At 35.5% G+C, this 72,089-nt stretch overlaps 1 protein-coding gene across 2 annotated transcripts; it reads right to left on the bottom strand.

Annotated features, from left to right (window-relative positions):
• Positions 1–23,367: 23,367 nt before the first annotated feature.
• On the bottom strand, positions 23,368–69,128 carry LOC122716455 (ABC transporter G family member 14). Of its 2 annotated transcripts, XM_043939541.1 has the most exons (12): positions 69,047–69,128; positions 45,795–45,955; positions 43,383–43,552; positions 37,013–37,118; positions 34,108–34,208; positions 33,706–33,961; positions 33,355–33,525; positions 32,302–32,423; positions 28,570–28,777; positions 26,431–26,645; positions 25,271–25,479; positions 23,368–25,063 (listed from the first exon to the last, which is right to left on the bottom strand). In XM_043939541.1, exons 2-12 carry the CDS (start codon positions 45,805–45,807, stop codon positions 24,868–24,870), a joined length of 1,767 nt encoding a protein of 588 aa, XP_043795476.1. In that variant the 5' UTR covers positions 45,808–45,955; positions 69,047–69,128; the 3' UTR covers positions 23,368–24,867. The 2 variants fall into 2 exon arrangements, with proteins under 2 accessions (XP_043795476.1, XP_043795477.1); XM_043939542.1 differs by lacking the exon at positions 33,355–33,525.
• Between the last annotated feature and the right edge of the window lie 2,961 nt (positions 69,129–72,089).

Genomic DNA, 72,089 nt, shown 5'->3' with positions numbered 1-72,089 from the left:
CCTCGATGAAATGAATCACACGCAGCAGATTTCCTTTCGTCTTATCGTGAAATACGCTCGAATACAAAGAGAAACATATTTCGTGGAACGCTTATTTGCAACGAGAATTCGAATTTCCTTTCATTCCCTTGAATTCCAAATGTTCTTCAATTCGGGGGAGGACAATTAAAAGAAAAATTTTGATTAATAGACGCGAGTTTATTAAAAAGAATATGATCGAAAATTTTATTATTAAATTTTAAAACTCGAACTTCTATCACATTTTGCGAATGTATTAATTATTTTACACGAAGAATTGAAGAGAAAGTGAACTTTAATTCTACATTATTAACACGAGACATTATGCTTCATCTAATACACGAACTTACATAACACTTTGGAAAACTTCTTGAATATTTTAAGCAGAGCTATCTTCTTTCCCCCCCCCCTTTTTTTTTCGTATTTTCCTCTGACAAAAGGGATCGGAACAAATTTTAGCGGAAGCCAATTTCGTCGAAGGCAGTCGGATCTCTTTCAGACCTAGGAACCGGAAGCTACTCGGCCCTCCATCTTTACCGTGTTTTTCACTTAGCGATTTATCCACCCGTGCTTTTACTACCCGCCGAGAGATGCCTTTTCCTCATCGATTTCTGCTCGTTTCCAACGCTCCACACTCCCACGCTTTTCCTTCGCGATATATTGCGACTGGTATTGTACAACGCGCGATCATGTCGATATCCCGTCGTCCCATAAATGTAACCTATATAAATGCAAACAACACCACCAACATTTCTTGTTGCAATCGTTATATTTAAAAATATATATAAAGATTGAATTAAAAAAATGTTTCAATTATTTTTATTCGCGGTGCTCTCGATCGATTGGGAAACATTGTTAAAAGATTCGTTAAGATCAAGATCTTCTTCGAACTCTCAGAGAGAGTTGCTCGTCGTTCTCCTTCGAATTAATATATTCTCGTTTACGTTATCGAAAGGACTACCTTTGAAAAACGGTTTCGTTTTAATATTGGCGATATTAGTTTCGGAGGAATGATCGTTCCGAAAGGAGGGAATAGGGGGGAGATTACCTCCTTCCATCCATTATTTTTCATTTTTATCTCTTCATTATTCAGCGTCTCCATCCATCCTGTATCGGGACTTTCAAAGGAATTAATGGGGGGAGTGGCGTGACTCCTCGATGGGTCAAGATGAACGCTCTCCCGTCAAAGTTTTACGAGGTCGAGAAACGGGACGCAACCTCGTTTGTCACCCTTGTTCCACCCTTCCTTCTCCACGCACCACCCTTTCCTTCTTTCTTTTTTTTTTTTTTTTTTTTCGAAAAAAATCGACGACGATCGAAGAAGAAACTATTCGATGCCGTTTTTCTAAATTCCTTTTTTTTTTTTTTTTCAAATTCAAATATTACATCGCTTTCGATTTGTAACCGACGATTTTTCACGCTGTGGCGTCTCTCGATCACGAAAGAAATGAAATCGGGTTTAATATGCATTGGTATTTTGTCATCCAAGTCGAATGGCAGCCATTTTTTTTTGGGGGGGGGATGATCAATGGTCCAATTTCAATTTTGGGATATTTGGTATACTTGGATGCATAGTTTCAATCGTTGTTTTTATTCTGTTTTATTGTATCCTTTTTTTTTTGCTATTTTAAATTATGATCATTTCTACGTTTTTCGTTTTTTTCGTTATTGGTTATCGAAATGTTTTATTGTTTAATCTATTATGCAAGGTGATAACGTGTAAAGTTTTTCAAGAAATTGTTTTTTCTACAAAAGTATCGTATTGATATCGCTTTTTACATTATATATCGTTTTCTTTCTTCTGATTATATGGTTGATAAGAGACGAAATATTTTTTCCAAGTAATGTGTCGAAATTGAAAAGACGGGATGGAATAAATGTATTAACTTTTTATCATTTGGATAAGCACCAGTGAACCCGGTTTTAAATTTATTTGAAAAATTCTTTTTTTCACTCTGCAGAATGGAAGAGTTATAGTCGAGGAGAATATTTTATATAAAAATATACATTGGAGGGAAAAAAGAATTTACATTGCTAGATAATACATGCGACATAAATTCTTTCTTCTTATCCTTTTACTGTAGAGTATTCTCTAACAATACAGACCATAATTCTTTAACTACGTAGAAGAAAAGAAAAAAAAAATCTTTCAAATGAATATTATTATTATTAAATTCATTTGATAAACCTCACATCTAATTTATTACAATTATCCTTATTACAGTACAATTATTTTTATTAATCTTCTAATCTTGGACGATTCTTCTTTAAATAACAATTTCTGATAAAAACAATTTTCTGTCTCTCCTTAATTTTTATAATCTGTTATTTCAAATAATACTTCGATAAAAATCACAATTATTTAAAAAAAAAGAATATACACATATTTTCTTTTTTCTATACGTTGAAAGGCGTTTGGCTATTCCACGAAGAAAAGAATTCTGTTTGGAAGGGGCAAGGGTCATCTTCCAATAGCCATTCTTATCTCGTTCCCTTTCTTCAAGAAAATCAAAAGATTTTCCTTTCTTTAACTCTTACCTCTTTTCTTCGACAATGGATCTCATCAATATGAATCAAATTGCGATGATCTCTGGTGGATTTCTTGCCACATCAAGAGACAAATAAATGCCTCGTCGACTCCTCGATTCGACGGCGAAATTCGTTCTACTCGTATCATTTATCGCGTCGATTATTCGTTGAAATTAAACGATTTGCGTGTTTCGTGCGAGGTCGAATTCAATTCGTATGAATGATTATTTGGCAAATGGATGGCGAAATAATTTATTTCGTTCTATATTTGTATATATAGTACTTTATTTATTTATTTTTTTTTTTTTTTTGAATTTGTCGAATTTGTCGAATTTATTGGAAATTAGGAATTACGAACGAAAGAAACGAATCAAATTTTTCTTTTCAATGTGCATAGAGTGTTCGCATAATGTCACCACTCTTTCACTTACTTTTATTGAATAACTGATTTTAACAAAATGATCGATTATAACGTGTTCTGGATCAAGTAAGATTTACGTGTAATTTATATATACATATACTTATTTCTTTAATATGTTTATCATCAAATCCTTTTGAAGAAAAGAAAGATAATTATTATTTTCAATGATGAAATAAATAAAAAAAAAAAAAATTGATATTAGAATTTAATTAAATCTCACCAATCTTTCGTTTCGATGCGTATTTTTTTTCTCAAGTTGTTCGATCGAAGAAAATCGATGGATCTATTGCCACTGTGCAATTATTATTATTTTTTTTTAAACAACCAATTTTTTTTTATTTCCAAAATTTAAAATTTTTTTCAACGCGCCTTAACCTCTTTGTGTTTCTTTCTTTCGATCTTTTTTGTCTAGGAACTCGTGGATTACCGGCGTCGCATACTTTTACGTGTCACAAAGGCCGTCACAGGCACACGCCTCGATTAACCAGAATCCGACGACCTTTGCGCCAGTTGGAACCGAAGAGAGCTTCCAATTCCTGGCAAATCTGAACGTTTTCGTCCGATTGCAAAGCTTTACACCGTTCGCTTTGGATCAACATTTTCGACGCTTGAACCGATGTGTTTGAACTGGTGGTTTGATTGGTTTTAAAGCAGCTTTATTCCCCTTCCCCTCTTCAACATTTATTTTACCTCCGTTTGTTTATAATTTACAGGTAGATTAGGTTTTTGGAAGAGTTGAGTTGAAAGTAACGTTGAAATCGAGAGATAAGATGAAGAAGCTGAATCGAAAATTCAGGGGTTTTAAGAAGCGTGATAACGTAATTGTTGAGTATGAGATGGAAAGTATTATTATGAATCAAAAATTTTTATCTTTATTCTATTCTAATTTAATGTTTGAAGGTAAAAATAGCTTGAATTACTATAAGCTATTTTTACCTTTTTCTATTTATCAGAAACTGGTTTTGATTGAAAATTAAAGGTACAAATATGAAAAGTAATTTTTTAAATTAATGGACTTTGTGAGAGACATTAACATGAAATTCTAACTTTTGTTTAAATTTGTTGGATTCTTGGAGCACAGTTAGTGATTTCTTTTAGCTGATGGTATATATTTAAAAAAAATAGGATTAATTAAGGATTTTGTCAATGAAAAGTAGCTTATGTTTAAAATTTAAAAAAAAAAAAAAAATAACGATTTTAAATATAAATCGTATTTATGATGTTGTTTCATAACCATGCTGAAAATGGGTACCATTTCCAATATTGCTTTTAGCATTTATAGAAATGAAATTTATTAATTTAGAGAATTGGAATTCTGGAATTGGCTTTAACATATGGTGATCATTTAAAACTTGATATATTGCAATCTGAATTTATGAACTTTTTTGTAATTTTCTACATAAATTTCGGAAATAAAATCAACCAATTAAGCTATTTTGCTAAAATAAAATCCTCAAATGATAATTTTTTACTTCTATTCTTATTTCATATTTCAAAATTAAAAACATAAACATTTCAAAAATTTTTAACTTTATTTAAATAAATTATACACCCAGTATAAAGTCTATTATTATATATTATTTATATATATTTATATAATTACTATATATTATATATATATATATTTATATTAATTATTTATTCTAACTACTTGTAAAAATTGTTTTTAATATTACATTTATATATATGATAAAAATTACACCATTTCTCTATTTGAATGATTAAATCTTTTTAATTTTCTTATGATTCATTTAAGAGAAATTTAAAGAGCAAAGGGAATCGAGAAAAGTAATTTTTTAGGATAAATTCTTTCTTTCTTTCTTCAACGATAATCTATTAATTTCTCTATAATGAATCAGCTTCAGAAGCTTACAATTATCGTTTTACGATCATGGTTCCTTTATGGATCATTAAATATTTTATTATATGAATTCAACTGCTTGTAATCCTTTCTTAAATCAGTCAATAATAATGTTTGTACTACAACGACGAGCACAAATATCTATCTTGCTTTATTAGCTTTTCTGATTATTGGAATCAATGATTGTAAATTTAACTTATAGAAAATGGAATTATATGCTGTATGTAATTCCATGTTTATTTTAAATTATTATTTCAATATATTAATTATAATTCAAAGCCAATGTGATAATATGCGATACAAAAATATAAAGGAAACTATTATTTATTTAACATTACAATTATCAAATTCAATCAAGTTGATTGGTTTCAAACATTGGTTTTGTTTTTATTATTACTAAAAATGTGCATAAGTTTTTAACAAAATTACTACTAATATTTATTCAAGTAGAAACAATTAATGATAAATGTATCAATTTTATAATATTTTTAATTACTTGTGTTTAATAAACATGAAATGTATTATTATGCACATTATAAATACCAACTTATAAATATGCATTTCTCAAAATAATTTATACGTCATTTATGTTATTTTGATTCCCAGAATATCATTTATATTAATCGAGTTCTTTATATACATATAAAGGATATATATTTATATTTATATTTTTCTCATTTCAGATGACATTTTCGATGAGACTGGAGAACAAGTGAAACCGATTTCCGGTTTACAACTTAAATGCCTTGGAGGTGGAAGAATAGAACATGATCCCGATAAAAAAACCATTAAAGTCTTTGGATATTCTCAGGTGAATTTTAGGAATTAATGAATCTCAATGAAATATTCCTGATTTGATTGATTGATCAATCCTTTTGAAACTATAGAGATATACACAGAATGAATCTTTGAATAATTCATAGATACATTTGTTTTTGAAAAAAAATGTTTCACATAGTTTTATGTTGCAAAAGGAAATATAATTTTATATTATTAATTTTTTTGCAAGAGGATATTTAAGAAGACATGTAAAGATATTAAATTTGTTCTTTTTAATAAAATGTGAAACTAAAAAGAAATTATTAAGTCTCTTGAGGTAAAAAGTTATTGATTTTTTGACTTTATAATTAATTAATTAATTTTATAATATTTTTATAGTCAACTTTGTAATTAATAAGAAGATATAGATAGATCAGAAACTTTCACAAGAATTGTTGATTGTTGAAGTTGTTTATTGAAACGTAAAATCCATTCAAAATGAAATTGAATTTAATTGAACGTGCCATTTTGAAAATCAAGTTCGACATATTATGTTCAATTTGCTTTAAAGAAAACATTTCAAAAAGTTAACAAATTATTAAAGAACGATTTTCTCTCCATATATATTTATATTCATCGGGACATCATGCTATTAACTTAATGCATGCTATGATTTCACTTTTAACACGATTTATATTGGCATGCATACGTAATATCTGTCGTCTACTTTGCTCTCGTTTGTTTAATTTCAATTAATTACAATTTTGAAAAGCGACGTCGTTGATCTATGATGAATGGAATTTTATCATTACACAAAAACTTTGATAATTAATTTTTAATTATACATTGAAATTTTCTATAGAGTTTCATTGTTAACATAATGAACGATTATTTTATTTTATCAATGTTTCGATAAGATTTTGATAAATCGAAAGAAATCCCATTCAAGTCAATCTTGAGTGAATGATTGAGATAAAATGAAAATAAAAATCGTGAGATAAAATCGGATTGAAATCGTGTTTGTGGGGCAAACTTGACCTATCAATGATCGTCTATAAAACGAGGGTTCTCGATTTTAGGCGATTGTAATTATTCTACTTTCGAGACTGAAAGTAGGGACGCGATAAGATCAACGAAATTCTCATAAAATCTTATCGTATCGATACCAGTTAGAGATTACCACGATATTCCATGGATCGAACGAGGTTTATTAGTAGAGGTTGTAAAAAAATGCTCTTTCTTCTGAATTTAAATGGATCTTGAGGGAAAGTAATTTTATGTTAATAATTCAAACATTATTTACATTATTTTATTCTTTGATTTCAGAAAATTTTTTTAAAGAGAAAGTGACAAATTTTTAATTTCATGCTAAGTAAAAAAATATCATGGTGTCTGGATATTAATATAAGAGTTAAGGATGTTTGAAATATATTGGTATCTGTATTTTTTTTCTTTTATTGGATTTCATGAACCAGAATCAACAATTTGCAAGTTAATCTTTCTGTATATGTCTTGTGGATTTTATAAATTGAAAAGATTTTTATAATAATAAGAAAAACGATTCGTTATAATTTAATTGATATTATTTGGTTTATTTTCAGGGCTTTGGGAAAGCAGATCACGAGGTATCCGTTAATATACTGAAAAAATATTATCCTGATTATTCGATTACATGGTCAGACGATGGATACTAATTGATAAAATGAAGAACGTTTCTTCATATTCAGCACAAGATGGGATATATTTGAATATATTAAATATGTGGTTTAATAAAGAGTTTCTTATATTGTTAAGTTGTGTATTTTTAAATATAAAAATTAGAAATCTGATCTAATACTATTTAAAATCATTTTGATTACATGTGACATAATATATGATTTATTCGTTTGAATATTGATAATATTAATTGTGTAAATATATAACGAGTTCTAACTAATTTAATTTATGTATTTAATTTTGTGTATTTAATTAAATCGATATAAGCATGGAAACTGTATTTTGTTTTCAAATTTAAATGATTTATAATAAATACACTATAATATACAAAATGTAAAAGTACAAAAGTATGTCTCTATACATGTAAAAAGATATATATATAAAATATGTATAACATACAATAATACGAATTATTATCGAGACAAGATATAATATAATATGAAATAGATTCAATGTATTTTTCCATGTTTTTGGATCTTTAGTCATTTTAGTTTCATTCTCAACTAAATTTACTAATTCAGCCCAAAATGAGATTGCAATATTAAAAATGATTAGAATTGAAATTAAATTTCAATATATAAAATTACAAATGGAAATAAAAAGATAAAAAATAAAACAAATATTATGTTACAGATTATTTTTTATACACTATGATATAAATTTGAATTTGATACATTATTATATTTTTATATGACAAGTACAAGACAAGGAGAGCAAATATTAAAAAAGGATAGAGATAGGATAAAAATTTGAGAATCAGCGCCATCTCTTGAGTGGCGCAAATGAAACTAAAAAGATAAAGAGAGCAATTAATAAGACAAGGATAGAGATTTTAAAATAAGAATTGATCTTTGGCGCCATCTCTTGAGTATTTTTAAAAAGATATTTATATTCAAAAGATGATAATGATTTGGATAATTTTTATATTAAATTAATTATAATAATCTATTCTTATTTCATATTTTTAATCGGAATAATTTTATGACTTTGATTTATAAAAATTTACAAATAAACAATTGAAATATAATATATTATGCTTCAATTTTCGCGCGACTGAAGTGAATAGAGAACCATATTGCTGTAGCCAATCAGAAAGTCGCTAAGATTTAGTAGTGAAACGAATCAGCGCGCATCATAGTGCGCATGAGTCTACAGTTGAAAAGCGTGGTGACAGGTCGTGTTTCGCCGGCAGAGGTACGTAATTGCGTTTAATTTTTATTAATACACTATTATATTGCGATTATTACGTTTAATTATACATTATTAAGTTATATCTAATCAATATGTGTTCGTTTAATCATTATTATACCAGAATTGAATATCTTTGTGCAGATTATCGTTTGATTGAAGCTTCGATGGCGGGATGGCTTTGAAAGTTTTTGCACACATCATCAAAATTAAGAAATAATCCAACAATTTTCATGCAAATATAGTAAGATTTTATTTATTTTATTAGCTATCATATAGTTATCATAAATTTCTTTAGTCTTTTTATTCACAAAGGTGGAAATAGGTAGTTCGTATAATCTATTCACACATACATATTCCATACACATATATATCTCCTATATATTTATTTCCTAAATATGTCTATTCGTCGTACGTTCAACTCGTGTGTTATTTCTGTATTTGTTTTGATTTTACGGTTAGTGCCTCAAGGCTGAAAACATTTCTTATTCAGCCTTTCCAGGAAATTGACGGTCACGTTAATGCCACGCTCGACACGTTTCAACTTGTGTATATCGAATTGTATATACCCCTTCTCCATTTGTAACTCGATACGTTGGTGTCATTTTATTGTCGAAATTCGTAACGATTAGACGCTTTGTATGTACTGCGTAATATAACTTCTATAATACTTATTTAGTAGTTAGTCTTATTTTTTGTGCTATTATTATTTTATTATTATGTATTTGTTTAATTATTTATTAAATATTATTATAATTGTTTAAGAAATATTTTTTTCGTGTATTTAATCATTAGTTACTTTATGATGTATAATATCAATTATTTCATATTATGAGCTTTAAAAATAAGATTTCAGCTATTAGATTATTATTTTATTTTACGATATTATACATTTATTTTAAAGATTTGATTTTTTTGTGCAGATAAATAGCTGATTGCTGTAATTAGTTTAGGCGGGAAAAAGGATTTCAATATGGACGCCATGATGACAGTTTACGAAAGAAAAGTAGATTCTCTCAAAGAAAGGCATATGTAAGTAGTTTTATGATTTCTTTTTATTAAATTATAAGTTATATAATTTTCATTTATAATTTGCTATGTATTACTTGTAAATTATTTTAAAAATTTTTTGAATATTTTTAACACGATGTGAATAAAATATTATTACTTCTAATAATAAAAATTTATAATATAATTTCATTAAAAATAGCAAATATTCGATAGGAAAATAAAATAAAATATGAAAATATATTTCGTGGTGATAGGTAATATTTTCGTTTTAGTTTTTAAAATTAGGAAGTTTTTATTTTTTACAAATTTTTATTTTTTAATTTTATACGCGTATTTAGATCATACCTTGTTAGATGGCGTAAGATGTTTTTTAAGGTTGAGAACAAGTGACACAAAATTCCATTAGATGTCAGGACTATTCTATTTTTCGTCTCGATTCTTTTTCCATTTGTGGTAATAATAGAAATAGTAATTATCGCTTTTTTTAATGAAATAAATAATCAGATTCAGATTCGCGATTCGAATTATATTATCCGTTGAATAATCGCAATGTAGATAATAATTATTAATAATTATTAAAATTAGATCTTATAAAAAGTTATTAAAAACATCTTTATATTTGACTTTTTCTTTTTTGTACATATATATATACACATACAAAAACACACACACACAAGAATAAGTCAAATATAAAGACATTTTTAATAACTTTTATATATATATAATGAATTCACTTGAATTTTTAACTAAGTGAATTCATTAATCTTTATATTTTGAATGTCGAGAAATAATTAAAAAGCGGTATTGGTATTATAACATCATTTTTATTAGATTTAAATTGAAATTGGTTATAAATTATGGTGATGAATACTAGGACTAGGACAAATGGTTCTCGCTGCTCTGCTCTGTATACTCAATTTTTATATTGCGTATAGATGGTGAAGGATAAACATGATCATCTGTAATTCTTTCCTGTTTTTTTTTCTCTTTCAAGATACGCACATGCATATTATGTTATATTATGTTATCTTACCATTATCTTCATTCATATCTTTTTTTTATTTTGTTAAATGCATGTGCGTCTCATTTTCATTTTCCCGTTTTTTTTTTCTGTGTATTTCGTAACACAATTGTAATAATGCCTGCTTGATAGATACACCAAATTCCAGCATATTCATATGCATAAGAAATGCAGTACGAGAGATATTTTTCATTTTATGATTCGAAAAACATTATATTAGAAATTACGCGTATTTACGTACATTTACGTAGATTTTATACAAAAATCAGTATTATTTAATAACGATGTAGCGTCGAAAATAAAATAAATAAAAAAATCGAAAAGTTACATTCGAATTATCGCGGCGAATTGATATTGCTGTTCGTACATATGCGCATATGCACTGCGCAAGTACATGTCACGTGATCAATCGTTCAGTTGTGTAAAACGAAATGCACAAAATCTTCATTCACTGCATTTCTTATACTTTTGAATCACTCGAGTTTGATGTATCATTTAAATCGGTAATGCTACGGACAAGAAACAAATAAATTCTGTGGACAGTGCTCCTCAGTGGTATCTTCAATCCCATAATATATTTACGAATCGAAAGACGCAATCGAAAAAGGATTTGTCCCTTCTCTAATTGTAAGTTGCCAGCAACTCTTTAATACCAGCGCTAGAGCTCTGCCCACGGTACAACATCCGTGATAGTTCTAAAAAGTAGCCCATTTCGAGCAATTTCAAAGACTCAACCGGTTTCTTGTAAACGCTCGAAACGTTTTAGTAGTCAGTTTAAAGAAATAAAAATCCTTTTAATCCTGACTGAAAACACAAAATTGTTTCGGGCGATAGAACGGTTGCGAGACACGGTCAATAAAGAAACGCGACGTTATCGTTGATAATTCGTCTGTCTCGCGATGCGGCTCGAGAAATAATACAATAATCTCACTTTAATTTAATTACTCTTTATTATATATATTCGCTTCAAAGAATAAAGTGATGGGTGATTGGGTGGTAGTAACTTTATTTAAATAAGTGAATAATTTAAAAAAAAAAGAAAAAAAGAAATTATTGCTAGAAATTCGCAAGTGTAATATTTTAATTCGGAATAAAAGTAAATGCATCGCGAAGCAGAAGAATAACAATAAAATACAATAAAATCCGTAAACGCGCATAAACGCTTCGTAAAAAAAAATCAACGAAGAGTCTCTCTATACCGAATCGCCATCGTTTACTGACTCTGCGTCGCCGACATGGCAGTGATTACAGCGATAGATCGAAAGTCGATTGTTTTGCGACTATACGAGCTCAAGCTTAGCGCGTTTCTCGCGGACGTTGTTTCACGCCACGAGAGACATTCCAACTAGTAATTGAGACTAATGAACCGTTCTCCTCGACACTCAACGTCGACTGATTAAACGCGAACTCGATTCTCGAATGAAGAGAATCGAACCGCTTTAACAGTCACGTTCCGCCACAAAGATCGTTTCCGATTTATTCGTTCCAATTCCAGCGCGATAAACACGATAGAGATAGTAGCATTCAATTGGTCGAATCGAAACGAACGATACATCGAAATCGAAGTGCGTGGCCTACGCTCGAATTGGAACGCGGTTTCACTTACACGTGTGCTATCTATTTTACTCAAAGCGAATTTATCGAAGAAACATTTGCGCCACCCGGTTCACGTGTCGTTTTTCATTTTACACGATTCCCCTTTTAAGCTTAACTGGTACGCTTAACTCGAAATTTCCCTCCCGAATCGTGGTCACAAATTGTGAATCGAGATTTGACAGGCACCCGGTACGCGTTTCCTCGCATAGCTGGACAGTGTGCACAGAAAATGAAACGAACACGACGTGAACAAAGAGCACAAGAACGAAGACTTGAAACACGTCATATTTCGATCGAAATATAATTCGCATATAATCGCGGCTCGCGTGTATACATATAAAGAAATCATTGCATCATTGCAAAAGTCGCCATTGCGCCTAGTCGCATTTATCTTTATCGACTGAAGTTGGCTGCTCTTGCCAAGATCGATTCCTCGCCGGATTTCGATTTGTTAGACGTATATCGATATCGAGCACGCATTTCGAACACGATTCATTTCGCATCGATTTTTCTTATTGCAAAGTTAAAACGCTTATATATATTTTAATCGTTTATTCATTCTTTGTCTCGAACGAATCAATCGAGTGCGTTGCAAATGGCGTCCAACAAACGTGGAATTACATTTTCATCGCAATAACGGCTTTTGCAATTTTACAATTTTTCTTTTCCCAGAAGATAATAATACCGCATCCCCGTATCGGTGTACATCCGATATACGTGTGTATTTATACATATACATATATATATATCTATATCTATATATATGTATATATATATGTGTGTGTATCACATTGCTATTCAACAATTTGCACAGCACAGCCAGCGACGCCATCTATTTATATACATTCTTGTCCATATTTTGATCCGGCACCACATTGTCGATAATTAATTTTTTTTTTTTCTTTTCTTTTTTCTAACACCACTTTTTAACACCAGTTCGAGGAAGAACTACGTTACGATAAATCTCTCTCTCTCTCTCTCTCTCTCTCTCTCTCTCTCTGTCTGTCTCTCTCTCTCTCTCTCTGTCTCTCTCTTTCTCTCTTTCTTTCGATCAACAACTTTCTCGCGACATTCTCGCTTATTCTTTTTTTGTCTTCACCCTTTCTTTAACGATTATTATAATAAATTACAAAGCGAACATCTCGAGTATGCAACAGCGCGTTTTAGTCACTAATAAATGTTATGATGGCCGTGCACAATCTGAGCTTGTATAATTATTATACAATGCAACAGTAACAAACGAATAGCTCTTTAAAAATCCGAACTTTAACAAATTTTCTCTATAAAATTTTCCTCTCGAAACAATTTCTCTCTTTCTCTCTATATATCTATCTCTCTTTCTCTCTTTCTTTTTTTTTTCTTTTTATTTTGTTATTAAAAATGACCATTGCACGACGATGGCCATCATTGGATTCGCGAAGGGAATCCTCAACAATATAATCATTCGACGACGAATAAATAAAAAATTGTTGTCCAATTATTATTATATCTATACAACAATTTATTTAAATTATTTCAATTAATAATTATTTGTACAAGATCAAATTGTGCTCGGTAGAATGGTAACATTTGCTTTGAGCAAAAGGCCGTTCGCGTTCTTGAATTTGAACCAGATATTCGTGTCTTGCTCGAATCGCAATTTCTCTCGATTATTTGTTGTAAATTCAAGAAAGCGTACGAACGTTTTCAAAGTTTTTCGAAGCTGCACAGTCTCGTCGTAATATCAACTGTGCTTGAAGAGCATCGGTAACATTCAGGGGCCCAAGTTCGCTACAAGCTTCTTCTAAGCACGTGCGAGCGTTTTCGCACATTCGCAGCCTTCGTTTTGTCAAATCGATTCAACACAACGATTTCAAATATTATTGGTCAGATTCGATTTTTCTCCAATAAATTTATAATATTACAAAAAATAAATTCGAACCGGAAATTAAAAATTAAATAAAACGAATATTCTAATAATACGGGGGGAACAATTGAAAAAAAGTCTATCTCTTATAATTTTTTTTTTACATTTCTTTACATCGATGAAAGAATTCTTAAATTAATACAAGATCGATCGAGACGAAACGGACTGAACTAAAAATATAAAACGAACGTGTTTCTATTTATACCTATATATATATATATCGTAAAAAAAAAAGAAAATAATTAAAATCCATTGATGAATTAGTCGAAAAGAATTAAAACTAGATTTATTTACAAATTAAATAAATCGAGAAACCTTTGTATCTACATAACAAGCTTCAAAGAAAGATTACATTAACATTAACCAATTATCACAAATGAAATTGAAGATTGCCCGCGATAGTGTTTTCTGCGATGCGCAACGTCAAAAAAAAAAAAAAAAAGAAAGAAATCTTGGAAAAATAGTTACTCGATTTACTTAAGGAGGAGAAAGACAGAGAATGTAGGAAGAAATTCTAATTCGAAATCGATTTATTCGATTCAACTGTCGATGTATCGCATACGCTCGCACGCGCATCAACTCTCACCGAGCGCACACGCACACGCACACGCCTCGAAATAACGGGTGAGGGGGGGAAAGGGGGGAAAGGGGGAATATGAAGGGCGATAACATCGATAACAGGATATTCGGTGCTTCTTCACGCCCTCAATAGGCATCGGAGATCATCGATAATCTAGATCGAAGTCTCCATTATTATATTAAACTCTCGCAAAACTTTACCTTCAAGGGAACAATTTTCTTCTTAATCGATTCCTCGAAATTTCGAATTCTTTTTTTTTTTTCAATCGATTTAATTTAGAGGAGACGCTCGTAAAATCGAGGATTTTTTTCGTTTATCAAAGATGGCGCCACGCGTGACACGCGTAATTTTCGTCGTAAGGGAAGAAGAGATATTTATAAATCGAAAGGAGACGCTGATTTTATTTCTTCTCCCCGAAAGATGAGAATCAATCGTGCAAAGATCCCTTCCACGATTCTTGAAATCCTTCTAGAAAAATGAAAAACAGGTGGAAGAAATCGTTATACGTATGTTCAACGCCCGCCACACGGTCGGCCATCTTGAATAAGGGGGCGAAACAATGTCAATTCTCCGAACCGATTTTACGATCGTTCGATTCGCAAGAAAGGAATTTTGTTCAATGCGAAGCATCGTTTTTTTTTAAATATATCCATTCTCGAATCTTTCTTTCTTCAATTGAGATCAATCTTCGGCAACTATAGAAGAAATCGGTTCTGCGACGAAGAAACGGATATGAAGGAAGAAAGAAGGCGATTTTTTTTTACGATATTAGAAATTGCAGAAATTTCCAAGAGAATAATAATAGAATCGAGAGAAATCTTGATGAAATTCGTGAATAAGAGAAGGAAGGAAAGAAAAAAAAAAAGGAAATGACGAGCAAGAGATAAGAAAGAACGGAAGAAACCGGCGTTGATACGATGATAATGACGTTGATCTCGCGACGATGAGGATCGATAAAGGACCGTGAGAACGACGATGCTGACGATAATAATATTATTAATAATAATGCGATATGATATAATATAATAATTATAATAATAATATTAATAATTAATAATAATAGTTCTTATAGTCTATTATCAATTACGATTATTTAACGATTATCCGTAAAATCAATATTCTTTCTCTCTTTTTCACTCACTCATTCATTCACTCATTTACTGTCTCTCTCTTTCCATATATATGTATATATATATATATATAACGATCTTTAATTTCTTTCTAAAATTGAGGCGCGGAGGGGGGTGGAAGGAATATTATAGGTGTAGGTCTATCCTTTGATCGGGATAACAGGTATAATACTATCAATTAATTAATATCATCTCATAGTAATAATAATAGTAATAGTAATAATAATAATAATAATAATAATAAAAATAATAATTGTAATAATGATAGGGTATAATGGTGTTAGTGTACATATATACTACATATACAGTAATATATATGTGTATATCCCTTATGATTTCATGATGCTATGTACAATTCGCAGTCTCGAAATATTTTTTTTCTTTTCTTTTCTTTTCCTTTCTTTCTTTCTTTCTTTTTTTTTTTTTTTTTTTCTACGAAGATTGATAGATCGAATGGATGACGATGCAACAGAATGAGTATGCCTATGCGATATACGTACATGTATAATATGTACATGCGTGCATGGATGTACTGCTCTAAAGTACGAGTGATAATCAATGTGCGAACGATTGACATTACAGCGCGTGTTCGTGTGCTCTTTATTCGTATGTGTGTGTATATATAGCGTATATACATATACAAACATATGTATATACTTATATATACGGATATAATATGCGTATATGTATATATATATATAAAGTTCTATAGTATAACTTCTTTTTTATTTCACGATTGATTTTTTTCTTTTTTTCTCTTCTTCTTTAGCACACATTCATACTCGATTATTATTTGTAATTTTTCATTCGGTTTATTTCTCTCTATTTTTTTTCTTTTTTTTTTTTTTTTCTTTGCTTTTATAATAATAATTTGGGGATCCACGGCGGCATTAATTAGTGGAACACTTTTGGCATTTTTTATTTTTTTTTATTTTTTGTTAGTCCCACTGAGGTGCTCCTCCTCTCTTTCTCATACACACACACACACATATACATACACTCTTTTCACTCATAAATAGTTCAATTTCTTCTCTTTCTCTCTCCTCTCCTCCTCCAATGGCATGCTCCTGTATATTTGTACGTGCATTTTATCCCTCTCCTTTCCTGTTGCTGCTGTCACTGGCATATTGTACGCGCGAATGATGCTCGATGTTCGTCGATTCATAGATGCATCTTCTCTCTAGTTTTTCTCTCTATTTTTTTTTTTTTTTTTAATTTCTCCCTCCTTTCTTTTCCTTCCTTCCCTTTGTTTGTCGAGATCCTCGTGTCGTACACGAGCAAATAGAAGTGCTTCTAAAAGTTAAAAAAACGTCGATCAGAGGTAGGTGCATCGAAGCAGGGGGTTGAAACAACGATTCCGTTCGTCTAAACGCTCGACTCGAAGGATAATATATTATATGAGGACACGTTATTTATTATAACACGTGCCTTCTTCTTAATTCACACTTAAAGCACTACGTTACAACACTGTCTCTAATTACATCCTCCACGTCCACGTGTGCCTCTCCCTCTTTAATCCAAATAAACCTTCTTTTCTTTTTTTCTTTTTTTTTTTTCTGGAAACACGCGTTTAAAAAGTTTAGAAAGTTTCCAAATTTAAAATTTGAAAGAAATTGGAATATCGAATCCGTGTGACAAACCATTCCCTACAAATAAACGTCTCGCTCCAGACGACCCTGAAACGCTTTCAATCCTTCCTTCTCGCCGTTTCACCCTCCACTCGTCAGTCTCTTCATCTTCTTTATTTTCTTTTTTTCGAGTTCTCCCTTCTATCCTTTCCTTCCTTACTCTCCGAATCTACACCTTCCCTCCGGCTCGCTCCCCTCTCTCGTGTATATGTACGCCTCGAATACATAAATACATGTATACGCGTGTAAAACGTGCCTGTGCGTGTGAAGTATACACGCATTATTCGCATCCCTTGAACTCGACTTGGCACAAACAACAGAGTCTTTGTAAAAAAAAAGGCACTATTTTTGTAAAGCGAAACATTCACGCGTTATATCACGTCTCGTCGCCCTCAACATCTCTCCATCCTCGTCCCCTCCTCCCCACCCCTCCCTCCACCCCCTGTTTTTTCTTCCGTGAGACGCGTGGAAAAGGGGAGACGCCGCCTCTCTGTTGCGAAATCAGCTCGAGGATACGTTGGGATATATTATCCTCCTTTCGTTTTAATATTTTTCTTCCCTATTATTCCCTTGGTATTTTTCTTTTTCTTTTTTTTTTCCTTTTTTTTTTTTATAGGTATATCTTGTGCGTGCTTTCGTCGATTTGTGAGGAATTATTGGAATATAGAAGAATACAATGAGAATTAGTATAGATCTGAGTTGAAGATGAAATTTTCTTCATCTTCAATTGGCGTTGATTAATTTTTGGTATCGAAATGAACGATAATAACGATCTCTCGAAAGTATTCTTCTTCGTATCCTCGACGAATGGATGAAAAGTTAATTTCGCGCATACTATCGCGATCTATAAAATCCTCCCCTTTTAGAAATTCCTCTACCTTCGCGTCCATTCCGTCATTATCGTCATTCACTCGTTGATCTCGAAGATGAAGCCAGGGCTAGGAGAAACGTGAAAAATATCGTCGGGAGAGAGTTTGGCTGTGTTAATTCTATTACGAACCCCTCGAGGGGGTTAATTATTCCACCCTTTCTCGATTAAAATATCCTCTCCGGTATTTCCAATTTTCTTTTCTCTCTTTTTTTTTTTTTTTCAAATTTCCACCCTTTAAAAGTCGAGAAAGTCAGTCATCTCATAAATATAGATTCGTGTAGATTTTCTTCGACTCTGTTGCGTCGTTCGACAAGAAGGACGTGAACGAACGAGATGAATTTTAAAGTGATGATTTCGTAATGTAAGTTATTTTCGAAATCCTGATGGATGGAATATTTTAACGAAAGGGGGGGGCAAGTGTCATCGGGACATATTCAAGATAATTACACGATTAGTGCGAGATTCTAAATATGGAAAAAACCTCCCTCCCCGCGTCCCTCGTAGGCGGATGTTGGTGGTTGGTTCACACATTCAACACGTAGTATAAAAAACAGTTTTTCTCTCAGTCTTATTGTAGTTCTTTTTTTTTTTTTCTTTTTTTTTTCCTTTCTTTCTTTAGTGCAAAAAGCATTAGCGCGTGTATAATTCCTCGAGGATCGCGAATGAATCGAACTAGACGTGTAGATCGTCTAACGAGTTGTTACGAGAATACGAGAAATTTTGTTTCGTTCGAACTCGAAGATCGGTTTGTCGTTTCCTACTTGTTCCAATGATGTATAGATATTATAAAAAGTGTTGTCCGCCCTCTTCTTCCCTCTTCGAATTCAAAATGGATTATAAATATTACAAGGAATGTGAGTGTAAGTATCAAGAATTTCGTTCTCGATGATTCTGAAAGACTAATTTGTATATCTCTTTCGACACGACAGTTTTTTTTTATTATTCGCAGTCTAGGAAAATCGTGGAAAAAACGACGATTCGCGGGAGAATTATTTTCGGTTTTAATTATTTACAAAAAGACACCACCCTTTCGACGATTTCTTTTAAAAAGATTCTCGTCGTTCTTGTGAATAGCGAGGATTGATTTCACTTCGTTCGTTATCAAACAACAAAATCGAACAAACAATTCATCGCCACGGACAATTGACGATCTTGAATCAACTAATTGATATTTTCGTTTGATATCTAATCCGTGGTTTAAATTAATTAGAATCAATATTAATCGATGTTAAATACCAAAGATCCAGGCTTAAGACTTTTTTTAAGTAACAAGTAAAATCTTCCCGATATTCTTTAACGAAGAAAATCACGAGAACGGTGTCTTTTTCCAAACGTATATTTCCACGTCGATCGTCGAAGCGTTTAACAACTATTTTGCTTTTCCATCGCAAAAAGGGGTTACTTTGTAAACGTATACAAATTTCGGGACGCTGTATATCTATGTATGTGTGTGTGTGTTTATATATATATATATATAATACGAGTATCAAAATTTCGAAAACACCTCCCTCTCGTCTATATCCCCTCCCCTATCTTATTCACGCCGGAATCGAAGGCGAAAGAAAGAAAAAACAGGAACGGTAGAAAGTTTACCGTACACTCTCCATCTTATTCCTCTTTCTTCGCCCACATTCGAGGCCGCGATCTCTCCACGTCCTAGAATAACCCGTCCGCGAAAGAGTCGTTTTACTACTGACCGAAGTAGAGAAAGCAGTGTCGGTACGGACGATCGAGTAAACGGTCAAATGGAACGGAATAGAAAAGAACGTTTGTTCCATTGGGCGAGAAAGGAAATCATCTTCTCTCCGGGGAAAAGGTTTTTCTTTTCTCTTCAAACAGGCGGAAGAGAAAACGGCGTGTTCCGTTTTATTCGCTCGCTCGCTCGGTAACAATGGCGAGTAAAAAGTCGGGGACGATTCACAAGGATGCGAGGGAAAAAGTGTTTTTCTTGCGACAAACGTTGTTTGAATTTTCCCTCCAAGATTTTTTTTTTTCTTTGCCTTAGTTTCCTTCTTTCCAACGTTTCTCATTCGATTGCTCGAGTGACGAGTGGCGATTTATATATGTATATATCTTCTTGAAGAATAAAGACGCGTGCGAATGAACGTAGAAGTCGTTGTAACGGAGAATTATTGTTACATAATTTATTGCATCATTTTGATATTCATATTCGATTTAATGTAGATATATCTAGAAAGACGTTTTATTACAAAAAATTACATTAGATTCTCTGAATCGAGAGAAATACAATTTTCCAACAATTTGTATCTTGATTCTACAAGATTGTATTGGAGTGTATCATTGCTCGCTTACGTGCACGATGATATCGAGATATATTTTTTTTTTTCTTTCATCTATCTCAAATAATTGAAAAAATAAATCTCGGAAAGAGATTCTTTTTCCCTCGAGAAGGTCTCTTTCCCTTTAGAAAAGGTTAACTAACCGGATACAAAGTGATGGAAGAAATTTGAAGATAAATTCTCGGTCGGTAAAATCGTAGAAACGAACAATGATGAAAAGCGTTGGGAAAGAAGAAAACTGTGGGTGCGATCGCGCAAAAAAAAAAAAGAAAAAACAGCGAATCGTTTCTGGTGAACGACTTTCGAACGTTGAACGGATCCTTCCACTCTTTTCCTAACCGGTGTGCGCGCTCTTCCTTTCTCTCTTTTTCCTCGCACTCTCTCCACAGCTTTCTCGACACTTTTACGTTACTTCATTCTCTCCCCCTCTTTCACTCTCATTCTCCCCCTCATCCTCCTCCTCCATTCACTCTCCCCCCGTAATCTCTCCGATCTAAAAAGAAAAGAAAAAAAAAAAAAAAAGAAAAATCGGTTTAAATAGAAAAAAGAAAGCGTTAAGATTGGATAAAATCGATTAGAGACATTGACACAGCCAAATCTTTGTTTCTAAAAAAACGTCTCTTTGCTTTACCTTCCCGTCTTTTCCCCCCTCCCTCCCCCATTTATCCCTCCTTTTAAACCCTTCAGATCCCCTCCTTTTAAACCCTACTTTTTTTTTCGTCAAGGAAGCAACCTTCGTTCACCACTCACCCACCCACCCACCCACCCTTTGTCGGTCGAACACCGAAACCAACTTGAACACTTGGTGGATATATTGCGTTTGTGCGTGCGCCGGACGAATCCCATCGCGCGATCCCGAGAGATCGTTCGATCTTCGCCACTTCTCCCTTGCTTTCGATACTCTCTTTCGATTCATTTGTTCCACAAATTTGTTCTATTCTAATTTCTCACGATTGGAGTTTCACAGTTTCTTCACGATGTGGCGGGATCGAGCGAGGATATGCAAGATCGTTGGTCGCGCGATGGCATCCCAAAATTCGTTTTAATTCGGATGGGAAAGGTAAAATGATACGCGTTCGCCGAGTCGTCCGGTTCGTCGCACATAATCGAAACGTAACTCGTTTGGCCGACTAAGAAAGACACACAAGCGTTTCCTCTCGATCGATCCTCACCGATCCACGTGTCAGCCATCCTAACTATATTTTTTCAATTGTCCTATTATTTAACGAACACTGGCTCTCCACCGATTTCTATAGGTATTCTCTACTGTGTGTGTGTGTATATGTGTGTGTGTATATAAATTTGAGTGTTTGCTCGTGGGGAGGAAAAGAGATTTTCAATCTCGACTCATCTCGTTTTTTCCTTTGAACTACAGAGTTGCGATTGCAACTCTCTCTCTCTCTCTCTCTTCCTTTTCTTTTTTTTTCGAACATGATGTCGATTTTGTTGGATCGTTTTGTAAAAAAAAAAAAAAATCTCTGAATGGAAATCATACGTGGTTTTTATTTTTTATCGTATCGTTTTCTTTCTTTTTTTTTTCTCCCCATCCTGTCGGTGCATGAATAAGATTAAAGGAAAAAGAAAAAAAAAAAAAAGAGAAAAGAAAAACGTCGTGTGCCTCCTCGTTCAGTCCGTGGTTTGTATGTACATACGATAATAATAATTAGAATAATAATAAAAATAATAATTACGATAGTTATAATAATAAAAATAATATTAATAATAGTAATAATGATAATAATAATTATTATAGTTTATATATATATATATATATAATATAATTTTCGTATGTATGTATATATATATATATATATATATATATAGAATTTCTATGTACACAAAGTAGCCAATGAATTTGTTACACCGCTCGATTAAATGTCTCAATTGGATCCCCATAANTTTTTTTTTTTTTTTTTTTTTTTTAAAAAGAAAAACATCACATAGATCTACGCCAGATACCAACAATATTCTTAATATCGATTTAAAGAGTCCCGGATCTTTCATAAACCACTTTAAGAACTTTCTCCGTATATAACCGTACGTTTATTTTTTCCGAGCATTTTTTTTTCTTCTTCTTTTTCTTTATTTCGAACTATTTTTATTCGTTAATATTCGTTAATATATATATACACGGCACGCGTGTAACGCAAACAATTAACCGCTATAAAACTTCTGATTTCTCTTACCCTCCTTAAAATTCATCACAAATTCATCCAAATTCTTTAAAATCTTTCCCAAAAAAAAAATTTTTTTTCTTTTTTCCCCCCATTCTCGCTATGCACACGTGTGCACTCCTCTCTCTTTTCGTCACACTTCTTCCCCCTCTTCGTTTTCTTTATCGCTTTCCTCTTTCTACAAATCGATCGAAAATTGGCAGCCTATGTTTATATATGTATGTATGTATATGTATATATGCGTATATGAACGGTCGTCTCTGTCTTTCTCTCTCTCTCTCTCTCTCTCTCTCTCTCTCTCTCTCTCTCTCTCTCTCTCACATACACGCATACACACTCTCTATCTCTCTCTATCTCTATCGCTCGCTCGATATAATCCCTCAACGCTGTTTTTACAGCGTCCAATAATAAAAAGTACTAAGTGGTAGAAGATGTAATTATCATAATCCATAGAATTAGCAGCAGCTCGTCCACCTTATCATCTAGGGGCGAGATATTATCGTCTTGGTAGCAAGGTAGAATCATGTTTCAGCGGTAATAAAAAGTAGAAAGTAAAACGTGGATAGTCGCTAAGAACGATTAAAAAAAAGTTTTCTTCTTATTTTCCTATTATTCTTCTCCCCTCCCTCCCCCCTTTTTCCCCCCCTTTCATTCCTCTTCACGCCTTCGAAGCGTTTGCACACTGAAGGCTGAAGTGAATTCGACACAGTATATAGAGATTTTCATTTCTCTCCACTCTCCTTCTCACTTTTTTCTTTATTTTATCTTTATCTTCTCATCTTCTCGTCTTCTTCGGTTCGAGAGTAGTATCGTACGTGGTAAGAAAAGATTCGTCGTCGTAAAAAATGCGTCTCGATCTGTGTTCGCGATCTCTTTCGGTCGATTTTTTTTTTCGATTCTTCCAAAAAACGAGAAAATTAAAAAAAAAAAAAAAAAGAGAAAAAGAACGAAGAAACAATTTCTCTCTCTCTCTCTCTCTCTCGTCATTTCCACACACGCTCGATCATCCCATTCACTCGAGAGTATCATCATGTACACGTGCACACTTTAAAAAACACAAAATACACGCGTATCTTTGCTCTATCTGTATTATATACCCTTGTTTCCGCGAGAAAAATTAAAAAGAAAAGAGTCTCCCTCCTCATTCACTCACTCGTCCATGCATTCTCCCATGCCATCTATGTTCATCTTACTCCACGCGACAGAGTGATATATATATATATATATATCTCTATCTATTTATCTATCTATCTATATATATATATATAAAATCTCTACGTGTACAATCTTATGTATATAGTCTTCGCCAAATCTCTTGGTGACGCGAGTTCTCCTCTCTCTCTCTCTCTCTCTTTCGTGGCCAGCCGCTAGCGGAAACGAGCGCAAAAAACTGCCCAAAATTCCTCGCTCCTTGTCAACCCTTTCGGCTCGTTTATAACCCCTCGTTTCGCTTAGGTCGCTGATTTCTTTTCTTTTCTTTTCTCTTCTTTTCTTTTCTTTCCCTGTCTGTCTGAGGTATATATATTCTATATCTTTCTGCGTGTATGATGCGGTGTACAATTATATAATAAAAAATAGTAGTAGTCCTAGCTCGATAATTAAGATATCAAAGAGTGGAGTATATTAGTCAGGTGGTCGTGAAAAGACGAATCCAAGAATTCATCCTCGAAATTCGCGTGTTTATCCCCCCCCCCTTCCCCTCCCCCTCTTCACTCGTGCATGCGGATATATAAATAGAATAGCGACTCCGTTTTCGTTATTCGAACGATCATCCTTGAACACCCTCATTCTCGAATCGTGAATGATCAAAAAAAAGAAAGGAAAAAAAGGTGCTTCGAGTAACGTTTATTAGGATTATCTTTTCATTACCACCCCCGAATTCCGCGTGTCAATCCTGGAAAAATAAATATCTCGGTCTCGAGTTTTCTCTCTCTCTCTCTCCCTCTCTCTCTCTCTGTCTCTCTATATATATATATATCTCGATCGATGCACACGAAACGAAGGGTGAAACGGAAGCTCGACGACGAAATCACGACGTTGACGAGGTTCCCGTTAGCGCGGCGAGGCCGTGACGACGTCCGTCGATCGCGGCCGATCCACCAGTATCGTACGGTGGATCGTGGCGGCAGTGGAAAGGCGGTTCTCATCGCGCGCCGTTTCACTTGGGCACGCGATAGTAGCGCAACACCAGGTAGCCCAGGGTGCGGAATATGACGAGGAACGCCAGGAGGACGGCCGTGTTAGCCCACAGTGGAAGACCGGAACCCCTTGCGCCGCCCTGGCTCTCGAGGATCGCCGAAACAGGTATCGTCGTGGCGTTCCTGCATTCCTGGAACTTGCTTGGCTGCGAGCATCTGCGGGAATTATCACAAGGTGGACGTTTCCGTGTCGATAAGTTAGGAAATCGAAAATTTCTAAAAAATTCGCGACGCGAATTTCTTGAACCGTACGCAGTTACCGTATAGTAGGGTTGAAAGTTAGGGTTAGGATCGAATTGGGGAGGGAAAGTTTTTATCAAAAATTCACAACGTGGTGTAGATTATTAAGTGTATTAAGCTTACGTGATCGGTTCGCCAACGCCGAATTCCAGGATTTGCATGTTCTGATAGGCGTAGTGCACCATACTCGCGTATCTTGCCCATGCCAACCACGGTGGGACAGCCGTCGCCAAATAACCGCCGAGCAATTGCGTGGCGAGGGTGTAAAGCGCGGACGCGGTTATGCTAACCTGCAGATCCAAACAGCATGCCCCAACGAAGAATCCCACGCTCTGCAATAAAAACAGACCGTTTCCGATTTTGTGACGATGATAATCAATTACAACTGGAATCGAATTGCATTCGAGACAATTAATCGATATTATTTTGCCAATCGAAGAAAATGAATATTGGATGGTAGAACTTTGAATTTCGTTTCGCCATTGCATAAATTGTATAAATCGACGAGGATAGTTCTTCGATTAAATATTCGATGATATATCATTGGATAATAATATAGCGAAAGGTAGACGGAGGGAAGGTTGTGTTCTCTCGATAACGCGTCATTTAAATTTGGTCGCGGTTGAACTTTAATCGGAAATCGACTCGATTTCGCGGCATTAAACACGGTCACGCGTTGTGAAACGCGCGAGTTACTCATTTCCGTCAATAGGTAGGTGGTTTTGAAAGTAAATCGTGGCCGCCTTTCATGTCACAACGCGACACGATTATAATACCGTGGCCCGTGGGTGGACAGTGTCGAGGGTTGGGTCGATCGTCGGAAACCGCGAAATTCCTGTTCCGTTTCCCTAAATCGCGACACTCTTATTTCTAATTTTTAATTTGAGAAATTGAATTCATATTTGTCTTAAGAGGAATTTATTCAATTAAATATCAATTATTTATATAATAAAGATCGATTAAATATAAATTGGCACGGTAACAGCTTCGTTTGTTTAACTGTAATTCTTTTATTATTAAATCAATCGAGAACTCGAACGCACAAGAGGCGAGGCATATTACTTCATTGATTAATTTTCGAAATAAAAAAGAAGGGAGAGGGATCACCGTGCGCGTTTTCAATCAGCGGAACCAGTTTATACCTTACAACCAAAAAAAAAAAAAAAAAGAAAAAAGAAAAGAAAAGAAATCTCGCGGATGGATGTCCTTGGAACCGAACCATTCTTTCGTTCGATCTTACCGACCGATCGAAAGGTAACTAGGGATGAGGAGGAGGGGTGTACCTGTGCGACGATGGTGTTGAGTAAGAGAAACGCCAGCAGGGTGACAAAAACTGCCGGACTGTGGAAGCCCAACATCGGGTAACTGATGATATGGTAGACAGCGGGCAACGTGATCGTAAGCGGCAACTCGCCGACCATTTTCGCCAAGTAATAGGCCGAGAGCCGATACGATCCTGAAAGCCGCTCCTTGTTGATCACCTCGCGTTCCGGAGGAACTGGAACAAAAATTTCGTTTTCGTTTCTTTTAATTCGTCGATTTCGAAAGTGATTCACTTTCAAGTTTTTGATATTTTTGTCATCGAATCAATTTGTATTGTACGTGGTAAAATCAATTGTATTGTACGTTGTTGTGTAAATGGCTTGATCGATTTGTCGGGCGAAAGTTGGAACGACGAGGAGATGTTTCGAAGCGTGGAAGAGGTTTCGATTTTTATATCGATTGTTGGTGAAACGATTCTTCGAATAAGCAGAGATCAAAGGGGGTATTTTCTTCTCTGTCGTCTCTCTCTCGAGGCTATGAAAGGATACATTCATGATACACACGAATATGAGTATTAGACCTTGATACACGAATGTATCGACGTTCGCAGTTTAATTGCCGGTTGAAGAGGCTAAACGAAGTATCGTAAGACAAGGAATTAAAGTATTATAAATATCGAGGTAATTATCATCGTTGAAAATCGAAACCCTCGAATAAGATATAAATAAAACTTCTTTGCAACATTTTTGTAACTCGTAAAATAATTGGAAAAAAAAAAGGAAAGAAATTATAAGAAATATAATGAAAAGTTTTATAGACGCGTATAATATATAGAAGAGATTCAACCTTCCAGTTGCAATTGATACTTGGAGGGGGGGAGAGAATAAAAAATAAAAAAAAGTCGGGATGAACGACTGAGAGATAGAAGGGAGAGAGGAGGACGCTAAAATCAGTTTTTACAGCTCTCTCGTCTCATTCTCAAGTTCGTTTTTAGTGTCTAGCCGCAGCCATTTCACTTTCTACCGGGGGATAAGGGACAATGACTGTAAAACGACGAACGTATGGCGAGGCTAGCCCCGCGACCGAGTCTATGGTCAAGTTATGCGCCTCCTAAAATAGTCTAGTGCCTATTAACTTTTCAATTTTATCGCTTAACCTTATCCTTTGTCCGTTTGTCACCTGAATTCTTCGCTCGTTCCTTTTCCTCGCGATCGTCCCTCCCCTCCGTTTTAATTAGGTGAAACAACTTTTACGACGTAATGTAATCTCGTAACATCGCTTTTATTACTCGTGGATCGATTGGATCGACTCGATAATATTGGAAACTGAACGATGGATATACGGATATTGGGTGATCTATGGATGATTTTTATGGAAAATTAAATTTTTTTTTTTTAATAATTTGAAACTAGTTAACACAATTTATTCGATGAAAAATTGGATAAATTTTCTCTTCGTCCCTAGGTGATTCTAAGAGGGAGTTTCGAGGTTGTACGTTTCATTTTTGCCGGCGAATTTCTAACTCGTTCTATACAGTCTGATTCCCCGTCTGAGATTCGTCACGGTCGTTTCGAGCTTGGAGCAACAGTCGACAAAAGGGCCTCAATTGCCGTGCCGGATTGTAAGTGGGTCACGGCACGACCTACATACTAACGTCTTGATTGACCGTTCCTCTGGTCCTTTGCAAATCTTTGCAATAAAAAAAAACGCGCGTTCGGCTGAATGGCCGATTCAGAGCGTCACGTCGTCGTCCCTCAATTAACCAATCTACCTCATATCTGAGACTCTACGTGTCTCTTGCGCAACCACGTGCACGGTGGCGTGCCCACCACTACCTGGCAAACTTTGGACCTCCTTTTCCCGTTCACCAGTTTTCAACGCTTTCTTGTAAAAAAAAGAAGAGAAATTTGAGATTTTAACGAGAGAAGTTTAAAAAACAAAAATTCTCAAAAATGATAAGAAATCCAGTATTTTAATTAAGATTATAATTGTGAGTACGAATGTACTCGAAGAATAAGAATAAAGATAGAAATAATTAAAATTATCACGTATATATCATTTGAATAAAATTTGAATAAAATTTTTGCTCGAATTTTAAAATTAAATTAAATATGGGACAAATAATAAAAGGAGGAGGAGGGGGAAGAAAAGATACTTACAACTGGAGAGTGCACCAAAGTGTGCGAACAGCATCCAGTACGTGGTGCTGAAGAACATCCATCCTTGGATGTCGTGAAGTGCCGCTTCGGTTCTGGGAAGTCTTAGCCACAACAGTCCAGCAAGCAGGCCGAGAGCTATCGTTTGAAGCCAGTTGAGACGAGACAGCATCCGAGGTCGTGCCTCTTGAAAGTTTCTTTCTGATAATACCTAAAATCAACCAAGGATAAATTCGTTTTAATCATTTGATATTACTTTTCCGAAAATCAGAAATTTCTTCCATCATTTCGAAGGTACATTCCTTATTCGTATCAAAGTAGCAAGGATTTCAATCGTATATCCAAGGCTATTAATAAATAAAATTTTCCTTGAGGAGTGTGAATCTTTAATAAATTCCAAAAAAAAAAAAAAAAAAAAGAAAGAAAAATTAACAATAATAAAAAGAGATCGCTCAATGGAAGTAAATGCAACAAGTAAATTTTCATTGGTTACATTGGAAATATCAAAGTTCACAATCTTAATCCCTGGTTGGCAGTCAAGGATCAAACAATTTTATAATTTTAAAAAGTCATCGGCGATTATTATTATATCTGCGAGAAGAAAAATTCCCTCCAACTTAAAATTATCACATTTTATCCTGTATCTTATCTCTGTATCCTCTTGAAGAAAAGAGAGAAAAAAAGAAACGAAAAATTATTATTAAAAAAAATTCAAGTACCAACATATAACGTATAACATTCAGCGTGGCCAAATTCGAGAAAAAAAAAAATTTCTTTCTTCAAAATGTCAAGGGAACAACGAGATCGTTCTAGATATCGCGGCGCGGTTGATGAGGTATTATCTTAAAAATTGAAGGAGGAGTTGTAAGGTTGAAAGAGAGATACACGGCTTGATTATTAATCGGCGTGCTCGCTATAACGCTGCCCCCGTGCTCGACAATGTCACAATGCAAGGTTGCTCGGTACACGTCTTTGGTGCAGTTCAATTATATCAAGCGGCCGTGAGGAAATAGAACGCAAAGTTTCACAATGCTGGTTTCGAAGGCCTCTTTGAACTGCAACTATATTACGCTGCTTAACCATGCGATCGACCACGGTTCGATATCGTTAATCGCTCAATTAAGCGATCCATAGATCCGACTGGCGTGCAGATTCACCAAGAAATAATCTTGGCTTCTCGTTCAACGATGACTAAAAATTGAAATATCATAAATTGCGGATTATTTTCATTATCTCGTATAAAATCGAAATCAAAAGCCTTTTAATCTCGACGCGAGTCGAAGGAGAAGAAATAAAAAAAAAAAAAAAAAGTTATTCGAAATTCCAATTACATCCTTCCCACAATTTTTTTGGGGATTTTCAAAAGAAAAATGACTTTCACCGTCGGAAAAAAATTCCTCGAATAGTTGAATCTGGTAAAAGTGATGCAAGTGGCGAGATGCGTTAGCACAAAGCGCGCCACAATCAACAGGCATACCGGTCGTTGTAATTATCCGGATATGGCGAATCGCGTAAACGCGGCCTAGTTCTCTTTTCTGCGTGCCGCGATCCTCTTTAAACCGAGAGCTCTCTTTCTTTCATCTCTTCCCTCCACGAAATCGCGCCCCTTTCTTTTCTTTTCTTAGCTTAGGGATAAATTGGTCGAGGATAAGATCGAAGATCTCTCGTTGATACTCGCGACTCCTCGTGATATTTGGTCTCAATTGGAAGGAATTTCTCGATTGTGAAAATCATGAAGTAGAATTCGATCGAAGTTGGACAATTTTCGAGAGGGATGAGAGATTTATTCAATATGGTCGATCGATTTTTCTTTTTATTGGAGGAAGAATGTAATTCGAAGTTGCTTTTTTTTCTTTGGATTTCTTGATTCTCGATTTTAAGGAAGAGCGAGATTTGGTATTTCATTGGAATTTTTCTGTTGGAAAATTTATTTGTGTCAAAATTTAATTTCGCGAAAAATAATTTATTGAGTTGATGAATCCTCTTCTTTTTGAAGTCAATTCCATTTTCATTATCATTTTGATAGAAGTGAGTGCTCTTTCGAGTATGTATTGGGAAATTGTTCCTAGAAATCGATTTCAAAACGAATTTATTGGTATCCTGATATAATTCTGATATTAATCGAAATCGATCGATAAAGATTTATCGAGTTTCGTTTAATTAATAAATTCCTTCGATATATCTTCCTCTCACGAGAATCTACAATTTGCTGATTTCATAAATTAATGTATGCAAGATGTTTTAAATTGAATTTGATAAATTGTCCGATCCGAATGATTTAAGAAGTTGCTTCCCATTTTGTTCCATTCCGCGAAATAAAATGAAATCGCAACTTGTTGCTGTCTTATCCAATTCTCTTATCTGCTCGAAACTTGTACAGCGGTGCTCGTGCTGTTTGCTTATTTCACTTTTCAAAAGGAATACCCTCGAAGCTTTGTTTCTTATCTGAAACCAGTTTCAGAAACTTGTACTCATGATTTATGATAAACAATGGCGAAGAGAGATCCTTTTCGAATCGACCATTTTTAATTACACTTCGTAATACCTTATCCAGGCTTACCAACGTGTCTCAAAAAATCGGAGAAATTACACCTGGGGAAAAGATAATACAATAACCAATAATCGAGAATTATTCGAATTATTCTTTCGAGAGAGGAAGATTTCATTTCATCCCAGAAAAATGGAACAAAGAAAGAGCGAAAGAAGGAGGGGATACCAAGCAGAATGCTATCTGGAACAACGTTACACCTAAGCTAAAGATGAAAGACTGGCTACGAATTTTAAAATTGAATCTCGAATCCCGATTGTCATTCCCTGTTATATATACATCTCTCTTTCTTTGCATACCGTTCATCTGAATTTTCATATTGCCGTTTGCATGCTCTATTAAGCGCGCAATGCGATCGAACTTTTTGATCTCTCCTTCGATCCATCTCTCTTGTGCAGGCCAATTCGAAACCGAGGCGTTGTTTCCCGAGGAGATCGACGCGGTTGCCCTACATAATTTCCAACCGCTGTTCACTTGGTGGAATGTGGCCGTGTGACGACGGCCATTTTTCGCTTCAACGTGAAAATTTCTCTTATTCTTATTCCTCTCGTTGCTGGATTGTGTCCCATCCAATGGAAATTTATCTCCTTCGTTCTCTCTCTCATATTTCGCTTCGATTACCTTTTTTTTTTTTTATGGAGATACATTAATACTCACTTCAACAACCGATTTACTTTTATTTAAGATCCATATATATATATATATATATATATATATCCCTTATTCGCGTTTGATCTTTCCCTAAACTAAGTTGTTTGTTAGCTCGAATGCAGTAGAGAGACGAGTGGAAAGGGAAAATATTCAAAATGGCGCGGGAAGGGAAGTGAAATCGGAAAGTTAACGAGAAGCGGAGCATCGTGCGGGACGATCTCGTGACGATTCTGTTTTCAATTGCTAAAACTGACGTCACTACTTCTCGGCGAGTAACGGAACCGAGTCCGGTTCATCCCGTTTCCCTAACGATAAATTCGCTTCTTCTTATGCGCATTCGATCTTCGCGTATTTCCTTCGAATTCGTCGCGAAATTTCATTCGTCCACTCGGGAAGAATAATATTTTGAACAGGAATAACATTCGATTCGATTGAATTTTTTTTTTTTCCAAAGGAGAGTGAATTATTATTAATTTTCTAATCTCTTGTTCGAGGGGATTAATTAATCTGATTTCTTTGTTCTTTGGAATACTCACTTTGAATTGCGACCAGAAACTGGTGGGCCACTGCCAGGTATAGTCATCGTCCGCAGAACTGGCGCTGCTGCTGGCATGGCTTTGCGTGTCTAACCACAGCGTGCGACCTTCGTCTTCTTTCACTGTAAATCATGGACACGATGAAAGATGTGGCGGAGGGAGGGAACCTTCCCAACTTTTTCGAATTTATTATTATCTCAAAAACTCAACGCTCGAAAACTGTAAAGAGAATAAAGGATCGCGAAAGAGAGACAGAGGATTATTGCATATCCATTAAAAAAAATAATATCCCCTTTAATTAATCCTTGACAGGTTAATTGCACTATTGAAAACATTGAATTTCGAGCGGAGAATCTTTGATCGAGAAACTGATTGTCCGATTAATGGGCGAGCCACGCGTCGTCGAAAACTTGGTTGTAAAAATGGAAGAATCGAGCGATCACGATCGAGGGGAATAAGACGAGCAAAACGTGCGATCCATTTCGTGTCGGCCATGTTTTCTCCTCGACGCCCCCCTCCTCCTCCTCTCCGATCCTTCGATCGACCTTTGCACGCGAAAGGGAAGGGAAAAACGAGAAGAATCATCCCTCCCCCCTCCCCCCCCCTCAGCGAAAAATCCCCGTGTTATTGCTCGACAGTCCATTTATAAAACCGTTAATCAATCGACGCCTGGAGGAACGATTACGTTACAAATGATTCGCATTCGTTCGTGGATCGGAAATCCACGAATTCTAGAATAATCGGAAGAAAATACATTTGTGATGTAGTGTTATGCGTGCGTCTGGATTCGAATTAAAAGTCCATTTTTTATGAAAAAAAGAAAAAAGAAAATCATTTCCAATCCCAATTTGAAATTGACCGATGATTCGAAACGAGGGAAAAAAAAGGGGGAAAGAAAAATCGATCGAAAACTCGCAGACACGTTGACCCAGAAGCACCACCCAGAGAGATCCCTCCCCCTGGAGTTTTTTTAAGCTCAACTGAACCGGAACCGCAACCAACTCGATAACCCCTTGGCGCGTCTATGAACACCGGTCGTGCACTGTGCAATACCGTTGTGGCTGATGTGGTGCTCGTGATAATGGATCAGATGGTCGCAGAGCGGATGTTGGCTTGGATTGTAGTCCGGGCGAAGTTCCGGCGGGCAGTCAGGTCCCTGTCTCGCGTTCCTCGCCGCGGCAACGATGCGCTCCCGAACCTCTTCTGGCCCCTTTATTTGCTCCACTGTCAAAGGCGAGCAGGCGAAAGGAGGAAGGTGTTATTTTTGAAATGTTTTTTGAAGTAAATACGATTGGATAGATAAGTATTTTTACACGAATTTATTTATCGAGAAGATATTTTTAAATTTTCCCGCGAGCGGTTGGCGAAGAAGAAGAGTGGAAGAAAATCGATAAGGTTACTCACGTATAAAATCAGCGGGGTTGTAGTGGGGGAGCAGGGTGAGTCCGATCGTGGAGAAAAACCTGCCGATGTTTGCCGTGAGGCCGTAATACGCGACTTGGCCACGGCTCAGCAGCAGGATCTTGCTGAAACTGTGGAACATCCTCGAGCTGGGTTGATGCACTGTTATCACTATGCTCTTCCCCTCTTGTTCCGCGTACTTCTTCAGCCGTGAAATCAACGCCTGTGCCGAATGGGAGTCCAACCCGCTCGTTGGTTCCTGGTTAGTCCAATTTATATTATAATTCAGTTTGATACGTTTCATCTCGAGCAAATATCAAGATTAAATTCGAAACTTTATAATTATTCTAATTCTTCTACAAATACACGACAAGATATTGTTCGTGAACGTTTGGAGAAACTTACGTCGAGCAGCATAAGAGAAGGATTGGTAAGCAACTCGCAGGCTATGCTCGTCCTTTTCTTCTCGCCACCGGAGAGTCCTCGTTTCGTGTAATCTCCGATAACTGAAAAAAAAAAATAAAATAAATTAAACATAACACCAGCCTCGATATCTTCACTTCACAATTAATCAATGTATAATTGAACGTGATCTTCGATAATTCGCACAGAAAAATATTGGTGTTGGTGGTTTGATTCAGCATCGTGATTTTAAATCGAACGCGGGAAATCTTATTAGAAAGAATATCGTTTACAATTCTTTTTTATAAAAATTGAAATACAATAAAATTACAATTAAATGTTCAACACTTTTCCGCAAGGAGGACCGACGGGTTTCGAATCTATTCGAGAGAGAAAACTGTCGAGAGTATCCTCTTGAAAATTGTTTTCTCACGGTGGACAATGTATTGAGAATGAAAGTTGTTCTTGAAATTTTTAATGCGTTGTCCACTTTAAAAGAGAAATATGTTGTCAAGAGCAATTCTTGAAAGTTTCGTTCTTAAATAGATTAATTAATTTGTGCCCGCTTTCGTGAGTCCTTTGGGTGGTGGCGTACCCACGGACCTGAGCCAGACACGTTCGAAATAAAAAATAAATTTTGATCGGCGAAATTATTGAAAAACATTTACAAAATAATTATTTAAAATTTTTTCGATCGATTTCCCTCGAAATATCTCGCGTATAATAAATTAAAATTGCAAATTTTATATTTTCAATTCGATTGATTTATTGAGTAATTCGATGATAATTTTTTTTTTTAATAAAAAATTAGAAATTATTTTTAACAATTATACTCATCGAATTAAAGAAATCACTTTAATAAATCGATCCAATTATTCGTAGTTTTCGTATTTTCCAAAATATATATGTTAAATTAAGAAGAAGATCGAAAAAAAGAAACACAAAATTCCTTCTCATTTATAACAATATTTCCGCAACTGCCATCGATTTCATTTCCCTCGCCGAAATTAATCGAAACTCGATATAAATTCACCGGTTAATGAATGAAAATTCTCTCGTACCGCCGATTCTCTCTCCGATTGAAATGTAAAATTGCATTGTTCGATTTGTCTCGCGCTTCGTCGAACTCAAAAACGATTCGAAATTGGATTACGTACGTGACAAACCTGTGGCATTCTTGTACAAAGAAAGGAAAAAAAAAAGTAAGAAGATTTCGATCGATAAAGCTAATCAACGATGAAATACATAGGTCAAACCTTCTCTCCGTCAAAAGGAAAAAAAAAAAAGGAATAAACGAAGAAAAATGATTTTTCGCATGCATGGTTATATTCGTTGGATTGGTATCCAATAAAAGCATTATTCTCGTTATCGGAGATCGCTTTTCAGTTTCACCTTTCACTTTTTCATTGATTCAGTAATTTGGGATGGAAAATGAAAAAAAAAAAAAAAGGAAATACGATGCTCTTTTGTTCTTTCATATCGTAACTTTTTTTTGAATTCAAGTTTTATATTTCCAAATTTAATTTCAATTCTTCGTGTTCATTTTTAACGTTAGTTATTTTTTTTTTTTTTTTTTTGGAAATAGAAAATGATAAAATCTCTGTTTTCTGAAAAGTTTGTTGATGCGTTTGGAAAATTCTAAGATTTTTTTCCATTAGAAATACAGAATTTTAGTAAAAATTCATCGATTTTCAAATTTGTTATAGAATAAATGTTCCTAGATTCCATTGAAAAATGTAAAAAATTCATAAACGGACCTGATCGTTCAAACTATTCAGAAAACAATCGAATTTAATATCTAATCAATAGTTTCCGCTATTTGTATATCAAAAATTCACGAAACTATTTTCCATTCGCGAGATGGTACCAACTACCTGGTGAAATTGGGTCGAAAGTTATTCGATTTTCTCCCTAGAAGTAAATTTTTACGATTTCATTGGGGCATTCTATTTCGAATTAGTGCGGTTAAAAATATTTTCCTATCTTTAAAACTCCTATCTCAAATTTATAATACTATTTCGCATTTTCCTTCGTAATTATTAAATTTTATAAAATTAAAAAAGTAAAATATTTACAACATCACAATTAGTAGAACAATTATTTTTAACATTTTCGAATTCGACGATCCATCGAAACTGTGAACATTTCCCACAATTTCAAAAAAATCATCACTAAAAAAAAATCAAAATGGAAATCATCTTGATTAAACCTGCATATCTTAAAAGGATTTCAAAGAGTTTCCAAAGGGGACGGATATCGAAACGCCCGAAGAAACGTTCACGTTCCAAGCAACGTAACACTCGAGCACACGATAACAAACGATTCAACGAGCGTTTAACGGCGAAAGATGAATGAGTTACGATCCCGGAAACGGCGGATCGAAATCGCCGGAACAACGGCGACGTCTATGGCGCGACGACCATCGGCCCCCGTGGTTGTGGCCCGGTTGTTTCTTACCGGTGGAAGTCGTAAATTGCCACTGGCATCTCGCTCGCCGCCCATAAACAAATTACGGCGAATTTATACATGCTCGCGAGGCGAAAGATCGCCCTAGTTTCGCGATACCGAGCTATAGAAGCCGTTTTAATCTTATCGCTCGTTGCTGGAAAGTGAATATATAAGAGAAATTGGCGGGATCGTTAAACGATCTTGCAAGGGGATGTGGATAGAGTGAAATTATTTTCTACCTTCCTTATCTCTCTCCCGTTTCTCATTCACTTCGAATTATTTATATATTCGAACAAAAAATATGAACGAGTTTCAAAAAAATATATCTCTCATTAAATTATCAACAGCTCGAAGAACTTATCATCTTATATCGAATCGATGATGTAATATCATATCGTTCCAAATGGCGATCCATCGATCATAATATCATATATATATATATATATATATATATACTCACTGGTGTCTTGGCAGGTGGCGAGGTCGAGGACCTCGATGATATGATCCACGCACTGCATCTTCTGTGAGTGCGAGAACGTGTCCGGAAGCCTGAGCCTCGCCTGGTACTGAAACATACGCGAGCAGAAACATCGGATAAGATGAAAACAAACAACGAAAAAGAAGAGAAAAATTAAGGAGGGGGGAGGGGAGAAAAAGAAAGAGGAGCGGGAAAGAGGATCGAGGTTGGGTTGAATTGCGGCGAAAGCGAGAAACGGTGGTAGGGTTACGGTGGTGGTATGGCGGAATGGAAGATCGGTATCTCGGATGGAGTTTACGGAGAGCGGAGGGGAGGGGAGGGGAGGGGAGGGCCGCCTTTTAACCCAAGACACGGCCCCGTTTACGCATTAAACACGAATGTAAGCAAAACCCGGCGGCGTGGACGTGCATTTCCGTTTCGTAACATCCAGCCCACTTTGTGTCTATTATTACCATCTGACACGTACCCCCGGGGATGCATCGGCCCGCGATCGTTAATCGCGATCGTTAAATCAATTACGATAACGTTGCAACAGCCTCCCCCTCCCTCCCCCCTCCTCCTCCTCCTCCCCCTTGCGAAACCGACATTACGGTTTTTCGAGAAAGGGTTCGCTCCTTTTCTTTCTCTTTTCTCTCTCTCTCTCTCTCTCTTGCCGATCTCCGTTGATAGCGAAAAGAGAATTTAGAGAGAGAGAGAGAGAGAGAGGAATTTCGGGTTTCGCGCTCTCTTTCGATTCGTTTCAAATTTATCGAAGATTTCTTTGTTTGCTTTTATTCTCTTTTATTATCTGTTAATAAAAGAGATGATTGAATAGTAGAAGGGGAGAGGGATTTCTGTTCAAGGATTAAGTTAATCGTCCAAAAGGGGGGGGGGAGGGAGATTGTGTAAGGCAGGAAACCGCGAATCTTGTAGAGGAAGTTTCGTGTCACCGTGCCACACCTTCGTCGTTCGAAGAGCGCGACGAGGAACGACGGGGCCACCATCGTTGTTGAACGGCCGTGCACGTAGTGCCGTGGACTTTCCTCCTCGCCTCGAAACGCGTTCACGCGCGCGTGTTTGATAATTCGGGGACACGCGAGGCCAGGCCGTGTTGGAGCCGAAGGGAAACGTACGGTCGCTGTCGCCTTTGGAATTCCATCGCGGTTGAAATGGTTGATCCGCGGTCGCCGTGGAATTCACGCGGGGATATGACGTGAGAATAGGAAGTGGAAATTTGAATTTCTCTCCCTCGAAGCGTTATAGTTATTTTCTAGGGGGAATTTCTTGGTTTTATTGCTGGAATTGTGTTCCATGGATCTTTTTGGATCCTTTACTATTTTGTATCGAGGTAAAATTGTGTATAATCTAAAATTTCTATAATGCAATATCGGTACGTTGCATGGAAGATTGGAAGCTGTTGTTTTATTATTACTTTATATGTTAAAAATCATCCAAGATATCCAAAATATTTTGGTACTTTGGTTCGTTTTAAAAAATCGATTTAAAAAGAGTTCCACGAATAATATTTACACCGTGTATATATTTTGAGCAATTTGTCGCACGCATAAATCTGTCAATTAAAATGGATCGTTTCTCGCCCCTGTCGATTACGTCGACTAATATTTCTGGTCGAATGGATGGCTGGAATCAGGCGCTTCAATGGTGGGCTTTTAAAATTCTATTATGTGACTGATTAATAGTTCCACTTAATCATTCGAGGAAAGTATGCGCAACTATATAAAACGGCCGATAATGGCTCTCGACGCGGTTGGTTAAGTTAAATCAATGTAAAACAGCCAATTAAACAGCCCATTGTTTCCTAGCCGCCTATTTGAAATTCCACTCGAACGAAACCATTAAGCTGCTTAATGAAAGGAAATTCGATTCTCTCGTCTCCCGCCATTTTGCCGGATCCGCGCATGCGCCTCGCCGCCCGCCAAATTTACGCTTTTTTTTAAACGAACTTGTTCAAAGTTTCTCCAATTTTATCGAGTAATCGAAAAATTAAACCGTAGAGTAATGGATAAAAACGTTTAACGTTTATACAAAGTGAAATAAACAGGGGATACGATATAAAGTTTGAAAGAATATATATATATATATATAATCGCGTAAGAAATTTCCATTTAATTTGACAAAAAAGTACATGCATATATCAACTATACTCGAGAAAAAGTATTTATATATCTTTTTTTTTTTTTTATATAAATACCACAAATTTACAGTTTACAAATTTCTCTCGTGTAAATAATTCTATCAATACGATATTATAATTTTACGCAGGACACGCTCGTTAAATAAAAAATAAATTCTCGGAATCCTTATTAAAAAAATCTCTTTTCAACCCGTTTCAACGAAACCGGCAATTTCTCCTCGGTCATGTCGGTTCGTCACGCGCCGGCGATCGATTCGAATCGTGTGCACGGGGCTTAAGGCGAATCCCGCCGCGGTCGACACACCCTGCCTTGGCCGCCGCGGACGAACGTGCCATTTTCTCGACAGCCGGGAGTCCGTTACACAAGAGGATCCGTTATGCGGAGAGAGAAAGTGGCGGCCGACGATATTTCGCTGCGGGTATATAGCGGTCGTCTCTCTCGGCCAGCAGGAAACTGGACCGCTCCAGAACGGAGCTCTCACGACCGTGAACGTCATCTCCGCCGGCTGGTTTACACCGCGACGACGACCACGACGACGTGCTACCTATCACGACGCGGTGAAAAGGGAAAGTGAAACGATTCGTAGAACGGCTTTTCGAGGAATTTGTTCGAGTGTACAGTCGATCGAAAATATATTAGATTCGAGGGGGAAGATGGCGGAGGGAAGATGGAAATAATTTTAATTATTCGGTTATTGGGAATATTTAAGTAGGTTGGATTGGATTATTAAGTCTATTGTTTAACACAAAAATTTCTGAACAGATTTTTTGATTATTCGGGAAAAGATACGTGCAAATGTTCTTATGGAGAATTAAAGAATTAATTAAAGTTTGTTAAAGATTTTGGTATTAGTGGTGTAAAAATGAAATTTTTTTCGATCGAGATAATATATTAACGGCAAGGTAGTTCGTCGATTTACACTTTCAAACTTGAGATGAGAATAAGACAATGATAGGAGAATAAAACAAGAAAATAGAAAGGCAGAGAGGCAGAGAGACGCGTATACGAAAAGTGATAACGGGTTGGAAAGCGTGTACGTTATCACCGGTAAAACTTTCGTGTTCCATCGAAGGGAAGGAGGAAATCGAGAGGCGGCTACGAAAGGAAACCCGCTTAACGGTTAAGAAACTGGCCAGGTGAGCAAAAAAACACGTGAACGGAAACGGAGAGAACAATGCACCGCTGGCGGGAGAAATGAAAAGCTGGCCGAAGGCTGAGAAACTGAAAATTGGGACGAACTGTCGTTAAAAGAAAACTGCGCAGAAAACGAGTGGAAAAGGAGAACGACCACTATTATATTATACCGAGTGTCTCGCTGTTATGAATCTCTTAAAATCAAAGACAAATTTTTACCAATCCTCGTTAAAATTTCTTCGATGGTAATAACGGACATTCGAGACATTCTTTTATACTAAATATTTTTACTCGCTTTTTCATTTTCACAAGTGAGAAGAATCGTCACTTCTCTCAGCAAAGAGAATATCACGCCGTGTACAGAGAAGAACGGTGTAAAGGCGCGTCCATAAGTGCGCGGTGACAGGGGGCACCGTCGCGATGGAGCGAGAGAAAGGCACGAAGAAGAAATACGAGAGCCCGCGAAAAGAAAACAACGTGACACGTTGGGGAGAAAGGGGGAGAAAGAGAGGAGCGATGGCAGCTTTAGCGTATTATGCACGTAGGGAGACGGCGCCGAATGTTTTTGAAACACGTAAGACACGCGCTCCGACGGTTCACTGACCGAGTTATGACGTCACCACAACTCTCTCCCCGTCTTTCCTTCTCTCGTTTTTTTTTTTTTTTCCTCTTTCTACCACCCTCTATTTGTCACGGGGCGACTCCTGTCCCCCTTGCCGTATAATCGAGAGAGGCCAACGTCCTGTTGGATCGGTTCATGTGTCGCACATGCACTGGGGGACATGTAATGTATTTACGATCCGTGCATCGATACGATATGATGAATTTCTTTCGATCTTTCTCGCTCTTTCTAGGAGATATTTTACTTTGGGTGATTTCGTTGAAAAGTTAGTCAAAGTGTATGTAAGTATTTTTGGTAACGAATAATAGTTTGATAGGGATATCGATAGGGACTTTTCGTAATTTTTTTTTTGGAGAAATTTTATCGTGATTTTGATTCTATCTAGGGACTTTTTAGTATCGGTTAGATAGAGGGTAATTTTAAAAAAGATGAAAAAAGAATCGAGGATGCAAAAATTTGAAAAGTATTTAAATAATGGTACAAATTCCTTTTTTTCATAAATTTGCTAATATAAATTTCCCCACAATTTATTCTTTCGCTATTTCAAAACACGTGAAATACTAAAACCGAGTCTCCTCGAGTATTCCCTATTTATACCATGGAAACTAACCTCAAAAGTTAATCCGCCATATTTCTCAACACCCTCCAAAAACATCTCGCTCAAAGCTAAACATCCTTTTTAATGCCAAAACCTGACAAGGAATAAACTTTGCCAATTCGTTAATGGGTGGCTCCTTCTTGCGCGTTAAATTCGCGAGAATGGTACGCGTCGTTGTTTGGCTCCTGGCCCGCATTCCATGCGATCCCAAGCTCGAGGTCTCCTCCTAATTTTCTACCGTGAACTTTAATAAATTTCGCGCGGAACTTGGCACACACTGGGGCTCGTGGCCGATTTCCACGGAAATACGAGGAAACACCAGAATCGGCCGCTTCCTGTTCAGAAACGAGTAAAATTTTTAACGATTTTAAATTAAGAATCACGATTGAACAATTTATCGTTCGATCTATATATCAACCGTAGTAGCACCGAATTATTCGAGGTTACAAGAAAAAATTATACGTATAATTATATACGTACGAATTCGAGCATATTTTAATGAAGTTAACTTTATTCCAATCAAATTAATTTAATCTCATTAATTTTTCATTAATTTTTTTTTAATTTCCGCCTCTATTTCGCCAACCGCCCCCGTGAGCTCACAAGTCTAGCGCGTCTGACTATGCCGGTCCGCTTCTACTTGCGCGTCTGCATTGCCACGTAAATATGGAGGATTTACGAGTTTCGTCGGCGATGAGGCGTTTCATTTTTGCGCGGTCGGTGATTATTCCTTAGCTCAAATGTTCCGTTGGACTATTTTTTTTTATTCTTCTACGTACGTAACGATCGAACGTTGAACCTTTCTCGAATCTCTCTCTCCTCCTTTCTCTTTATAAAACATGTATAAAACTTTTTAACACGCTCAGGAATGTAGTAAGATTTTAACGGTTGAATAATTTATAATATTCATATTCAGGGTATACGATCGAATAAGTTAATTGTAGCATCGAATTATTTTGAGATTATACGAAGAGTATAGGCAATTATTGTTATTCAGGTATTCAGGTATTAATTGATTGATTAACTTTTCTTCTTTTCTTTTTGATTCTTTCTCGTTCGACAATTTTTTGTGAATATTAATTCATCCTCGTCAAATTTAAATTGAATCTTTTCGAGTTAATTAAATATCGATACCGTAATAATTTACAAACTATAAGAAAAAAATTAAGATTTACATTTAATCATCGGTAGAATTATTATTCGATCGTATAATGTTCATCGATACGGATCCAATTAAAGAGATTTATTTAATCGAATTTCGCTCGAGCGTGGCGAAATTTTATTGTAGAAATTCTATTAAACAAACGGTCATCGAATTTTATCGGAATCCATCGGACGGAGATTTTTTTTTTCGGGGTCCATTGTTTTATGACATGGCCGTAGCTAGAGAAATGGACCAATTTTTTTTTTTTTTTTTCACGCGCGTGTAATGGCGTTCATGGATGCAAATTCGATGGGTTGTACGACTGGGATCGGTCTCGTTTAATGGGGAACCCGTTTTCATCGGTTTTATCGTTCGATGGTAGGAATTTATCGGCCCGTATTATCATGCGGAGGAAAATATTTCGACTTTTGCCATTTGATGAGAACGGTTTTATGGAAATTATTCTCGTTTTACGAGAAAAGATTTCGTCACGGACACGACAAGTAAATAAATATCAATTTCTTTTCTTCTTTCTATTTGATTATTTTTTTTTTTTTTTTTTTTTTTTTACCCCCAAATTCTCGTAGTACTGGCCATTATTTAAATTTACGTTTCTTTAATATTTTTGATTGAAATTGAATTCGATTGAATTGTTCGAAACTTTATATTTTATGATGTATATATAATTTTCTAAAATGAAAGATAAAAAAAAGTCTTACCTCGAGTGTCTGTCGTAACGTGAGATCGGGAAAGAAAACGTCCTGCTGTTGCACGTAACAGATTCTTCTGCGCCATCTTTTTGTCAACCTTTCACGATTCAGCCAGATTTCACCCCCGTCCAAGCCCACGCGGCCTGACAGGCAGTTCAATAACGTCGTTTTGCCGCAACCTGTTCGACCAATAAATAACTCGTCGTAAGTTTTATAATTAAAAACATTTTATTCAAATTAAAAATCATATTATCATATCCCTCTTCAAAATTTATATTTTCTCATTTCAAATACAATACACACAAAAGAAACGGATTTACATAAAAATAAAAAAAAAAAATCTGAAAATCAAACATACCCTTAAAAAAATCTCGCGATCGTCGCCAATCAGGAATCCATCCTGATTAAAGTAAAGTAAAGAACGAGAGTGGAAGAAAATCCTTTGGAAAGGATAGATAGAACCCTGTTGTAGAACCCTCCCGATTCAATGGTGGAAAGGGAGAGGTGGGGGAGGGGTAGAAAGTGGCGCCTCCAGAGGTATACCGGAATAGGGTACCATCTCGTTCCTAGAATCGTCGTCGTTCGGCCAAAGATATACGGCTTTGGACGGTGGAAATACGCTCGCGTGCCCGTTCCCGAGGGACGTTTTAACGACACACAAAACCGTGAACGAACGAGAAAGGGCGAGAGAGCGCTCGATGATTTGTACTCGCGTGTAACCCCTTGCTTTGCGCGCTTGCTTGTTAAACGAATATCGAGGAGGAGGAGAGGGAGGGAGGACGACGAATCTCTCGAGATAAATATCGCTCGTTACCGTCCGCGGATACCGGCAGGCTTCGTGCTTCGTCGCGGTTAAACATAGAAGAGTAACCGGACTTGGGATCCATCCTGGGGAATCCTGGGAGAATCGATTCGATACATTCGAAGACGTTCGTTGTTTACACAGAGGGGATCTCAATTTTCGAAATTTGATTTCTCTGTATTTTTGATTGGATTTTTGTAACTCTTTTCTTTTTTTTTTTTTTTTTTTTTTTTTTTTTTTTCTTTTTATTTAGTGTATTATAGTAGTTTGGATTATTATTTCTTGTTAAGTGGCCGTTTGTCAAGCGTCCTTGTTTGAAGAAGTTTGAATATTTAAATAAATAATAATGTGTAGCGTAGATGGAAAATTTTCAAAGATTCTTCGAAGATCAAGGAATCTCTGGCTAGGGTTCCAAATCATATCTTCAAAAAAAGAAAAGAAAATAAAAATCTACTATCTATAAATCTACGTATTGATTTCTCTATATTTTTGATTGGATTTTTGTAACTCTTTTCTTTTTTTTCTTGCTTGAAAAAGTTTGAATATTTAAGTAAATAATAATGTGACAGGTAGAAAGTTTTCACTTTCTTTCCTTCAAATATAAAGGAATCCCTGGCTAGGGTTCCAAATCATATCTTCAAAAAAAGAAAAGAAATAAAAATCTACTATCTATAAATCATCGATTGTTCGATCGATTGTCGTCAATGTTTCACTTCTCCACATATTTTTTTATTTTTCTTTCCATCGTTCGATGAACAAGCTCACATAATAATGATAAAACTTATCCAATCTACCGACGTGTATAACAACGAATCATTCGAATTTTTCGGGGCCCGTGTTCTCGAGGCTAATTGACCGTTTGTTCCGCGGCGAATTCTCGCGAATGCTGATGACTCGATCGTATTTCCATGCCCCCTCCTCCCCTCCGCCGGACAATTTCGCGTCAGTTTGCGTCATTCGTTTATTTCGCGGCCTCCTCCTCCTCCACCTCCTCCTCGTTTTGGCTGTGTCCCGCGCTCGTAACTCGTCCGTCCTTTCCCCCTCGAGATCTATTTGGGAACCGGGTTGAACCGCGTTTCGCAACGATGTTCATCAACGATGACTTGTTTCATCCGCGAAGGACTTAGTACGAATTTAGCATCGTGCTTCACTTTTTTTCTCGCCACTTGTGTGCACGCGGCGGTTTAAATTACGATTACCATCTCTCGTGATGTAAATTGTCTCTTTTCTCGAAGTTTCAAAGTTTCAAAGCGATTTCTTTTTCAAAAAATATTAGGATCGTCGACAGATTTCTTGGAAATATCCAAATTCTACTATTCTCTCGTCTCTTTAACTCGTCTCAACCCCTTGAAACCACTTGCGCGCTCTGCCAAGTGGAAGATCCACGTTGCCGGGGAACGAAAGATGAAATGAAATATACGATACCCAAATCCTTCTCCCCGACGGGAGACTTTATCTCCGAATCGAATCAATTCCCGTTCCAAAAGGGGATAAACTATTGAACCTTCACCCCTCTCCGGAGACCAATCCGTCGAAGGATTATCTTTCGAAGGGGGAGGAGAAGAAGGAGGAGGAGGAGAAGGAGGAGAAGGATTCTTAATTTCGCGAAATCGTCTTACCTGAGGGGCCCATGACGGCCAAAAGTTCGCCGGGTTTAACAACGCCCGAGACATCCCGGAGGAGGGATCGTTTCTCCTTGACCACCTGCAACCCCCGGAAGATTAGCTGCACCGGACGAGAATCCAGCGGGTACACCAACTGCAACGCTGAGCTTTCCACTCTGGAACAAACCAACGTCCGATTTAGAATTTCCTTTCATTTTCCCTTCTTCGAATCTTTTAATTTTAATTCGATCGATAATTGAATATTGGATTGAATTGAATTTCGAGTAAATACTGCGATTCGTGCGAATGTATATATATATATATATATATAGAATTATAAAAAGTTTAGAAAGATCGATGTTGTTATTTCGATTTGGAAAGAAAAGTTTTTTGTTTTATTTAATTAGAAATTAGGAAAGATCGTGCGATATGAGAAAGAATGATATTACCAGGGAGGAATTTGTATAAAAAATATTCGATCGTGGGAAGGGCTTCGTCTCGAAAATATTCAACGCGCCCGTAATCTCCGCATAAATCTACAATCGCGAACAATTTCGAAACTATTTAACGTATTCCAGCTGGCTGGGCAACCATCTGACAAACACTCGCCTCCATAATAACAATGACGTGCCATCGAAGTTATTTCGCGACAGCAATTAAAGACCGACACCACGAAACGGACTGAAAGATCTGGCTCGCTTTCAAATTAAATCTCCTTCCTTTCTCTCTCTTTCTCTCTCTCTCTTTCCATCGAAAAGAGCAAGAATCGAATTAATCTCTTCCATGAAAGTGTGTCGAATAATCGATTGTTGGCAAATCGTTTTACAAAATCTTTCGAAAATTTATTTAACGTATATAGAATTATCGAGTGGAATTCACTGGTTTGTTCGGATGATTTGACACGATTCCATTCGTTCCAATCGTTTAATTCTTTGCATAACGTGTGCAGTAGAACAAATTAGATTAGAAGTCAGGTACAGAGTAAGCAATCTAACGCGAGTTTAATTATTCTTCTGTTAGCTTGTTTTGAAATAGTATTAGTTTTTTTCTTTAGCTATTATTTCAATCACTAACAAATTATCGAGTAGGAATTTAATGACTCTTCTTTTCAAAATTTCATAATATTCTTATATAAATTCTTATATAAATCTATAAATATTCTTATATTTATAGAAGAGATAATCTCTTCTCTGGAAGAGGGAAAGAAAAACGTTGACAATTATCCACGAAAGAGGAGGGGGAGGAAAGAAATATATGTAAATTGTATACAGATTCTTCTTTCGATCGAAATGAAAATTCAATATCTGTCTATTCGGTTTCAATGGAAAATCACCGGCAGAGATTTCAACGAGTGTAAAAACGAGGATCATCCAGTTGTTACTCGGCAAAAAGTCTGTTTCGCAACGTGTCACGATGTTCGTCGTGGAGAAAGGCAAAGAAAGAGACGACTTAGGACGTCTATACGTCTAACAGCTGTGCCTCAGTGGATTCTTTGATAAAAAACCCTTCCAAAGTGAAATTGATTAATCTATTAACTGTTTGTAACACCATGTGGCTTGGAAATCATAAGCAGATGTATCTTTATTTTTTAAAAAAAAAAAAAAAATCGTAATCATCGATTTGGAAACACAGGAGAAGACCTATTAACAGATTTAATAAAATGGAAATGATCGTTCTATTGCATTTCACCAGTATTACATCGTACCATCGTATTTTCAACAATTACTAAATCAATTATTCAAATTATTCATCCTCCTCTCGTAAAAATTTCAACACGTAACCACTTCGATCCCTTTCACTTTCACATTTAAAAATCCATTTTACAAATCTATTCTACATTAATCGAAATTAAACATGGTATATCCTTCCCTTGTTATTAATTTCTCAATTCCTTCATCCGAGGAAATGTTTAACGAAGAAACGATCCAATTTGACGTAAACGTTTGAATCGTTGCAACGATAATTATTTCTATTCAACGACTGGCGAACGAAATTATTTCGTGACGATTTCAATTATTTTTTGGTTTCTTTTTTCTTTTTTTTTTTTTTTAAATAAAAGACGCGAGTCGATTTCGTAATCGCCAGCCACTTGTCTTCCGCCCGGAGGAGAAAAGTGGAGAGGATCGAAGAATAACGGATCGTGTTTCTCTCGATTAAAAATGATCGTACTTCGGAGGGAAGAAATTGCACGATCCTCGTATTAATCTCAATTATATTGTCAAACCTGTGCATGTCGTAATATGTTCGTATCGGGCAAAAGTTCGATTCCAATTGGAAAAGATGTCGATCGTGGAGTATAATCGACGTTTCTTTCGATTAAAGTTTCTTTTGATTGGCAGATTAAGCCATTCGATTAGTTCAATATCGTTCTTTAGATCCTTTTTTTTTTTTTTTATCGAATCGAATAAATGGGAAAAGTTGTGCGTGAAATGATTTTTGCAATAGAATGTTTTAATAATTTTTAATTGTCGACGGATGAAAGATGGTTTTAATTATTTTTAACGAATTGTACGCACAACGATTGCTATTATAAAGTGAACGTTACGGAAGAATGGATATCAAGTTTCTGTCCCTCGCGTACAATTTTTGACGAGTTTCATTCGCGTGATCGGTTTAAATTGTTTTATGATCGTTTTCGAGAAGTCAATTTATTTCTTTCATTAAAATTTCTCCGGTAAATTGAACTTCCGTTCGTGGCGGTCTCGATTGTCTCGACGACGATTCATTTCGATGCAAAATTACTTGGAAGTTGAACGGTTTCGAAGATGAGAAAGTATCGTGCACACGGTACTTGGAATCGAAACTTCTTCCTGGGGGAGAAGACCAATCGAAACTTTCCTTTCCTCCTATCTCAATCTCGATTAGACACTTTTAAAACTCTATATTATATTTAATAGAGAAAAGGATTTTTAAAAATTTTTTCAATGTTAAAACCTATCTTCAATAATAAAAAAAAAAGATACTACCAGAGAAAATAAAATTCAAAATTCAAGATATATAAATAATTTCTCGGATAAAAGAAAATCGGCTCGAAGCTGATTCCTTCTCCTCTCTCGAACGATATCTAACGAGAGAGTCCTTGTCCTTTCCGCTCGAAAATAATTTTCCAACAAAGTGCAAAAACGAAACCAGTATAACCAGGCCGAGGATCGATAGAAATCCCCCGTGAAACGGCGAGAAACGCGGCGGGGAACAGCTTTCGATCCGTTGGATCGGCTTTCAGTCGGCTCTGGGATGTTTTGCGACTCGATCAGGGACAGGAAAACGATTTCTGCAAGGCCGTTCGAAAGCTGCGCATGCGCCGCCGCGTACACTCATGGCCGTCAATTAAGGCGGACTGGGAACATCTTCACTGGCGCGAGCCCATATAAAGGCGCGCGACTTTCGAATGGGTTTTCAAGGAGAATAGGAAAGCCTGGCCTCTCTCGTAAGAGAGGGAAGTGAATCGTTCGCGAAGTGGACGAACTCATTTTGGAAACGTGGCGTTCATTTTATCATCTGTCTGGGTTAACGTATTAAGTTTTTGATCGGACGTAAAATTTATTTATAGGCGAAATGAAATAATTCGAACTTTTATAAAGAACGCTCGACTGGGGATAACTCTTAAGGGATAACTCTTTATGGAAATATTATGTAACGAGAGAGTATATGCATATTCTCTAGTCTATAAATAAAAAATATTTGAACAAAGCAATTCGACGATGGCGCCACAATTATCGCGGATAAGAGAGATAAACGAAACACGACTCTGCTCGTGATAATATATCGTGATAAATATAAACTGTTTACGAGTAACACGAGCATTTCCTAGTAAATATCGGACTACCATTCATTTTTACACCTGCACTAGATAGAATTTCAATCGCGAATTTTTCAAAGAGAAGATCTTTATTCGTGTTTCATATAAACAAAACGTCAACGACCTCGTGTATAAATATTATATATATATATTTGTATGGAATGTTTAATTAAAAACCGGTAATACGACATTAGACGTTCGATTGGAATTGTGTGTAACGTATAAAGTTACTAATTAACCGAGAAATATTACATGCTGGTGGAAAAGATTCCCTTGCATTAGTGGAATTCATTGCGTTACGAATAACCACGTGTTTAAAGGTCAAAGATTCTTCGCCGAGAAGAAACTTTGTGAATCTGTATTAAATTACGCGAAGATATTGCGAAATGTAATGCAATACGTCGCTGATACCTTTATTAAATTAGAAAAGATTTAAAAAAAGAAAAATTAGGACGATTTTTAAATATAAAAATTCACTATGTCATCCACTCTTCTTCCCTCATTATATTATCACTTCGATCCACATCGTTCGATGATTCATTCTATCCAATCTCCCACACCCTCAACAAACCCACTCATAAATTTGAATTAAATTTCCCCTCTCAAGAGAAAATACACATCCCCCTCTTTTGTCAACCAAAATTATATCCACAAATCTAATTTTATCTCAATCTATTCACATATCAAAAACTCGATTCATTACACATCCAGAAAATTCTAAATCCACCCAAAACTAAAATAATAATAATACTTGAATAATTATTCCCATACTTTATCAATCAAAAAATCTCTCTATCCAAACCAAAAATCACCAACCAACCGACGTCACTCTCTCCCTCCCTTCCTCCATTTTCAAATTCCAAAGAAAAAGGGAAGAAAATTGGACGAACCTAGAATCCGCCACCGTATCCGTTTCGCCGTATCCTGGTACCGTTGGAAAATGCACGCACGCACGCACGCACGCAGAGACGATCCACCACGCGCCGCCACGTGGTTGCCAACGTCCACGCGTTCCAAGACGATCCTCCCCCGTCGGAATCGGAAACGAACTAAAGAACGAGGAGCGGAGTGCCGGCCGCGTCGCGATACACAAAAAGCGAAGAGGGGTCGTTGGACAACCAGAGAAGTCAGATAATAAATTCCCAACATGGCAGTATCACGTCATCATCCCGGGTTCGTTGAACCTCGTCGGTCGGCGAAGCGACGAGGGGATCCTGTGAAAAGGGGGAGGGAGGGAAGAGGGGGGGGGGGGGGGAAAGGGAACGATGTCGTGTTTCGTGACACTTATCGACGCGTAACCCAGAGAGTTAAGCAAACTCTCCGAACTTTTTTTCACGAAATCCTTCGGCCTCGTCCCGACTGGGCAAAACCACCCCCTCTTCGAACCCGGAAGGGGTGGATGGACGGTAGGGTGGTTCGAGGCGATGGTGGGTATATTTTGGAAACAGAAAGGAAAGGGGGAAATGATTGGGAATGGTCGCGTTGGGATACGCGTGGAATTCAATTTGGAGCGATTAACCTCTCGGGGACAAATGGTGGTGGAGGATAAATTATTTTTAATTCTTCTTGGAAAAAGTATCGCGGATAGTTAGATAGCGGTTCGTGTTCGTAGGGAAGAAAATGTGAGGCTTTTACGAGGAAATTATTCTTTTTTTTTTTCCTTCTTTTTTTCTTTTTTTATTTAGCAGTTTGAATATGGAGTGACCTCTCGAGGACAAATTTATGATGAAGGCTCGAGGAAGTTAATTATTTTTAATTCTTCTTGGAAAAAGTGTCGTTGTGTTGTTGGACGCGTGACGGATTGATACTCGTACGTCCAACAATTTATCTTGGAATAATCAATTTTGCTCACGTGCCAATTTTCTTCCTTGAATTGTACAATTTTCAAACGAAAGCGAGTAAAGCGATTGAAAGAGGGAACAGAGGGACTAATAAAGATTAAAAAATTCTGCGGATAGAATTCTTCTACTATATAGAATCTAGTCGTAATAATTTTAAAAAGGGAGAAGAATCCAATCAATTTTTGTCAACTTATCTAAAAACTTAAAAAGATCCCTTGAAAAGATCCCAATTTTAAACTCTGCGCATTACTTACGTTCTTCGACCCATCATCCACCACCGTCCACTCCAATCAACCGCAGCCTCCCCGATCTCGATTCTCGATCCCCCCTGGATTGGGAAAAATTCGCCAATCATCGTGTCTGATCGAATCTTCACGGTACAATTAATCCCCACAATCTCGCGAACGATAATTCGGCCGATTATCGGCGTCGAGAAATTTTTAAAATTTCCAGACGCGGTTCCAGAGGCGCGCGTGGCCGATTTCTTTTGCACGGAGTCCCACGGACAATAGGTTCGTTCATTAGAGAGAGAGTAGTAGACCCGCGGGGGAATTTGGCCCCACGATGCGGCGCTCTTTCCCCCCCTCTCTCTTCCTCGCCTCCTTTTTTTTTTTTTTTTTTTTTTTCCCTCTCTTCTTTTTTTCCCCTCGATCATTTTTATAAATTCATCGGCTCAATGCCGGGTCGAGGTTTCGCGGGGTTAGGTCTCGTTGAAGGAAGTTCCACGGGTCCCTCCCCGAATTGACCCCTGTGTGCTTCTGTATCGAGAGTTCGTTGAACCCGTGCATGCAAATGGATCCGACGAATTTTTCGATGGTCCCCTGGTAAATCATTGATTACTCGGTGGTTATCGATTTATTTGTTTGCTTACGATGATAATAATGATAATAGTAATATATTTCGTCGATTAATTCTCGTGCACGTGATCCTTGAAAACGGTGGTTGGTAATATATCGATTTATTTTCTTCTATTTATAATAATTTGTAGCAATCGTTGTTTAGATTTGTAATTTCTCGTTCGTTTTTTTTTTTTTAATTTTGCGTTATTTGGATAGATAGAAAAGTTTCGACAAAATGAGAGAGGTAGAGAGAGGTGTTTAATTGGATTTGAGGAGATAATTAAAATGTGAAAACATTTTTCATCTATCTATTTTTTTGATAGAATTATTCTTTTCAAAGGGGAGACGAGAATGGTATTACAGATTTATGAAAACTAGAATTGAAAAAATTTTTTCAAATCAGATACGAAGATTGGTTGTAAATAAAATTTGAAAAAAAAAGTTTCTGCGCAAAGAAGAATTAAAGGCCAATTTAAAGTTCAATTACATATAAATATAATTAATAATCCTATCTGAGATAAAATGATTACTTCATAATCATTTTCATTCTACAAATTTCATGTCAAAAATCATCATGTTGAAAGTAACTTTAATATAATAATCGTTTTAAAATTATATAAGCAGGAAAAGAATTACGAGAATTCTTCCAAAAAAGAAAGAACCGATATTATTTCCTCGAGCATCGATCTAAGCATTCCTAAGGAAGGTACTCTCTCTCTCTCTCTCTCTCTCTTTCTCTTCATCCTCCATCATCAGCCGAAAATATCGGCACGGAACGTGACGTGGAGCGCGTGTTTCATCCGCAACGACAGACCAAACACATCGCCTCGATCGATTTTTTCGAAACTCGCGATCGGTGACGATGTCAAAGAGAAGAAGGAGGAGGAGGAGGAGGAGGAAAAATAATAGAGAGAGAAGAGGAGCGATCAAGCTTCGAGGGGCAGTCAATCACCCCAATAAAAAAGGCGAAAGCCCGCCCCGAAATTGCGCGTCGCGAGAAATGACAATTGAATTACAATCGAGGCTAATCGTTCGGCATCGATTCGAATCTTCCTTGTGACAAGGGGGATATAATAATCTTTGCCCGTTACGAAACATTTTTCTTTCCTTTTTATTATCATCACGGCACGTGTATATTGTTTTCGAATAAAAATAATCGTATTAATACAGGATTATTTATTATCGAGGAAAATTAAATTTACATCTTTTAATTTAATTCATTTTAAAGAATCTCAACTAATACAATAATAATAATTGTACATTTCGTGTATCGAGGAATATGGATGTGTGAAAATTATTTTTTCAGCGGTATATATATATACACACAGTTGTAACAAAAAATATTGCATTTAAGGTTTTTATAACGTTAAACGATACACGAGATATGGTACGCGAGATAGAGACACAATTTATCACGGTCAAAGTGGGAAGATGGAGTATTCAAATAATTTTATATTATAATACGCGTGGTTAAGATTCTTGAATAAATAATTTATGGTATTAATAATATCAGGAATAAATGGTCTTATATCGCGTTAGATGTTTCTTATCGGAAAAATCTGTTGTAAGATATAAAATACGATAGAGGAAGGTCGTAAATCATTTCTCGGTTTACAATATATAATGTGTCTTTTAACGACGTTATTTTAAATAATATAACGATATATGATACGATATCAAACGGATAATGTAACGTAATATAAAATAATAATATAATACAAAATTTAGTAAAATAGGATAATAACGATATACAATGGACGATATCGTACGGTTATCACGGGAATGTTTTTTTGAGACTATGATCAAATGCAACTTTATTTCGAAGTCTGTAATTTAGTGTACTTGTTGTTCCCTTTATATGCACAAAAATGTTCATTCTTTGTTTCTTTTCTTAACCATCGTTGCGTTATTTTCTTTACTTCTATCTTCCACTCGTAACATTAATATTTTCAAGTTAAAATTATCGTGATAGAAAATTCATTCGTGACGATGTCAAAGAGAAGAAGGAGAAGGAAAAATAATAGAGAGAGAAGAGGAGCGATCAATCTTCGAGGGGCAGTCACCCTGATAAAACAGACTAAAGCCCTTTTTTATTTTGCAATCGTTGATAAAAAATATAATCGTGCGAGGAAAAGAAAACGAATATTCTCATTTTGAAATGACGAAAGATAAAAAATCAATTATCTATCGTAAGTAGATAGATTCCAAAAACAAAAAAATGAAATTTAATAAATAGTGATAAAATGATAAAATAAAAAAAAAAAACAATCTACCATCACCATCGTAGATAAATAAATTCACAAAAAAAGATTAAATTTTTTTCAATTCGCACAATTGAAAGCCATCATCTTTAGAAGAAGAAAAAAATCGAACGAAAACAATGGAAAATACCCTCCTCGATCGCGTGAAACGCATTGTTCATAAAAATACAACGACAAATAGTTACGTCATCAGAGTGAACAGAGCGGAGGAGAAACGGTACGAAGTAGCGGTCGTGTGTTTCTGCGGGGGCAACAACACAAAAGGGAACCGAGGCTGGTCTGGCCGTTGCGTTTCGTCGTACGTTGCACGCACGTAGAAAGTTTTATCGTGTCGTTCCGGTGAACGATTTTGCCGGAACAATTTCCAGAAGTGGAACGGTCGCCTTTGTGGCTTCGATCCGGCCGATTCGCTCCGTCAAATCGGAGAAATTGCCGGCTTTGGGGCGGCGTTTCAAGAACCGGGAGAACTTTAATACGCGAAAGACAGGAATACGGCGGCCGCGCAATATATCCCCCCGTTTGCGTACGTATGTAAAAAGGGAGGGACGAGGACGCCATTGTGAAATTTCTGGTGTGCGTGAGGATTAAGTTTTTCCTCGTGGACTGTTCGGCATCTCGTTGTGTCATTGTTATGGAAATCGGCCTATTGTAACAATGCGAATGGACTATATATTTTATTAGGTTAGGTTTCAATTACGAGTATTATTGTCGTTGCGTGGGAGGGGGGGGAGGGAAGGAGGAGGAGGGATATTAAGTCGTCGTGCGTGGAATGAAAGAAAAAGAAAAAAAAAAAAAAAAATCGAACGTTTATCGCTCGTGTAATTTATGTCGTAAGATTGGAACAGTGGATCCATTATACAAGAATGTGTAATATTGATCGTTGAAAATTATTCTTATCTCGCCACACGATTAAATCCCTCCGCCAAACGCCCTCATTTTTCAAACGAGACGAGAGTTAGTTTGCTTCGTATTTATTTGTTTTTGAGAATCGTTGAATTCTAATTCTAATTATTGTTGTTAGATCTGAATTCTAAATTCTAGAAGAATTCTTATCTTTGTTGTTTATCCATTGGCCGATTCGTTATCAGGTGGACGGGCCGAAACGATCGGTTCGCTCGTGTTCTCGGAGAATCGGTTCAACGAACCCTCGAGCACGAGTCATCCCGTATCACAGAGGTTAATTGGGGTTGTAACTTTCTCCGATTTGATTTATGCCCGCGAAACATTGTCGCTCGATGCCGGCTTTCTTCTTCTTCTTCTTCTTCTTCTTCTTCTTTTTCCACCACCGACAGTTTTCCACGCCTTGGACGAGATCGATTATTCATCGAGGAGGGAAAAATCGGGTGTTGGAACAGAATTGACAGAGATCGATTCGATCGCGCTATTGTTTCCGCAATTGTTTTCTCCCTTCGAATGAATTTTTTAATGCAAACCAAGATATTTTGAACGAGGAAGAGAGTGGAACGCGATAAAATTTTTTTATTTTAAGAATATTATCATCGTTGAATTTTAAGAGAAGAGATTTTAACGTCGAGGTTGATGAAATTTTGACGTGGAAGGAAAAGTGAAATGATGGTAAAAAATAATTTTTACTATTGTATATACGAGATTTTGTCTCTCGTTTTAAATAATTTACATTCTGAAACTCGAGGATTTGGTGATGATGAATTTGCAAAAGGGTTTATTGTCGAGGGGTTGAAGAAAGGATTAAAGAAAAAAGGATTATGTGGAAAATAATTCAAGAATTTGTGCATAATTGGTGTTAAGAATACTAAAGCCAATTTGATCCTCTTAAATATTCCTTTTTTGTATTTAACATTGGGTCGATTCAAGAATCTTAGTATAATTAATGGTAAAGAAGATTAAAATCCATTTCATCCCCCTTACTTTTGTATCTTATCAAATCTATATTAAGTATCATTGTAATTTCGACCACGAGAAACAATCAAATTTTATATTTATTCAAAAAGTCAAGTGTATTAATATTATCAATTTTTTTCAATGGATTATTTTTTAATTAATTTGCATTCATAAATGCAAAGTTATTTACTCTTTATAATGGTCTAAATACGTATATTACACGGACCATATGATGGATCAATGTTATAAATTGTACTTCAAATCTACAATTGGACAACAGTGTGTCTTGTGACATCACGATTCAGGGTTCAATTACGCCTCAAGGTTGCTCCTCTCGTGTGCCTTCGTTGGCCTATTTTTACACGCCATGGAAATTTTCAAAAGTTTATTGAAGCACGTGTGAAGATCGGGAACAAGGAATGTACGAACGATAATATATTTCATCTTACTCTTAATATTTATCTTTTTCATAAAAAGAAGATCAAATAAATTCCAAGTAAATTGATATTAATTTAAAATTTTTTAAAATTCAAATAAAGAAATAGTCATTTTTTTCAATATCGTTCGTTGAAAATCAAACAAATAATAATTTTAAACAATGAGTAATTTTTTTTTTTTTTGTTCTAAATTGATATTTCATCTTGCTCCAATTCTCCAATAAAAATTTGTTGTTCTACTTTCAAAAACGTCCATTATACTACTACTATAAAAAAAGAAAAAAAAAAAAAAAGTAAAAAAAGAAGCAAAGAGTTTAAAGCTCACACGTCGTAAAACGGTATCTTCTTTCTCTCTTCCACGCCCTACAACGTGGCAAATAGTGGGAGGGAGATCTCGCCTCGTGATGGCCTTGAGCGGCCATCGATTTCACGCGAGCTATAAATCGCGTCTAGCTCCATTTTTCTAACGAACGATCTGGCTTATATTCGCGTTGCGCGCCAGCTGGTTTACAGCTGGAACGTGGACAATGTTGCCCTGTTTGGCCGTGTTAGATGATCGATCCGCTGGTGCTCGGTTCATAAATTTCCTCGGCGATATGCAAATTTTCAGCCGATACCGAACAGTCGGATCAAACGGTGGCTTTCTCGCTCCGGTATGAATAATTATGCCGCGGCCTTTCAAGAGCGGCGTCTCGTTCGACAGAAGCCGGAATCGTAACGATCCTTCCAACATACACGGATCGTAAATTTGCAATACCGATATGCAAATGGTCGAAGCGCGTGCTTATCGTCTCGGCCGACTAACCGTATCACAATCGCGTAATTGTCGGTAAATTGAGTTATCAGCGGCTCGTTTCAACGGCTGTTCATTCCACGGTTACCCTTACTGTAATTTTACCGGTTTCATGATTTCGTTTCAGAGGAGAGCGACGTATTATGAAACGAGTCGTTTGTTAATTATTGTCGCTTTTACGATACGAGCGTAAAAGCGTGGTTTTATTCGTGGGATGTTGGAATGTTGGATGAAATAATGGTAATTAAATTTTAGAGTTAATTTAAAGAATTAAAATTTTGCCCGAACTATGAACGATGGGTTATGTTATAATGAGATATTTAAATTTATTCTATAGATCTTTTTGATTTGAACGGAATCTGAAGGTTTGAATTACGTTCCACGATTACGTGACATTTATTCTGTTTTGTATTTAATTATTTATTTTTCTTCGGTTAATAAGGATGATAATAATTGCGTTATTATAGTTATAATTCGATTCAAAATTGAATATTAATTTTTTAAAAGAGAAATTTTCCAATTTTCTAAGAAGAAAGAATCGAAGATTTTTCTTTATATTAAATTTTCTTTTACATTGTATTTCACTATACTTTTAATATCGTTATTTTATTAATGATGATGTATGAAAATGTTATCTAATAAAAATAATTAGCAGATAAAATAGGAAGATAAACTGGGAAAGAATTCATGACTCATTCCAGTAGTTGTTCTTGAGTAAATATGTAGATTAATGTAGATAATATGTAGGTTAAATAGCCTCGAGTATGGTGATTTGATCGTGTAACAAATTATGTATCTATCGACATTTGTATCACTATGTAAAAAAAGTGGCAAAAAATTTTATTTTTCTTTTTTTTCTTTTCTTTTTTTTTTTTTTTTCTAATGGCTCACTGCAAATGCGTGTTGTCGAAGAACTTTTTTTTGCTAAATAATGATAAAATCGGTTGATTTTGCATATTATATTGCGTTGCGTCTTGAATACGCAAATTACTAGTTTGAGCGAAAGAACTAGACTTCCAAGGCGAGAAAGTCAGCGACAAATCATCTCTCTTCTCGACTTTTGACTATTTTCTTATCTACATTTGATTGATCGATGCATAAACCTACTTCCTAGTTAATCCTCCAAAATTGCACTTCCTCCACATCAGGAAATCGTAAAATGGGAGACTTCAAAGAACTAAACTATCAATTCTCTGCCAACACGTGTGAAGAAAGACGAACTTTGAAGATTCTAGAAGAGTATGATAAATATTAAGATCTAGGGAAATTTTCAATAATTGACGATTCTTGCATTATGAAAAATACTATAATTTTTAGTTATTTTTCACGTTATCACAATTTATACCTTTCTTCTGAATCTATATCTTACTTAATATTTAAAAATTACAAATTTATTATATAAAAATTTATTTATTAAAAATCATCAATCATTGAACGTGTTAATTTCCATTGGTCGATGATGATTGGTCGACAATGCTAGTTTAAAAAGTTAGGGTGAGAATCGCTGTAGGCAAAACAGTGACAGCGGAGGTTGATATCGGTCGGTAAATCGAGCTATCGAGCACATTTCGATTTTTTCGCCTAGCTGGAAAGCGTCCATGGACCGTGCAAGCTATCTTCGCGGGTATCTTTTGCCTGGAAAGTGGGACGCCGCTGCGTCCACCTCTTTTATCTCTCTTTCTCTTTCTCTCTTTCTCTCTCTCTCTCTCTCTCTCCTCCTTTTTCTTCTTCTTTTTCACTTAACCTCCCTCTCCATTTTGCAGGACGTTTTATCACTTTGCTATCGCGCGTAGCTCGCAATAAGTAGCGTAGTAGAAAGTACGAGCGTTTGGTGGTTGTATTTTAGCTTTCACGATCAGATAGCCGGGGCCAGTGTACGCATGCGTGCCGCCATTTTATTATCGCGCTTTTGCTTTCCCGCCTTTCTTTCTTTTTCTCCCTTTATTTTTCCCTGTTTCTCGAGCGTGACGATTTTTAAACCGGAAAAAACGAGTCGATTTGAATTCACTTCTGTGAATAGTGATTATTCGTTAGAATATTGTCTTTCTTAGATAAAATATCGTATTTGGCATCTGTTTTTGGTTTTCAATATATGATGATGAGAATATTTAATGTCCCGTTTGTATAATTTATTTGTCCCATTAAAAAAAAGATGATAAAATTTTTCTTATAACTCATAGAAAGTTGAAAGAATATTTTAATTAATGTATTTAATGGAATCTAAAATAGTATTTAATATTCAGATTTAAAGATAAATTATGTATAACTTTCATTAGTGTTCTATCTTGCTAATGCTTTTTATCTTAATCATCTATTTGGTGATCACTCGAATTAGATTTGAGTTTTTGATCGATTAATTTTATAATATATGTAGTTTTAATTTACTTCTATACTAAAGGAAGTAAAGTAATACGGTTCGTATAGAATTTTATTTATCTTTCACGCTCCATACAAATATGGAGTTTCATGATTCTTATCAAATATTTTTTATTTTCTATCTCTCTCTACGTCTTTCATTTTCTCGGGGGAAAAAAAATAGAGAAAATTAGGATAATTTTACAGGAAATTTTCGTAGTAGTTTACAGAGTAACAAAATTCTATCGTGCTCGCAAAAAAAAAAATCTCCCTACGACGAAAGGCGGCTGCAGGAAACCCGTTTCGTTCGCTGCACCCAAAACGAGGTTATCTCGGTTCTCACCGAGCCGCGCGTGCACCACGCGTGTAATTTCGATATTCTGCACAATTTCTGCCGTGTCGACATCGGCCACGACCCTTCTTATCCCTTCTCATCTCTCCTTTTTCTCTTTCTCTCTCTCTCTCCCCTCCCTCCGTAAGCCGCGTACCGTTGCAACAGTAACCGAGAAGAGAATTCTGTTTTCGACGTTTCGAATGAAAACGCGCCAACTATCTTTCGAGAAAATATAATCATTGTAATTTTCTCATTTCGTTTCATTCATTGACGACGAGAAAGGTAGATGTTAAATTAATAAATATATATTGAAACTTGTTAAATCGATATTATTGTATCGTCATTTCATAAATTTTTCCAAATTTGTAAACTCTAAATACGCGAGATATTGGATTTTTAAACCTCTTCTCGAGGTTTCAAATGACACTTTAAACGGCAATAGACGGGAAACAAAAACTGTTCCTCTCGTGGGGGAAAATCGATAGTTCTCGAGTGTTAATCGTTATTTTGAAAAGAAAAAGTTTTCTCTCTCTCTCTCTCTCTTTCTCTTGAAAATGTTTTTCTCTCAAACATTTCTCGCTTTTACGATTCGTTGGCTTTAACTGCCATTAATCGAGAGAGTATACAAGATTGTTTCTAAATTCGACAAGCTTGAAATAAAATTGCAAAGCGCGTCAACTTTGTAACGTTTACGAGTTTTTTTCTCTTGTTAAAAAACGAGGATCAACAGACGATTTCGACAAAGGAAATTGTGGAATTTTTTTTTTTTTTTTGTTTTTATGGAAATATAAAACCGTAGAAAGCATTGGTTTAATCAACCATCGTCTATCAAATTTCCTTTTTTGATAAAATAAGATAATATTTTAAAAAAGAGATACGAAATATTCAACGAGCACGAGAACATCTATTGATTTGTTATTTATTGAGAGAGAAACGAATATAAAATTATAAATACAGCATTGGACAAGACAGATCTCTCACAGAAAAAAATTTGCGAAATATCCTTGACTCCCAACACCAATACCATTATATCAATTTCACGGTATAATTTCAGATAAAAATTTCCATTTAAAAGTTAAAAATTACGAATTCAAAGAAAGATATTTTTTTTCAAAGAAAGAAATCTCGTATTATTTAAAAAACGTTATAACAACAATTTTTAGTCAAATCGAAATAAAATATTATTCTAATTTACGAGCAATTTGCAGACAAAAGAGGGAAGGAAGATAGAGTGGGAAACGAGACATGTCCGGTTAAAAGGATCACAAAGAGAAAAAATCGAGTGCAGTGCACTCAAGTGAAGGAGAAAAAAAAAAAAAAAAAAAAAAAGAGAGAAGAGAAAAATGTTTCTGGCGCACTGAGAAGAAAAACAGGGACGAACGAGACAAAGCGTCGTAATTTTTCGGCAACAGCTCGCGAATATACGAGCTTTGCTGATTCTTTCATGATTTTTCTCGCTATCATGATCCGTCGATCGCGATCGAGTACGTGCAAGCTAGCGATAGCTTCGAAAAACGAAAAGATTTTTGAGCAATTTTTTTCAAGCCACGAATAAAGATTAATTTTGAAAGTGTATTTTCTAAGTAATTTTTTTTTTTTTTTTTTGGAATTGTACAGGAATTATGGAGAGTTTTGAAATTTTTTTTCTTTTAATTCAAATGAAAAATTTGGAAACGTGTATTAACATGTATTTGTTCAATTGCGTTATTGAGAAGGAACAAGTTTGAAAAAATATAAGTAAGAAAAGAAATTCATTCGGAAATATGTATGGAAGATAGTGGAGAAAATTGGTTTCGCATTTTTATAGTATACAGAAATATGGGTCACGAAGAAAGAAGATAGATTGAGAGAGAATTTTATGACGTTGAGGAAAATAAGTGAAATAAAACGATATTGATATAGTTATTTGTTGAGGATTTCATCTTGTTTTTGCATCTTTTTTCCCTTTCTCTTCTTCAAGAGTTTAATTGGAAATAAAGTTTTAGAGTGTGAAATATGAAAAAAAAAAAAAGAAAAAAAAAAGGTAATATAGCCTAGTTTCCAGTTTTTGTAATTTAAAAATAAAAAAAATGAAGGAATGAATAAAGCAAAAGATGATATAACCTAGTTTCCAGTTTTTGCAATTGAAGAATAAAAAAAAGAGACAAGAAATTAAGTGGCCCATTACATTTTTTTTCAATATTTAATAAATAAATTCTTTCGTTTAATTTATTTTTTCTTTAATCCAAAAACTATTTTAATCCTTGCTCTAATATTCCAAAATCTCCGGATATTAAAAGAAAAAACTTTTGTATAAAATCATTTTTATATCATTTTCCTTATCCTCTACAAACCTCTACAAACATTAAAAAATAAATATTCCAAAATTTTCAAAAAAAGAAAAAAAATACACAGGATTTCACAATATATTCCCCCAACTGTTCCAAAATCTCCACTTAAATACTACTACGTTCAAATTCCTCCTCCCCCTCAAAAAAAAAAAAAAAAAAAAAAGAAACGCGATACGATAAAATCACTTTGACAATAATTTTCCTTACCTATAACTAAAGAACAAGTATTCCAAAATTTCCAATTGCATAACATCCCCGATTGTGTTACAACTCACTGGAACCAAAGCACCACGTAGTCTCTCCGTAGGATCGGTCGAAAAGTTCGAAGCGGGAGGATCGTGTGCACCCATCGCTAGTGCAACGCACGGAGGAGATGGTTGGGTGCAACGAGCGAGCGCAAGTATGTACGTATGTGTGTGTATATACGTGTGTGTTGTACGTGTGCACGCGCGCGCCGACTGGGTAGGTGCACCGCCACGGAGGAGAGTAAACGCAATAACTGTATCTCTGGTCCAGGGGGTCACTGTTCCACGACGAGTCCGCTCGACTGTTCTCGGCTTCTTGCCTTATACACGGTGTCCTCGAAGCATCGTGCGCTACGGGGGGGAAAAGAGCGCGGGGAACCCGGTTTTTTTTCAGTTTCAACGCGAAAAAATAATGGAAGGACGATGATTTTAATCGTTGATTGGTTTTGTTATTTTCCTTTTTTTTATATTTGATCAGTGGATAAAATTTAATTGAGTTTTAAAATTTTGTTTTATAGTGATACTTGCGTTTCTTGCGTTTTTTTTTTTTAATTTATTTGACGGTCATATCAGAAGTGTGAAATTTTATTTATAGATCTTATTATCTTCTATTTCTTTTTTTCTCTCTCTCTCTCTCTCTCAATAAGAGGACTAATGTTTGATTTGCATTTTTAAAAATTTCGTCGTTTAAAAATATATTTGTAATAAAGAAGATGGATCGTAATTTGCTGATACCGAGTGAGAAAAAGTATTTATCGTACATGTAGAAACGTGTTTAAAAATATAAACAGGCTTGGAAAACAAATAACATTACGGCATAAATGTATGTATGTTATTGTTAGAGATATCTTGAATAAAGGTTGACGTAATTTCTCACGTTAAATCGTGAAATAGAATAATATTAAATCGTCCAAACCTCGGTCGTAACAATATCGCAAGAAAGAAAAAATTTCGTGCCTCTAAATATCACAAAGTTATAATTTCTCTGGAAATACTTTCGCGATAGTGGGAGACGAGAGATTCTTCTCTTAAATTTTTTTCCGCGCTTTCAAGCATTTCCAAGTATCCTATTACTGGGATATGCCCAGAGAAACGTTTCTTCGATCGAAGATCACGTTTCAAGATTCGTTTCTTTAATTTCCTCGAATCTTCAAGCTTTTTGAAACTTTAACCTATTACATCGAATGTGGAAAAACAAATCTCGAATATATATAGAGATTTTGAGCTATCATATATCATATATCATATATCATCTTCTTCGATTTACAATCCTCACTATTCCCTTTCTTCTTTTTCCTTTAGAATTTTTTAAATATTTTCTGGAAGACTTTATAAAATTTATACATTTCGTTTCGACTCAATATTTCCGAAACACACTCGATACATCTCTGGGAGAAATTTTCCTCCGATAAATAAATAAATTCCACTCTCCGCTCCGCGGAGAAATCCTTCGAGTGTGCACCGTTATTTTTCCACGGGTTGAACGAGAGGATCCGTGCTCGTTCCGGATCGATACCCGTTTGCCCCAGTTCGGCCACCCTTGCTTCTCGAAAAGTGAAAACAATCAGATGTCCACATGTCCCTGGCCACGTCGTTTCCCTTTCACTTCTTACCACCGGACCCGCGCCACCCTTAGCAAGAGCGCACCCTTTCCCTTTCGCTTTCCCTGTCCGGTTTTCCGCCACAATGAACCGACACCTACTAGAAAAGGGCCTGGACGCAATGTTTATTCGTTATTTTTTTTTTTTTAACGTGTTCCATCTTGAAATTGTCTAACAGTTGATTAATTACTTTTTCCTCCATACATGAAATTAAATTATTGTCAACAAATTTTAATAACAACAATATTCATTGTGTATGATGAAATATTAATATCACGTTTAATATTATTTTTCTCGATTTGTAATTAGAATTACTTATTAGAGGGAAAAGCAATGTTAGATCCATAAGCATAATTTTAAAGATAAATTGATCGAAGAATAAAAAGGAACATCGAATCCTTCTCACGAACGATGCACAACAATGCTATAAGATATCATCTTCTTCGATTCACAATCCTCACTTTCTATTCCCTTTCTTCTTTTTCCTTCGATGCATAGAATTATCAATTTTTTATAAATATTTTCTGGAAGACTTTATAAAATTTATACATTTCGACTCAACATTTCCAAAAACACGATACATCTCTACAGCTACAAGATTAATAGATGGAGATTGTAATTAAATGAATAAAACGAAAAGGAAAGGGGGAAGAGAGAAGTTTTTTTACAGAATTTTCTCCGTTCTTTTTCCAATCGATTTAGCAAAATTGATCCGGTCGCGCGTGAATTCGCGCGAGCGCGCTGCTCCTCCACACCCCGTTTTCCAACCCCCGTCCGAAGGGTCCGTCCACAACCACACCACCCTCTCCCCCGTTTTTCTTCTTCCTCGTTTTTTTTTCGCGCGTGCTTCCCCACGGTTTACCCGGAATAATGACCCAATAACACAGCTGACCGGGATTTACGTTCACAGCCCGTGAACTGGATCCGCAAGGCGAGCGTGTTAACGAGTTGCCGGGAACAATGGGATACACGGAGAGAAATCGGCCGCAAAAATTCCCGTTTGAATATTCCGCCGGGCTTGGAGTAATAGTAATAAATTTTTATGAATTGTATTTTGGGGGAGGATGCGAAATAAGGAGGATGGGATAGGTTGAAAGTAGCGGGTATAGTATCGATTTTGGAGCAATGATTATTCGATTTTGAGAATCGTGTTAACGATTCTTCGGTTGAAATAAATATTTCGTCCGTTGTGAATTTCTCGAAATTTTAACATTTGTTATACGATATTATTCATTTCCTTATTATAATAACAAATAATCGAATAATCTCATTCGCCACATTTTCGAATAAATATCTTCCGATGGGATATACATATCGATGTACATATATATGTATAACTACATAACACAATATGTAAATAAATAATCAAAATAAATACCTCTACTACGCTTGTTCGATTTCTCAGAACGAGAAACGAAAATAAATAAACGAAGCTAAGCGTATCGACAGGTAAATAGCTCTCGTTTACCAAACACGACAATCGTCGCGCACACCTCGATCCTTTCCAATTCCCTTGGACAAACGGAATATTTAACGTATAACATATCATCATCATCATCATTGTGCGCGCAATCTGCCCACGAGCCTGAGAGCGTCATCGTTCCTGAGACATTTTCCCGAGAAAACCTNGAGAGAGAGAGAGAGAGAGAGAGAGAGAGAGAGAGAGGGAGCGACGATGGTGAAAAATCGGATGGAACGCGGACACGATTGGGAAATGGGCGGCAAACATCATCGGTAAACGTGGTGACGCCATTGATCGAGCGGTGGTATTATGGTAATCTCGGCGTTGCAAAAGAGAACGGGCAACGTCGCTTCGAAGGGGACAGCACCCGATTTGTCCATGGGCGCCTTTTCACCCGCCGTCGGGAAATTCGATTTTTGCATAAACACGTGGGTTCCGCTGGCGCGTGGGCGGATCAGACCGACGTGGGCGATCGCAGCGCGATTACGGTGTTCGATGATGCGTCATCCTCCTCGACACGCTCGATCCCCTTTCGAACGCGGAATTCGGACCTACTACTGTTCCGGGAAACAAGTAGTGTTTTTGCGCTCTTCAGGAGGAGGAGAGTTTCGAGATAGATTTTTTCGATCATTTTTCTTGCCACGTTTTAGAGAAATGTGGAATCCCGAAGGGGAGAGTGTTTTGGACACTTTTGAAACTTTGGAATCGAGTTGGAACGAATTTTTGCTTTCTTTGACGGTTTCTAGAAAATTGGATGTTGCGCAAGAGGTAAAAAAAGGAGTTCTCTGTAGGTTTTTCAAATTGAAAATTTGATACTTCTTTTCTTGATGTTTCAAGAAGATATCGTGAAAACATATTTTCATCGCGATTCAATTCTAATTATTCATTTGGAATATTCGTTTTGAAGAAACAATAATCTTTCAGATATATCCTTCACATTTATTTACGTGTTCGTGAAAAATCATCAAAATTTCCCTAATCGAAGGGGATGTTATTTTTCACTCTCCCTTCGTCTTTCTTCTTCTGCAATAACAATCACGCTGAACAACTCGATAACGCGTTATCACCGCCCAAAGCGAGCCACAAATCAAACAACAAAGCTTTTGCCCGCCAAGTATTCTTAGCTTCTCGATAAAAAAAAAAAAAGAAAAAAGAAGAGAAATGTGGAGTTACGAGAGTGTCGTTGCAAATAAATCGCAACAACGAGACTCGTATTTTTTCGCTGTAACGCTGTTTTTTCACTTCTTCTTCTTCTTCTTCTTCTTCTTCTAAAGGGTGATAACAACTAACCCGTGTATCGCTTCTGCTCGAAAGAACGATACGAGGGAAAGAAAAAAAAAAAAAGAAGAAGAGCATTCTTCTGTATTTTCTTTCCTCGACAATTTTTTTTTTTCTTTTTTCTTTGCATCGAGTTCCATTTTAAGACTTTTTTTACGGAATGGAATGGAATGGAATGGAAGATTAATGGAGAACGACAACGTATCGATCCGCGCGATGATTGATGATGGCGAAATTAATTAGATTAAATGAAATCGAGGTACAAAGAGGGATTAAAGAGTGTAAAAAACAAGGGTGATAAAACGATACCATTTTTTCCAATAAAGATCCTTCGATACAACTTAATTCTCGATTGACAGTTACATCATGAATAATCTCTTCCTTATCGTTACACTAATTTCAATTTCGATTTTTATATAAGTATAAGTATATACGATGGAATCTTAAACATTATTTTCTCGCCAATTCCTCGATCCTTGACTCTTACGAACAAAAAATAAAGAAACCAAACGATTCAAAGATAAGGCCAACACGATCAAACTAATCCCCTCTCTTTCCTAACCCTTCATCTTCTCCAAAAATCCCCGAATCATTGAAAACAATCCTCTCTAGAAGAAGAAGAAGAAAAAGAAGAAGAAATCGAAGTGAACGATTTTAAAACGAAACGAAATAATTATCCCATCATTCGACACGATGCAACCACAAACGCACAAACACTTGTGAACACAATCGCGTGCGTGTAAGTCGGACGTTGAGTGATGATATCAAGTATATATACGACTGTGTGTCACGGGTCATCGGCCCTCGGATATTCTTGGCAATTCTCTCTCTCTCTCTCTCTTTGCCTGCCTCCCTCCCTCCCTTTCTCTAACTCTCCTTTTATTTTATTTTTCCCTCGGTCTTCGACGACCCCAGCAGCCCAAGAGAGGCGAGATCCTCGATATCTCGCATCTCTCTCCCTCCACACCGAGACTTCTTCCTCCTCCTCCTCGCCACCCTCTCTCGATCGCCTTCCAATAATTCGATCGAAGGGACATCCTGCCCTTCCGGACGCGGCTAACGAGAAAAATCATGGAGAGGGAGGAGGAGGAGGAGGAGAATCGATCCTTTCCTGTCGCTCTCTTTTCTCTCCAAGATTCTTCAATTGGAACGTTGTCAGGGGAGTGTAAATACGTTTCGAAGGGTAAGGAGAGAGAGAAAGAGAAAGAGAGAGAAGTGTTTTTATTTTGTGGATTATTTTCGAGTTAATTGAAATTAATTTCTTTCCAATTGTTTCATTTCATTCACTTTAATTACCCTCGTTCGAGGGTAAGGATTTTCTACTGTCGAGTTACTTTTTCACTCGTGAAAAATATTTTGGAAAGCGAATTTCTAAAGAATTTTATTCTCGAATGTATTTATTCGTTAAATTAAGGAATGGAATATGATGGGATATTTGGTAACATGGAGGGGTTGGAGATTAGTGAGTTTATACAGGATAGGGATTTTTAGGGATTTTTGTGAATGAACTTTAATTTTTTATCGCTTTTCAAGATTTTTAATGTTTTATTTCTTATGAAGTTGGTTAATGAGATACAGAATAGGATGGAACAGAATATGAAACTATGAAATTAAATGAAAATTGGTTTTGAGATGCTGTGAAGATTCTTACTCTGCCCGGTGATTTCTTTTTCCAAGTATTTTTAATTTTAAATAAGTTTAAATATATCGTAATTTTACAAAATGAAAAATATAAAAAATTGAAACTTTGCACCATCTCGAATATTAATTTTTCGAAAATTTCAAACTTCTTGTTACCAATCCAAAATGAAAAGGGTTGAAAATGGTATTACCTGTCCAAAATAAGCACAGGAGAACAACGAAGGAGGGTATGCTCGGGGGAAGAATGAATTCGATGTTACGCGTTTCTTACCTGTAACAAAAAAAGAGAAGAGAAGAGAAATTATAAAATGTAAAGAAAGAATTGTTGTTTGTGCGAGACAAAAAAATGGGTGTTTCAAGTTCAAAGTTAGTGGATTCTACGAAGCGAGGAATGCTGCAAATACGAATAAAACTCGATACGATAAAAGCTATAAATAGAACGAGAACGATATAAAGCTTATTCTAATCTTTTTTTTTTCTTTCTTTCTTTTTCTCGCTGATATTTTTCTTCTCCACCGAGATTCTTCCACTCCAAGATCCGATCGAAAATTTTTTCAAACAAAAATTCAAATTCATTCCAACGTTTTACTCCTATAATTAAAATCGAGATCGTGTCGATTAAATTTCGAATATTTATTTTAAATAATAAAATAACAAAAGCGTAAAGTACATAAATAACACAAATGTATATTCGAAAAGAAATAATAATTCTATAATTTGTTTAGAGAAATTTATGTTTGAAGAAAATACGTGAAATTATTGCCATTTATTCGTTTTTAATGGAATGGACAAGAAATTTTTGCAAATTCGCAATCCGTTTCCTGATGTAAGAAACGAAAGGCACGATGATAAAAGAGAGGAAAAGGGATGATAGCCGAGAACGTCGAAGATTCATCACGTGAAATAACCGAGAAAAACAGAAACGAGAGGCATTAGTTATTCCGGACAACGAGCGGCCATTAAAATCGCAACGCGTTCGAGTAGCTTCATCATCGTCATCGTGATAGATTATGGGCAAAGAATCACTGTGTTCGCCGTTGAAAACTAAAACCTGTCGTTTACACGCTTCGTTTCAGGTACGTGGAAAAATAGAGTATTAAAAAAAAAAAAAAAAAGAAAAAAAAATTAAAAATGTCGAATTTTTGTAGACATTGTGCATAAAATCATCTATCATTCATTAGAACGATTACAAAATAGGACGATAATATTATTCTTATTAATTTATGTATAATATATAGGGTCTATTCTATTTGGATGTTTAATTATAAATAAATAGGATAGAATAGAAAAAATAAAATTGATATTTAAGATAACAATAGTAGTAAATAAATATTGGTATAATTTTCTTTAGATAAGTGTATAAATATATTAAAGGGTATGAACAATCTGTGATGGTTGTCGCGTTTTCCGTAGTTTTATTCTACTAGCTTTCTATGTCGGTCGAAATATGCTTGACACTTGTTACTAGCTTTTCTTTTTCTATTAGAAATTCTTTTTTTTTCTTTTGCTATCATTAAAAGATCTTTGTTAAATATTTTATGGTACAGAATTTTACCATTTAAAATTTATTTGTATTTTTATAATTAAAATATTTAAAGTGTTTTGCTTCTAAAATTATAGGCAATAATTTATAATTTCATTGTTAAAATTACATGTAATTTTTTTGATCACTAAAAAAAAAAAGATAAATTTTGTTACAATTCCAATTTTGTGGTAGTTCTGATCATTTTCAAGCATTAAAACAGTTAAATTCGGATATCTATAGTTTCGAGCAAGAGTAAAAAAATTCTTATATATACAAAATTGTTTTTTTTTATTAAATTTTATATACAAATATTTATATTTTTATATAATATATATAACTTACATATCTTTTTATATTTTCAGATATCGTGTATGAGTTTTATATACATATATATATACACATAATAAAATTTTATCAAAATATTATATCAAGGCAATATTACACGTGACCTTATTCCTTGTTTCGATAGAATTAAAAAAGGATTTTAAAATGTTCAGTTGGAAAAAATAAGCGAAAAGAAGCATTCAAAAGTAAGTATAAATTAGGTAGTATAATTTAAATGGTAAAGAATGATATATTATAATGATATAATGATATAAGTTTTTTATATGTTGATTCGAGAAGGAATTATAAAAATTAATATCGATTTTTTAAATAGAATCATACGATTTTTTAATGCTGCATTAAATACATCTCACCATTCTCTATAGAAAGGTATTAAAGCCCATATAGCAAATAATTTCTAATTTAAAAGATATTTAAATTTAATTAAATATCTTTTAAACTAATGGTTTTTTGTTATGAATGGTTTAATATTTCCTTTCTTTTTTATAGAGAATATCGAGTTTATTAATGTGGTAAAAAATATAAAAAAACTAATATCATTATAACATATCATTCTTTACCTTTCAATATGATAATACATCCTATACTACATCCTATTCCTCATCCCATATTCCTTATCCTATATTCCTATCTCATCCTATATACTCTCAATCCTTTAGAATTAAGTAAACTGTTAAAAAATGAATAATTAGTTGAAAATATGGGTGACTTAAAAGGTAAGTATAATAAGGTAAGTATAAAAGGTAAGTATGAAAAAAATATTATAAATTACATATGCCACCTTTTTCATGATTATGTTATCCTGATAAAAATACTATAAAATTGGCAAAAACATCAGACTGAAATTCTATGAAAAATATGTGCAACCTCTTATTAAATTATATTTTCCTAATACAAAGTTAAATATTCGACCAAAAATTTTCGATTCGACAAAATTGGACTTTGTATCAGGAGAACATAAGCTGAAAGGAGGTCGTTCGAGAAAATATTCCGAGAATTTCGGCAGTTCTTGGAAATGACGTCAAATTCTGAGAATTTCTAAAATTCTTGGAAATGACGTCAAATTCTAAGAATTTCTAAAATTCTTGGAAATGACGTCAAATTCCCGGAAATTTTCAAATGATTGAAACGAAAGAGATTTTGGCCAAAAATTCGATTTTGTATTAGGAGAACATGATATGACAGGAGGTTGATCGAAAAATTTTTCCAAGAAATGACGTCAAATTCTGAGAATTTCTAAAATTCTTGGAAATGACGTCAAATTCCTAGAATTTCTGAATTTCTTGGAAATGACGTCCAATTCCTAGAATTTCTAAAATTCTTGGAAATGACGTCAAATTCCCGGAATTCTTCAAATGGTTGAA

Source organism: Apis laboriosa, unplaced genomic scaffold, assembly GCF_014066325.1.
Source record: "Apis laboriosa isolate Shangri-la unplaced genomic scaffold, ASM1406632v1 scaffold45_cov149, whole genome shotgun sequence".
Classification (NCBI taxonomy): Eukaryota; Metazoa; Arthropoda; class Insecta; order Hymenoptera; family Apidae; genus Apis; species Apis laboriosa.
Note: the sequence above shows the minus strand (reverse complement) of the source record. Positions and strands in the feature narration are given on the sequence as shown.

Coding starts and splice junctions, on each gene's coding strand:
- LOC122716455 (XM_043939541.1), bottom strand. Junction 32,424..33,354: donor GCACCACATCAGCCACAACG/GTATTGCACAGT, acceptor CATGATTTACAG/TGAAAGAAGACGAAGGTCGC. Junction 25,480..26,430: donor TCAACACCATCGTCGCACAG/GTACACCCCTCC, acceptor TTTTTATTGCAG/AGCGTGGGATTCTTCGTTGG.